The sequence below is a fragment of the Gigantopelta aegis genome, unplaced genomic scaffold (genome assembly GCF_016097555.1).
Source record: "Gigantopelta aegis isolate Gae_Host unplaced genomic scaffold, Gae_host_genome ctg3016_pilon_pilon, whole genome shotgun sequence".
NCBI classification, from domain to species: Eukaryota; Metazoa; Mollusca; class Gastropoda; order Neomphalida; family Peltospiridae; genus Gigantopelta; species Gigantopelta aegis.
The window spans coordinates 11,431-83,519 of NW_024533142.1; the positions used below are offsets into that span (position 1 = coordinate 11,431).

The following is a 72,089-nucleotide window of genomic DNA, read 5'->3' on the forward strand; positions in this document are numbered from 1 at the left end:
CCACTTCATCTTCCTTGGATGATCAGGATGTACCAAACAAGGAAGCAGATCAGATTACGTAATCTTTTATTAGATGTGTTAATGAGTCACTTTACTACGAACATAATGAATGAATTTGATACGAAAAGTAAGTCATATATTAATATGAAATGTAATAAAAGTCACCAGTGTACTTACTAAAGGAAATTGTTAATATTGTCTAAAATGTGACATTGTTAACAATCTTCACTTACAGTATATCTTGCTAACACTACCTAACACTAGTTTTCTTAGTTTTTAAATGACAATATTATATTTTTAGTTACCAATGACTCAAGCCATTCTGACTTGATATTGTTACTGCTGGATCTAATATGTTGTGTGTACTATCCTCTTTTATTGTGTGTAGTTTTGCACGTCAAGTTATTGCTACTCTTGGTTTTGATTGGTTGTTTGTTGTTCTTGCAACCTCACGTAACATGGAGAATGTGATCAGAGTATGAAGGATGTTAGTGCTATTGTTTGCTAGGTGATACAACACTAAAGAAAAGTTTTTGTCAGGTTTGAATTATTATACATAATGGAGGGAGGAGGGAGATATTATTAACTTGCAAAATGTTTTCCCCTAATAATACTGAACTCTGGTAAGTGATGTAATACAATGGAACAGCGATATGGTTACCATTATTCAAACAAGTTGAATATTGATCAACTTGTATATGTGTCATCATTGGTAACACAATATCTGTTTAGTGAAATGTTGAATAAAGGGAGATTGTTTTAACTCATCTTTATGTACTGAAAATTGTTCGTTTTGGCTAAAATACTTTAGTTGATTTTGCTATGGTATATGAGTATACCATGTACCATATGTGTACATATATGTGTGTGTGTGTGTGTGTGTGTGTGTGTGTATGTGTCCAATCCCATCATTTTTCTTGACATGCAAAGTGCCAGACAGTTCTGTAATTGTTGTGGTCCGCGTGTTATATACATGTACATGTATTTTACCTAATTTTAATGTTGTAGTCAACAATTTAGAGCAACAAATAGAAACTGAAACTGCATTCTTTTTAATCACTAACGCACATTACGTCCATGAGATTTCTATAACATGTTTTGCAATCATAGATGTGACTGAAATCATGGTTTGAGGTCTTTCTGCTTCAAACTTGTAACATCCCTCAACTCTTTTCAGGTCTTTAGTCTCGATAATTTACTGTTGCTATTAGTATCTTCAAAGAATATTTGTGATATTAATCTTGTTTTTTTTTATATTACTGTTCAAACAACAAGTAAAATTAAACAACAACTTTAAACACTACATACACTATTTTTTTTCTTTGAGCTCTTTAATATTGTGATATGGACTGTGTTCTAAAGCTTCCAGCATAGAAACCAATGAATATCATTACTTTCAACATAATTATTTTTACTTGGATATGACTGGACTAAGCTTTGGAATTCTGTGTCTTAAGAAAATGTCTCTTGTATCAGATGAGAATTCTTGTTCAACATCATTTGTTGCCTTCTTTGTGGTTCTTTCATAGGAGGTTTGTCTTTATATGTGTTATAATATGACATAACACAATTATTGATATTAACTTTAACATAAACTTCTAAAATTTCACGAATGATTTCTGAGTAATGATTTTAATGACAAAGTTTTAGAGGTAGATTAGAATTCATTAATTAATTTTAACAAAATTAGAGGTATTTCTAGTACAAATGGTGCATAGGTCTTTAAGAGTAGGATGTGTTGTGCAAGGCTAACGTGTATATAAAACAGAATGGAACCAGAACAGATATTAGAGAGAGATTTATGACAAGTCAATAGAATTCAACGAACACGATAGTTATGCTATGGCTGTTTAACTAGGTGTCTTCCTCACAAATTGTGAAAATTTTCCAGTATTTTATCAAGAATGGTTGGATCTATAACAGGAGAGGTCTTTTGAAAGTGCAATTGTCTGCTGTTCCTATGAAATGACTAGAGATACCACATGGAAGTCCAAATATACTATAAATGATGGAAAGTACATAACCAAATTTTAAAAGCTACTAAAAGAAAAGACAACAAATGAATATTTACCTTAAAAAATGAAACTATTTTATTCTTAAATAATATTGTGAAAAAATATATAATCAAAACTTTAGTAACTAATTTAAATAATTTTAAGTAGTACTCATAATAGTTATGATACAATTATGTATCTTGGTCTTCATATGTTTCATCTTTCTTTTTTATCTACTTCATTATTCCCATATATTTCATGATATCTGCAAAGGGTCATCAGACTTATCTGTATAAGGGTAAACTAATTCCTTCTAATCTGTTTGTGTAATAGATATTTTTTGGTCTCTGAGCTATCGAAAATATTGTGTGATGCACTTTTTTAAGTTGTCTTGTGAGTAGCCTATTCCATCTTTGATCCATTGAACAAGGAATGCTTTCTTGGGGGAGGAAGATTATCTTGAGGAGAGGTGTTGCTTTTGTATCCACGTTGAAAGAACATATTTGATCTACTTTTTTGCAATAATTGACTTTAACAACTTGTTAAAGAAGACATCAAGTGGTTGAATTTTGCTTGTAACCAGTCACCAGGTATTATTGTCAAATCAACATTGTGACTATGAGCTAAATCAATGAACTCTTCTCATGAGGTGAGAGAGCATTGACTGGTAGTAGAGCCCGTCTAACCTTTGGTACACAGTGATATAAACTGCTAGTTGAATCATTCAAAATCCATCCAACCATTCATCTAAAACGTTCTTGAACACAGAGAACAAGTTGCTGCTAAACTCACTCACTCTTCCTTTTTTCAACATGCACTTTTTTCTTTTAATTTTTACACCTTGTACTGTCTTAATGTGGAGAGCTTTTTGACCAGATTTTAGTTTGTTAGTTTTTTATCTGCTACTTTCTTGTTCTTTTAATCATGAGAGTAGATATATATGCCCTTTGTATGGATATAATTGATAGGCGTGGTTTTAAAATGTTTTTAAATTTCATTTGATTTAGTTCTGTGAGAACTTTACAGTAATTCAAAAGGTTACTACCATTGTACATTTATCATTTATGTGAAGTGTTACATAGATGGAAAAAGTAACATGGATACCATAAAGTGAGTCTAACAAGCTCTACAGCAATAACAACACATTCTGATCAAACGATACAAAGACATGTAGAGATCCTCCTAACATGTCTTTGAGATCGTTTCTCTTAAAATTTTTTTTTTGAGAAAGATACAGTCAATCAAACTTTTCTTTGTTGTTCATCATTCATAGGGTGGGTAATGTGGGCAGGGCTTCAAAGCAGTTAACGTAGATTTGGTTCAGAGTAAGCCAGTTCTAATTGAATCATGCACATTGCTGCCAATTCAAAAAACAGTTGATACAGATTCTAATGCTTTCATCATCTGTGCCAAATAAAAATAAAATGATGGTCGACTACTTTTATTTATTATTAAACCATTCATGTTTATAATTTGTTTTAAAAATATTGTCCCTCTACAACCTATGTGTTGTACATAATTAACTTGGCTCAATATAGAGATAACACAATTACATTTGCTTTTTAAAAGGAAATGAATAAATTAATTTAATTCATATAAAGCCATTCAAATAAACAGAGTGTCATCATTACTAGATAGTGTACCCAAATAAGGTAATATTATTTTGACATTTTACACTCTCTTACTAATCACACAGACTAGATCTATGCAATTTTACTGATACATCCAAAATATGTCATTATTGAGTCAATAGATACTGATACCAATATATGACGGAACACTACTAGTTGGATCTTGAACCATTTCAAATAAAGTTCACTGCTTATTCATGATAATCTGATGAGTTTGTTTTTGATTGAAAAACAAAACCAGCATTTTTTATTCAACTTTTTTTCTGATATAGCAATAGTAAGTGTTTTTTATCCACTACTACTATCATTTTAATCTAACCAAATAAATTCTCTGCTATGATGAGCATAACTCATGTTTTGTCTGTGTAAATATCATATTTTGTCAAGTAGCTAAATAGTAGCCTCCCTTTTTCTTTGTATGGTACTGTAATTAGCACCACTGTCAAATTTACTCCTCATAGTAGAATTGTCTACTATGTTCCTGTTTTTTTTCCAATCTAAAAGGGACTTTATTGCTTTTATTTACAACACAAATAAACATTATATTACACAAAATGTTTTTTATCAGCCAGGAAATAGTTGAAATGTGAGAATTTCTTGAGCAATCAAGCTCATGACCAAGTAATAACATATGACGTCAACTTTTTGCTTTATGTAGATGATTATCTCTTTTCCTTGAAATTGCTGTCAAAGCTTTAGCCATCATATCATATCTGATGTAAAGAGTTCTACAGTACTGTTTATGATAAAGGTTAATAGTCAATTTAGCTTGAATTATTTCTATATTTAAATGCCACTCTTGAATAGTAGCTTCTCTCTTAAACCTTAATTACAATAGATGCCAAGACTTTTATTTGAGGAAATACAGTAATTGGTCAACCCTCTCAATTATTGTAGGAAATTGTGACAACTCCAAATATTGTTTTTGTTCATATATTAATTTGTGGTGACAATTTGTTTACTAAATCCACTCTTATATAAATAACATGGAAATCAAAAGCCAGACATTACTATTGCATCTAAGAACAATTAGTGTTTTAAACTATAGTTTTAATATAGGTCAAAGCAGGAAAAACTCTTTCCTAACAGACCTAGTCTATGTAATACAACGGACCTATTATGTACATGTAGGAAATATACTTTGTCAAGTCTCTCCTCTTAATTTTCTTGCTGATTATAGGTTTATTGGGACAATCCAAAGAACTTGCTCTTGTTTTATATTAATTTGTGGGGTCAAGAGTCAAACATTAATAATTAAAAACAACAAGTTGTGATTAGTGTCCAAACAATAATTTTAATATAGGTCAAACACAGGGAAAGTTCTTCCCTAAAGGATCCAGTCTATGTACTTGTATACATGATGTATGCACAGTGCTGTTGTTTTTAAATAACCTTCATATTTCCTAGCTACATCATTCTGTCTAATACAGTACTTTCTTCTACAGAACAGTTAAACTTTCTCTGGTTACTTCACCAGCTTCTCCTCAAGCCAAATTTTTCTTTACATAGCTGTTGTAATCCTATAATCTTAACTAATTGTTATATTTAAAAGAGTTCTCTTAAAAGACAAGTCTTTTAAACTGCACGCTCCTAATTAATTTTGTTAATGAATAACAATCATACTAACATGATCTATACAATTTTACTGATACAGATTCATTTAAAAGATAATCATTATCAATATCAATACAGATACTGATATGCTACAGCTCTTATTGAGGAAATATACTTTGTCAAGTCTCTCCTCTTGATTTTCTTGCTGATTATAGACTATTGGGACAATTCCAAAAACTTGCTCATATATTAATTTGTGACCCAGTCTATGTGTATGCAGTGTGACCTGCCAGTGTTTTTAAAAAAAACCTTCATATTTCCTAGCTACATCATTCTGTCTAATATAGTATCTCACAGAACAGCTAAACTTTCTCCTGGTTACCTCACCAGCTTTCTCCTCAAGCCAAATTTTTCTTTACATAGCTGTTTCAATCCTGTAATCTTACACAATTGTTATATTTAAAAAGAGTTCTCTTAAAAGATGAGACTTTTAAAGTATGGAAATAAGAGCCAGACATTACTATTACATCTAAAAACACCAAGTTAGGATTAGTATCAATTTGTCAAAGTATAATTTTAAGTATAGGTCAAACACAGATAAAAATTCCTTCCTAAGTGACCCAGTCTATGTGCATGATGTATGTACAGTGTGACTTGCCATTGTTTTTAAATAACCTTCATATTTCCTTGCAACATCATTCTGTCTAATACAGTATCTTTTAGAGCAGCTAATAACTTTCTCCTCATTACCTTCTCAGTCAAAGCCACTTAGACATCTTTTATGGTCCTAGCTTCTAGGTCAGTGTAGTGGTCAGTGTAGTGTTGACACAACATTAGCAATTGCTAAGTCAAATATAAAACGAAAAAAAGTAGTTAAAAGTTTTTCTTCCTTTGGTCCTAATATGGTAATGCTTATGTTGTTCGTTAAGACTATTAATTCTGGGCATTGAACTGATATCACACTGCCATCTTTGTGTAATTGACACTGACTACTGACTTTATTATTGCCTGGTTGTGAGTTGTAACAATGTATGTACAGTATGACTTGCCCTTGTTTTTAAATAACCTTCATATTTCCTTGCAACATCATTCTGTCTAATAAGTATCTCACAGAACAGCTAATAACTTTCTCTAGCTTTCTCCTCAAGTCAAATCTTTCTTTACATAATAACCATTACAATATTGCATTCATTTCTTAAAGTATCAGTACTAAAAACATCAAAACAATATAATACAAAGGGGATTGGAAACTTACAATTATTTCATATTATTTGGGTTAGTCCTACGCGACTCTACCCATACAACATAGGTGTACTTTTATAGTGAGTAACCTCCTCCCCTTTTGAACCTAAATTAAAATAGACGATGTGGCACTTATAATCTTATTTGCAAAAATATGTTAATTGGTCACACCTCTCCTCTTAATTTTCTTGCTAATTGTACTAGATAATTGTGATGACTTTGGTCCTAATATGGTAATGCTTACGATGTTGTTCGTTTAAGACTATTAATTCTGGGCATTGAACTGATATCACACTGCCATTTTTGCGTAATTGACCACTGACTTTATTATTGCCTGGTTGTGAGTTTGTAACAATGTATGTATAGTATGACTTGCCATTGTTTTTAAATAACCTTCATATTTCCTTGCAACATCATTCTGTCTAATACAGTATCTCACAGAACAGCTAATGACTTTTTTCTCCTGATTACCTTTCCAGCTTTCTCCATTACAATTTTGCATTCATCCCCCACTGTTAAATTTAAAATAGTTTTCTTAGAGTAACAAGAACATCAAAACAATATAATACAAAGGGATTGGAAACTTACAATTATTTCATATTATTGGGTTTGGGTTTGGGTCATCTTTGCGTAATTGACACTGACTTTATTATTGCCTGGATGTGAGTTTGTAACAATGTATGTATATATGACTTGCCCTTGTTTTCAAATACCTCCATATTTCCTTGCAACATCATTCTGTCTAATACAGTATCTTTTAGAACAGCTAATAACTTTCTCCAGCTTTCTCCTCAAGTCAAATCTTTCTTTACATAATAACCATTTACAATATTGCATTCATTTCTTAAAGGTATCAGTACTAGAGTAACAGAACATCAAAACAATACAATACAAACTTACAATTATTTCATATTATTTGGGTTAGTCCTAACGCGACTCTACCCACAACATAGGTATACTTTTGTAGTGAGTAACCTCCTCCCCTTTTGAACCTAAATTCAAATAGACGATGTGACACTTATAATCTTATTTGCAAAAATATGTTAATTGGTCACACCTCTCCTCTTAATTTTCTTACTAATTGTAGATAATTGTGATGACTCTAAATAACTTGTTTGTATATTAATTTGTGGAGACAATTTGTTTACTAAATCCACTTTAATGTAAATAATATAAAAATAAAGAGATGATACTAATATTGAATCTAAAAAATCAGTTAATATTGTTAATATTGTTAATAATGTCTAACTGTTACGCATAGACATAACGATAACTTATACCCAGTCTTGGGTTAAAATCCTCTTTTAATAACAAATAATAATAAATAATAGGAGGGATAACCAAACCTACTAACTGAATATAATGAATATAATTGAGCTATTTATAGTTTCTCATCTGGATCACATCTGGAGGATCTCTTTCCGGTTGACCAATCAAATTCTGAAGGATCACGCTTGAATTGACCAATCAGATCTTCCCAAAATTCTCATTTTTGATCCATTAGCTCCAGTCTTTTGTGATTGTGCTGAGATGTTAGATGTAGACAGTTCATCTGTCACACTAACTATAGTTTTTATATATATAGGTCAAACAGGGGAAACATTTTTTTCCTTGCTGACTCAGTGTATGTACACTGTATTTAGCCATTGTTTTCAGATAACCTTCATATTTCTGTGGCAACATCATTTTGTCTAATACATATCTCTTAGAGCACCTAAACTTTGGCTTGTTATTTCTCCTTACAATAAATCATTCTTTGTGTTGCTATTACAATCCTATACTCATCCCCAACTGTTGCATTTCTCTTAAAAGATATCAGTACTAGAGTACAAGTGTGTCAAAGTAATATAATAAAAGGAAATCAGAAGTATACTATTATTGGATAATATCTGAGTTAGGCCTACGTGACTCCACCCATACCACACAAGTATATTTTTGTAGAGATTAGCATCTGCCCTCTTGGCACTGATCTAAAATAGATGCTATAACTCTCATTTGAGAAAATTCGGTATTTATTTATCTTTCTCCTCTTATTTTCTTGTTGCGATAACTCCAAATAATTTGGTTCATATATCAATTTTATGGGGACAAGTTGTTTACTGAACCCACTTTAATATAAATAATATACATGATGTATGCACAGTGCCATTGTTTTTAATAACCTTCATATTTCCTTGCAAACATCATTCTGTCTAATACAGTATCTCTTAGAACAGCTAATAATATCTGGGTTATGCCTACATGACTCCTCCCATGTCACACAAGTATACATTTGTAGAGAGGTTAGCTGCAGAATCCACTTTTAATGAAAGATATTGAATGAAGCAACTAGGAATATTATAATATCTTCAATTGCTCTTTCTTGCCTATCTTAAGGAATCATTACTGAAAAAACAAAATCATGTACATGTACTTATTGTATATGGAAATTGAACTATGTCCAAAACTTACTTGCTTAAAAATCATGTCCTGTACCTTGATGATTAACATGTTAATAGTTTCTAATCTCCTTTCATTCTTGGACAAGTTCATTGATATTAACTAAACATACATACAACACAATAATGGCTGTAAAGATGATTTGTTAACCCAATTATGCAAAAAGTATTAATTCTGAAGACTTGTGTCTTTTCAGTTTTAGTCAAAAACATACCAACGAAGAACAATCATAATTTATATAAGTAAGTATAAAAGATGAGAAGAACCAAAAACTAATGGGAAAAAAACCTATGACAAAATATTTTAATTTTTTAGTTCTTGTCAAAAATAGTGCTATAGAGCTGAAATACAGAACAGTGTTAATATAAGACATACAGAGAGACATGTGGGTATGTTAAAGATATACCTAATCTTCCCAAACAACTGTCTGGGAACAAAGAGTGGCCACTTTTTTAAAGTTGGTTGTTAAAATCATGTGGTAGTCTCACTGGAAATAACCCAATTATGCAAAAGTATTAATTTTGCCACATAATTTTGTATGTTGGACATTCTGTATTATCATTACTTTGACAATTATTGATGAACATTGTGATGTTATTGATCAGTGGATGTCAAAGTGAAATCAACTAAGATTTCAGATGTATAGACAAATAAAGAATGATAACATTTTACAGAAGATTAATTCTTTGCATTGTGTTAGGAAAAAGGGATAATAAAACGTTGTTAATAAACTGACTTAACTGAGGCATATAAAATCAATATTTTCTCAGCAAATTTAGTTTTCTATTAACAGTAGTGGACTATATCTACTAGTTAGCAGTTTGTACTAATTACTGATTGTAGCATTTTTGAACACTTAGAACAAAATTAATTCAAGTGATTAATCCAAGAGTCAAGTTTATTTTATGAATGATTGTAGTGCTCTTGATAAAAGAATGGCAATCATGAAGACTGTGATATTATTACATTCTACTATAAATGTTGTTTTTTAAATTGATCTACAGTAGTGATATAGTACTTTGGCATTCTGTGTTTTCATCAAAGAAAGTTGATTGCCTTAAATTGAATTTAAACCAATGAATTGAATTTGCCTTGACTATAGTGAGGAATACAACTGTTCTTGTTTTGAACTTTATTACCATTTGGTTTAACTAACAAAGAATGTTTTAAGAATTATTTCAAAAGTATCCATTTTGAGAGCTAATCTCTACCGGTTTGTCCCATCAATTACTCAGGTTATCTAGCTTTCACTTTCTCCTGGGTTATCAATAAGGAATAAATGACAACATTATTGAAGTGTTGGACAAGTTGACCTTCTTGTCATACATCACCATTTCTAAGGAGTTGCCCTCTTGTGACCATTTATATCATAAGTGAAACTGTAGATATGTAGATCAAGATCTGGGCACATTACCCCCTAATGCTAGTAACTGTATCCTTAACATTGAAGAATGGCTATCCCATATTTATAAACATCAATGCTTTTGTATTACCATATTGTATATGCAATTTCCATTAGTTTTTTTTTATAATTTTTGCCAAAGACAAAAATTAAGCCTAAATTTCTAACATGAATTATTGTTTTTAAAAAAATTATATGTTGTATTCAAATATCATAAATGTTATAAACTTAGCATACTGCTACTCACTGCCAACGTAAAAACCAGAACACAGTTGGTACATAGCATCAGATTCTTAATAAATTATAAAACTTGAGGTCTTGGTTTAATGATTTGTCATTGGACATTGATCTTTGAGTGTGTCGAGTACCAGGAAGACTTATCCAATACTCTCTTATAAAAGCTCGCAGTATTCAAATATCATAGTCACAGAGCATACTGCTACCTCACCAGCTAATGCCAAAACTAGAACACTGTTGGTACAAAACAAACAGGTTTGTTGAAACAAAGCAAAACATTTATTAAATCTGATCTCATAACAATAAAGCTAGAGATGAGAAGACTAATAGTTAAATGTTTATATGCAATGAAGATCTTGTTAAACAATCTTTATAATAGCTTTATCTATTATTCAATGGCACACTTCCACAATGCCACTAAGGTGATTTCTACATGTCTAGTGAAATCAATTTGACATAGTGTGTAGACAGCTATTTGATGAGTGTCTACATATCTAGTAGAGCTTTTTGTGCAAATTTAGCAATCGAACTGCACAGATAATTTGACTTCTCTTTATAAGCAATACAGACATTATGCATATATATGGGATTAGTACCAGATGGCTATGCAACACCCTGGTATAAAGAGTTGTTACTTGACCTTTAATGATTTTATCAATAAATGTATCAAAAATAATAGAGTGAAAGTTTGTTAACCACTTGTTTGGTTGTAGATAGTCTCAGAATGATGTGGATGACTCAATGGATGTTTTTCTATTGTGTAACAACCAATGAATAATTGAATATTATGACTTTACTATGAGCACTTTGAACTTGACATGACTGATCAAAGCTTCTAAGTTCTCAAGGGCGTAGAAGATGAAAATGACTAGGGGGGCCAAGACCAAGCTAATCTCAGAGTAGCTAGCTATTGAGAAGTTCTTAAGAGTGCACTTTAGAGACAGATAAAAATACAACAAAATCAAAAGTTACCAAAGTAATGCTTTCTACGACTATTCACAGACACAAAATCTCTAGCTATTTCATATAAATCAAGTGAGTCTGTTAAGTCTTGGTGAATATAAAAGAGATTATTTAACCTAGAACTTGTCATAGTGTTTCTCAAGAATGTCTTCAAGCGGCAAAGTGAAGAGAGATGAGCGCTCAGCTGTAGATGTAGTTACCGGAAATGTCAAGTATAGCTTCATAAGTTTGTCAACTTCCAGAGCATTCCTTTATATACATGGCTTTCATTCATAGCTTGGACAATAGTACAAATGTTTGATAACTTTATTTACACTCTAAGAACTTGTCTTGATGACATCTGGGAGCATAGATAACTGTATCTTTAGCCTTTCTATGTGAAAGTCCAGCTTTAGATATGTTTCCAACTCCCACTGATTGATGATTGGTTGCTTTCATTGACATATTCAATGAGACTTGTTTCAATATTGTTGATGATCCTCATGTCTTCTTGGATAAACCTCCTTTCGACCTCACCAGCCCGCTAGTTCACACACTTCAAAATACATATGACGATGTCTATCTCTTTGGTTTTTGTATGCATGAGGACTTGAACCATCATCAAATTGCTTAGGCCTCTTCCTTTGACGGGAGAGAGTTGGTTGTGTCGTTAGACTGCCACTGTCAGATACTATGGCATTGTAAAAAAGCATCAAACTTTGCTTCACTTCTTAGGGACCGTAGATGCGCAGTAAAAAAGCTCAGCACCATGAACTGCCTCTTGAACACTGATATCTGTTGCCTGTAAATTAATCGATAATTGCTCTGCAGATGAGAATATTAAGTTTGAGGCCAAAAAACATATCAAAATCTTCCATTTTTAGGGCCATTCCACTGGCCTTAGCCGCATATTCATCATGCCCGTGACTGATTTCCTCTAATGCACTCTGAATAATGCTATAGTTCCTCAATATGCTTGCGATTGATGTATGCCGCACTGTCCATCGTGTTGGACACAACATTCTCAAATTCGGTGTCACCTCACCTGTGTTTATACTCACTTCCTTTCTTAAGCTGTTAAACAAGGTAAGCCTCTTAGGGAGAACTTGAATAGTTGTGCTAGGTCATAAATGAAACTCATGACATCTCTTATCAGCTCACAATTGTTTGTTAATCTTTAAGACAAAGATTCAAACTATGCGTCAGACAATGAACATAGAGTGCCTGAGGAACTTCCTTTTTAAAGAGTGCCTGAACTCCTTTTCTAATGCCACTCATGTTGGCTGCCCCGTCATAGGCCTGCCCTCAACATTGATTGATTTGGCAGTGAACACCTGATTAAGATATCTTTCTCCGCTTGAAAAATTTTCTGCCAGAGTGTGTTGGCAGTTGAAGAAGGCGTTGTAATTGTGTGTTCATTAATACAATAGCAGTTGTCTACCCACCTTACTGAGACTGACATTTGTTCATTATGAGCTATATCTGTAGCTTCATCTACAATTATTGAATACCGTAAAGAAGTACAAACTTCAGCTAAAATTTTGCGCAAAACACACTGGCCCATAGAAGTGATTACTTCATTTATAATTTCTGGAGAAATGTACTGCTTTTTCTCTAGCCAAGAAATCATCTCTGGCTATCCTTTGCCTGCAGTAGAAGTAGCTGATAGAGATTACCACTAAAAGCTTCTACATCCTCTTTATGGCCACGAAAAGGTAGTCCTTGCCTTGCAAGAAACTGAACAGCATGGAGAAGTTTAATGAGCATTAATTGATGGTGCTTTTGGTCACTGCTGAGCTGAGCATCTATGCCAACACATTTATTCTTAGCCGTTAGCTTTAGAATAGAATCTTTATGCATACTACTTGATTCATGTATTTCGAACTGAGCTAAGAGCCTTCATCCAGTTTGAGAAGCCGCCATCAACAAATGCTATCTGTTTATATTTAGTGTTCAGCAAGCCTTGCTCTTTAGCAGTTAGACAAGTCAAACAACATATTCTGTATTTTGAAGTACACACACTAATCCAAGGATGTAGCTCATACCATCTACTTTGAATCATTCTTCAATGGGACTTTGCTTTAGATTCACTGTTATACAACATGGTCGTCTTTGATTGGCTTAGCTCCAGCAGATGATAAGGTATACTTACATTAGAACAACATTGGTACTCGCATGCATCAGCCTCTGCTTCATTGTCTGTGTCTGTGTGGTTATCGGACAAGTCTTGTTCTCTATCAACTGAATTAATTTCATCAGATTCTTCCGTATCATTGGAGATGAGAAAAATTGATTAATTCTTCTCTGAAAGTCAGCCATACTCACAATGTGGAATATCTAATTTAGCACAATGGCAAAATATTAAAATAGTGCTATTCCGCACATTAGTGCACACTGATGCTAAAACTGTAGATACGAGATGAGTATGACTTTGCTGGCTGGTAAGCATAGCTAGGCGTTAACCTACGTACTTATTATTAGTTATAGATCCTTCATCTGCTGTTAGTAATAGTTGCATGTCATTGTGTGTGAGTGCTGTACGTGACTAGGGCAAACCGCGACCAAAAAAGTGGGGGGGGGGGGCCTGGCCCCTGTGGCCCCACCTGTTCCTATGCCCCTGGTTCTATTGCTTGAGAATCATCTTTGAGCAGTTCCATAGCTTCAGTCTTCAAAGTTAACAATAATAAAGTCTCTTACAACAACAGAAGCAACATCAAATAATTTTAGGACAATTTTTATTACTATTATATTCTTGTTGCAAATTTTGGTGTTCTCTTAAGTATTATTGTATTATAAATAATTCTCTTATGCAACAAACAAGACAGTTAGTTAGGATACAACAACATTTGATCACCAAAATTACAGTTAATTAAAATCATCAACTTTGCCCTCCTCCCAGACCTTATTTGTTAGCAAGCATTCCAACATTATCAATGTTTTAATTGTAATCTTCATTTGTAACACCTGTTCATACTACCAGTATGTTTTGTCAATGACAACTATCCCAGACATATGAAGATAACTATTTTTATTTTTCATTGACAAGTATTCCATCATGATCAATGTTCTAATTGTAGTCTCCATTTATAACACCTGTTATTACTACCAATTTATTTTGTCAATGACAACTATCTCAGACATATGAAGATAACTAGAATAACGTTATAGCGTCTTCTTAATAGAGTATGCAACATTGTACTAACTGATAGATATATAAGAACAGATGTTTCAAAACCTTTATCAAATACACTCAAACATTAATTCTAAAACAAAGAGTATACTATATCCATGTATTATAGTATTATATAATATTGTAATATACAAAACAAAACAATCTTAGAATTAATTTTGCACTTCTAACCTAGTAATAATGTCATTTATATGACTTCACTTTGCTAATATTTTAAAATATTTAGAACTAAGATCAAACTAATTTAAATCATTAACATTAACAATGTCGACAACTACAGTCAACAGTGTCAGTTGTAGTATTTCAACATAGTAGTAGCTTGTGGATTAAGTTGTAGGTCAATCGTTTGTGCAGGTAAAGAAAATGGACGATTTGTTTGCCTCTGTAAAGTTACTTTGACTGGGACTCTAGCAGTGATTGTAATTTCTGCATCTAACGTAATCTTTTCTTCCGTTTGTTGATGTTCTGGCTGAGGTAGCAAATTAATTTCAGCTGCTATTTCTACTTCTACAGAATTTTGTTGTATTTCTATATCTGCTTCTTGTGATGGACACTCCAGAGGTAGAGGTAGAGACATACTGGTACATCTAAATATTTGATATATTCAATACTCTCTTATAAAACATAAATCTTTTTGAGATTCCATTAGTCTGAATTCTCATTTCTCAGTGAAATAGAGTGAAATGGAAACCATTAACATCATTATGGAAACATAGAACATCCTGTCTACTTTATGAACATGAACTTTAAGGATTGCTTGTACAAGAGAGCCAGAACTGTATGTTATTTTTAGCAGACAGTATTGTGTTGGTAGTACCTAATTTACATCATTGTACAAAAAGCTTGATAGCTTTGTTAATAGCTTTGTTAGTATGTACACTCAGCTAGCCTGGCTGTCGTATAAAGTTCATATTATTTTCTTGTTTTGCCTGGTTTTGTTATCATCCTCTAAGCCGCGCCCTTTTACTTTAAAATCAACTTTGCCCTCCTCCCAGACCTTATTTTGTTGGCAAGCATTCCAACATTATCAATGTTTTAATTGTAATCTTCATTTGTAACACCTGTTCATACTACCAGTATGTTTTGTCAATGACAACTATCCCAGACATATGAAGATAACTATTTTTATTTTTCATTGACAAGTATTCCATCATGATCAATGTTCTAATTGTAGTCTCCATTTATAACACCTGTTATTACTACCAATTTATTTTGTCAATGACAACTATCTCAGACATATGAAGATAACTAGAATAACGTTATAGCGTCTTCTTAATAGAGTATGCAACATTGTACTAACTGATAGATATATAAGAACAGATGTTTCAAAACCTTTATCAAATACACTCAAACATTAATTCTAAAACAAAGAGTATACTATATCCATGTATTATAGTATTATATAATATTGTAATATACAAAACAAAACAATCTTAGAATTAATTTTGCACTTCTAACCTAGTAATAATGTCATTTATATGACTTCACTTTGCTAATATTTTAAAATATTTAGAACTAAGATCAAACTAATTTAAATCATTAACATTAACAATGTCGACAACTACAGTCAACAGTGTCAGTTGTAGTATTTCAACATAGTAGTAGCTTGTGGATTAAGTTGTAGGTCAATCGTTTGTGCAGGTAAAGAAAATGGACGATTTGTTTGCCTCTGTAAAGTTACTTTGACTGGGACTCTAGCAGTGATTGTAATTTCTGCATCTAACGTAATCTTTTCTTCCGTTTGTTGATGTTCTGGCTGAGGTAGCAAATTAATTTCAGCTGCTATTTCTACTTCTACAGAATTTTGTTGTATTTCTATATCTGCTTCTTGTGATGGACACTCCAGAGGTAGAGGTAGAGACATACTGGTACATCTAAATATTTGATATATTCAATACTCTCTTATAAAACATAAATCTTTTTGAGATTCCATTAGTCTGAATTCTCATTTCTCAGTGAAATAGAGTGAAATGGAAACCATTAACATCATTATGGAAACATAGAACATCCTGTCTACTTTATGAACATGAACTTTAAGGATTGCTTGTACAAGAGAGCCAGAACTGTATGTTATTTTTAGCAGACAGTATTGTGTTGGTAGTACCTAATTTACATCATTGTACAAAAAGCTTGATAGCTTTGTTAATAGCTTTGTTAGTATGTACACTCAGCTAGCCTGGCTGTCGTATAAAGTTCATATTATTTTCTTGTTTTGCCTGGTTTTGTTATCATCCTCTAAGCCGCGCCCTTTTACTTTAAATCAACTTTACCCTCCTCCCAGACCTTATTTTGTTAGCAAGCATTCCAACATTATCAATGTTTTAATTGTAATCTTCATTTGTAACACCTGTTCATACTACCAGTATGTTTTTTGTCAATGACAACTATCCCAGACATATGAAGATAACTATTTTTATTTTTCATTGACAAGTATTCCATCATGATCAATGTTCTAATTGTAGTCTCCATTTATAACACCTGTTATTACTACCAATTTATTTTGTCAATGACAACTATCTCAGACATATGAAGATAACTAGAATAACGTTATAGCGTCTTCTTAATAGAGTATGCAACATTGTACTAACTGATAGATATATAAGAACAAATGTTTCAAAACCTTTATCAAATACACTCAAACATTAATTCTAAAACAAAGAGTATACTATATCCATGTATTATAGTATTATATAATATTGTAATATACAAAACAAAACAATCTTAGAATTAATTTTGCACTTCTAACCTAATAATAATGTCATTTATATGACTTCACTTTGCTAATATTTTAAAATATTTAGAACTAAGATCAAACTAATTTAAATCATTAACATTAACAATGTCGACAACTACAGTCAACAGTGTCAGTTGTAGTATTTCAACATAGTAGTAGCTTGTGGATTAAGTTGTAGGTCAATCGTTTGTGCAGGTAAAGAAAATGGACGATTTGTTTGCCTCTGTAAAGTTACTTTGACTGGGACTCTAGCAGTGATTGTAATTTCTGCATCTAACGTAATCTTTTCTTCCGTTTGTTGATGTTCTGGCTGAGGTGGCAAATTAATTTCAGCTGCTATTTCTACTTCTACAGAATTTTGTTGTATTTCTATATCTGCTTCTTGTGATGGACACTCCAGAGGTAGAGGTAGAGACATACTGGTACATCTAAATATTTAATATATAATCTGTAAAGTTATGGTTTTATTAGCTTACCTTTCTTGTCCAAGGCAAAAAGTTACATACAGAGGATAGCCAATTGATTTACCATGATTCTTTTTACCAGGTGCTAGAGTTGGATTAGCTAATCTAATGTCTTTAACAATTGTACAATAATGGCAGATTAACATTTCTTCTAATTTCAAAGCATACTCTTCCTGGTGGGAAAACTGAGCTGGTGTTATTGTCCTTGTTACTACTGTCAAGACTACTAGCCCATCTCGACCATGAGGACTTTTACTGTGGCTACCCCATCGAGATATTATTCCCTCTTTTTTCCATGTATCAGGATTCATTGGATCAAATTCTCTTCTATTCTTTGCTTTATGAACATAGGTTTTACCAATATAGAACAGTTCTACTGCACGATTAGTTTGAGTTTCAATGTTACTAAACAGATCATTTATCACGTCAAGAATTGCTTTTTTGTGATTTTCTGGATCATTTGGAGACACTTTTCTTAAGTCTCGCATATATCCTGGATCACAGACATATTTTCTTTCTCCTCCTTCTCTTTGTATTTCATTACACAGCCAATCTAAAGTTTGAGCTCCTCTAGAAGTTGCAGATGAAGCCACACTCATTTTGTCAGATGCCATGTTTAGAAGTGAAGTAGCAGCACCTAGTTTACTGCATCAATGATATTGTAACTATTGTAGTGGTTATTTAAACTATGTGGATTGGGTGTTACCTGGGAGTATCCCACAATAGAATTCATCCATTTATCATCTAATTATATATTAATTGCAGGGATGTACTCTACATAATAAATTAAGTTACAGTGGATAACAATTAAATAGTCTTGTACAGTACCCCTCCCAACATAACATAAGTGTATTACATCATAATGACTTCATATATAATTGACATTATCAAATCAAGAAAAATCAGATCAACAAGTGTAAAATCAACTCTTCAATCAAATCAACTCTGTATTTGACCCATCAAATTGGACTCATGGCACATTTCATGTATAGCTTCAACAATACAAACCACTTTTTCAATGGATAGGCGTGGTTTATTGTAAATATATTTATTATTCACGCAAACTGAGACAATATCTTAAAATTATAAGTTATAAAATTGAATTGCAAATCAATCAATTACTGTTATGTTAGACATGTAATCTCTTTAGTATAAGGGTTTCTGATAATATTATGTCATGAAGTTATAATTAATGTTAAAAGAGTTTGAGGAAATGACTTTGGCATTTTGAGTAAGCTTTTTGACAGATGACCCAAAAGATTGAGGTGAGAGAGGGAAACAATCAAAAATTGTTTCTTTAGATGGCGTAGAAGTGAAAAGGTGCTATTACACAGCTTTCTATAAGCAGACCATAGAGAAGTATAATCAGTTCGTTTCGCTCTTGCAAATAAGTGGTTGCATTTCTTGATCTTGGATAAAAAAGCTATTGTTAATCCAAGGAGGATGTGTGTTGTGGGATAACTGACTTAGTGGGAATGTTCTGTTCATAATATTAAGAAAAACATCTTTGAATATGGACCAGCTATAATTAACATCAGATTATTCTAGTGATTTGTTTTAAATGCTAATAGTCAAAATAGTGAAGTCCTTAATTTAAATTACAGCGTCTTGTGTTAGCCATCATTTGTCAAACCGAGTCATATCTGTTTTATGTCTATAGTCTTCTCCATTTTCACGTGTATTATCTCTCAACAGTGGTCAACTCTGACATACAACAATGTTAGTATAGCTGTTGACTGAAAATAGTCTTTAGTATTCAGCTTACTAGAGCTCTTCTGCCAGATTTGTACTGATACAAGTTATTATGACATCTGGCTCCTTACTTCTTGTAAATGTTGTTTGTCATGTTAAGTGGTTAAACAGTTTTTTTCTACTTAGCATGCTCTGCATGTCAGTTAGTCCTAAGTTAATACCATATATTATATAATGTGTGTCCATTTCAATCAATTTGTTGTATTCAACTTTTGAGAGTGACCAATAAGATTTTCCCACATACTACTAACTGCTGGCACACATAGCAACCAATAAATATTATTACTTTACTATGAGCACTTTGAAGTTCTCCATGACTGATCAATGCTTCTAAGTTCTATTACTTGAGAAAACATCTTTGAGCAAGTCCATAGCTTCAGTCTTCAAAGTTAGCAATAATAAAGTCCCTTACAACAACAGTAACACCATTAAAATAATCTTAGGACAATTTTTACTATTAGTATACTTCTTGTTGTAAAATTAAATAAAATGCACTTCTAATCTAGTAACAACATTTATATTAACTTTACTTGGCAAATGTTTAACATTTATGTGACTTTGCTTTGCAAATGTTTTACAATATTCAAAACTGAGCTCAAACTAATTTAAATTATTAATTAATATAACTAACTACAGTCAACATGTCAATTGTAGTATTTCAACATAGTAGTAGCTTGTGTATTAAGTTGTAGGTCAATCGTTTGTGCAGATAAAGAAAATGGACAATCTGTTTGCCTCTGTAAAGTTACTTTGACTGGGACTCTAGCAGTGATTGTAATTTCTGCATGTAACGTAATCTTTTCTACCATTTGTTGATGTTCTGGCTGAGGTGGCAAATTAATTTCAGCTACTATTTCTGCTTCTACAGAATTTTGTTGTATTTCTATATCTGCTTCTTGTGATGGACAGTCCAGAGGTAATGGTAGGGTAGAGGTATACTGGTACATCTAAATATTTGATATTTAATCTGTATAGTTATGATTTTATTAGCTTACCTTTCTTGTCCAAGGCTGAAAGTCACATACAGAGGATAGCCAATTGAATTATTATGATCTTTTTTACCATGTCCTAGAGTTGGATTCGAGTGTCTTCAACAATTGTACGATAATGGTAGGTTAACATTTCTTCCAATCTCAAAGCATACTCTTCCTGTTTGTCCTGTTTGTCCTGTTTGGAAAACCTTGTAACTACTGTCAAGACCACTAGTCATCTCGACCATGAGAACTTTTACTGTGGCTACCCCATCTAGATATTATTCCCCTCTTTTTTCCATGTATCAGGATTCATTGGATCAAACTCTCTTCTGTTCTTTGCTTTATGAACATAGGTTTACCAATATAGAACAGTTCTACTGCACGTTTAGTTTGAGTTTCAATGTAACTAAACAGTTATTTATCATGTCAAGAATTGCTTTTTTTGTGATTTTTTTGATCATTTGGAGACACTTTTCTTAAGTCTCGCATATATCCTGGATCACAGACATATTTTCTTTCTCCTCCTTCTCTTTGTATTTCATTACACAGCCATATAAAGTTTGAGCTCCTCTAGTAGTTGTAGATGAAGCCACACTCGTCATGTCAGATGCCATGTTTAGAAGTGAAGTAGCAGTACCTAGTTTACTGCAACAATGACACTGTAACTATTGTAGTGATTGTTTAAACTATGTAGATTGGGTGTTACCTGGGAGTATCCCACAATAGAATTCATCCATTTATCATCTAATTATATATTAATTGCAGGAATGTACTCTAAACAATAAATTAAGTTACAGTGGATAACAATTGAATAGTGTTGTACAGTACCCCTCCCAACATAACATAAGTGTATTACATCATAATGACTTCATATATAATTGACATTATCAAATCAAGAAAAATCAGATCAACAAGTGTAAAATCAACTCTTCAATCAAATCAACTCTGTATTTGACCCATCAAATTGCACTCATGGCACATTTCATGTATAGCTTCAACAATACAAACCACTTTTTCAATGGATAGGCGTGGTTTATTGTAAATATATTTATTATTCACGCAAACTGAGACAATATCTTAAAATTATAAGTTATAAAGTTGAATTGCAAATCAATCAATTACTGTTATGTTAGACATGTAGTCTCTTTAGCAAAAGTATTAACAGATACCAAAATTAATAAGGTTGTTTACAGAAGTCAGACTCTACTCTCAATACTTTGTTAGTTTTAGTTCCATCAGCAGAGATTTATTAGCAGTCTTAATGATACCACGATCTTTGTGATAGCATTTCCAAATTGCTTGATGGCCCCAGGAAAGTACTGCTATATATTGGTGGCCCATCCCAAGTTCTATAATACCTTGATGACCCTAGCCAAACACTGCTATATCTTGATGGCCCATCCCAAGTTGTTAAAGTCATTTCAGGCAAAGATCTTAGTGTCTGAATTGAAGCCACTTCTTGATATATTATATCTGATGATGGCTGTACTTGCTGAGATCTTGCAGAGAGAGGAGGAGGTCTGAAAATTATAATGAAGAGCATGAAACATTTTTTGTAAATGAAGTTACTTACCCAAGAGTGAAAGTAACATACAGAGCATAACCAATTGATTTACCACCATCCTTTCTTCCAGATAGTGAAGTGGTATTAGCTAACCGTGTGTCTGTCCAGTAATAGTCGATTATCATTTTTTCCAGTTCTAAGGTATATTCTTCATAGTGTGTATCAACTTCTCTTGTTATAACTGTTAGAACAACCATTCCATCTAGACCATGATCACTCTCTTTATGTGAATGCCATCTTGATGATATTCCTGTTTTTAATCCATGTATCAGGATCCATTGAATCAAAATAGTTTCCATACACTTTGTCTTGGATATATGTTTTTCCAATATAAAAACAATTTATTGTTCTATTTGTTGCCTCTCAATGTATTGAAACATCTTTTTTATCAATTGGATGATCTTTTTCTTGTGTTTTTCCAGATCATTTGGATATACTTCTGATAGATTCACCATCCATTTTGGATCACAGATATATTTCCTTTCTCCTCTAATTCTCAATAATTCATCACAGAGCCAGTCTAAAGTTTGAACTTCACTCATTGTTGCTATTGACTTTTTGATACTGTGTCAATAATCTGGATTTTAAATAGCAGTGTGTGCGTCTTGCTAATGGGGAACTACCTGGGATAGCCTCAATTTATTTGTAGTGGGATGCAAGTCCATTTATGGAGTTGCTGAATCAGCTAATTGACATATTGCATCACATGTAATGTAACATAATGCACGTTGTGCATTATTTTATCTCTCATAAAATATCAAGTCTGTTTACATTCATTGATCTTCAGTACTTTGTATAGTGTACATTTATTCATTGCATACAACAATAGAATACATATACATAACACATGGGCCTAAGCCATTATAGTATCATCTATATATCAGGCAGTTATAAAATCAAATCCAGTTATTCTCAGTAGATTTTTGCATTTGCAATTTATGCAAGAAGAGAAAAATATAACTTGACATGAGAGAATGTTTTATGACTATTCTAGTGGTTGTTTAAATGCTAACAATCAAAGAAAATCTTAAAGATCTTAATTTAAGATCACATATATTGTCTCTCAACTGTGGTCAACTCTGACATATAACAATTAACAATGTTAATAATAGCTATGGACTGAAAATCATCTTTTAGTATTCAGCTTACTAGGGCTCTTCTTGCCAGATTTGTAATGATATTTAGCAGTAGAGGCCACTGTTACAAGTTATTATGACATCTGGTTCCTGGTTTCTTCTAAATATGTTTGTGTTTGTTATGTTAAGTGGTTAAACAGTTCCTACAGACCACATTTTATATAATGTGTATCCATTTCGATCATTTTGTTGTATTCAACTTTTGAGAATGACAAATAAAATTATCTCGCATATTTTAACTGCTGGTCCACATAGGAACCAATAAAATATTATGACTTCTACTACAAGCAATTTGAATTTGGCAATAGCAACCAATAAATATTATTACTTTACTATGAGCACTTTGAAGTTGGCATGACTGATCATGTTTCTAAGTTCTATTACTTGAGAAAACATCTTTGAGCAAGTCCATAGCTTCAGTCTTCAAAGTTAGCAATAATAAAGTCCCTTACAACAACAGCAACACCATTAAAATAATCTTAGGACAATTTTTACTCTATTATTATATTCTTGTTGCGAAATTAAATAAAATGTACTTCTAATCATTTATATGACTTTGCTTGGCAAATGTTTAACATTTATATGACTTTGCTTGGCAAACGTTTAACAATATTCAAACTGAGCTCAAACTAATTTAAATTATATTAATATAACTAACTACAGTCAACCATGTCAATTGTAGTATTTCATCATAGTAGTAACTTGTTGATTAAGTTGTAGGTCAATCATTTGTTTGTGTTTGTGTTTGGCCAATTTATTTGGAACAGTTACTTTGACTAGGATTCTAGCAATGATTGCAATTTCTGTATCTATTATAAATTCCTTCTACCATTTGGTGATGTGCTGGCTGAGGTAGCAAGTTAATTTCAGCTGCTTATTTCTGCTTCTAAAGGATTTTGTTTTATTCTTTATTTTCTTCTTGTAACAGAAATATTACCAATTGTAGTATAATCATCAACTCTCTTCCCACATCTTTATGTGTTTTATTAACAAGTATTCCATCTTGATCAGTGTTCTAATTATAGTTTTCATTTATAACACCTCTTAATACTGCCAGTTTATTTTGACATGAAACTATCCCAGACAATGAAGATAACTAGAACAACTTTATAATTAATTAGTTTTTGTGCAGTACTCCTCCCAACCATTGACGTAGCCAGGCAATTAGGTTTGGGTAGGTATGGGACAGGTGTGCCAGAAATTTATCTTATTAATTATTCATGATAGGCGTGATAGACAATATTAATGTTAATGTTAGTTTTACGCATCTGCACTCAATGCAAATTTATAGTAAGTTCATAAAAACAAAATAGGTAACTATTTGAAGCAAATCCTTCTATTTTTGTGATGGGATGCAAATTTGTCTAATACATTGTCCATGCACAAATTGGTTGCCAAGTCCTTCTCTACAGATAAAATTGTTAGTTGCTTAACTTTCTTCACTGATGGTCATTCGTTAAGAAGAGTTAATTCTCTTTAAGGATAAAATGACCTTTCATTTGTGCTGTGCTAACTCCTCGAGTCAGCGAAATTTGTAGCAACTTGATTACCTCAGGAAAGGTCCTTTAATAGGAGAAGTTCTCTTATAGGACCAGCTTGGCTTGATAGTCAAACTTTCTTTGCTTGAATTAACTCTGGTGAGACTGTCTTTGTCAAGTTCATAATGCTCTATGAATGACTGGAGTGATGTCAAGTTTAGATAAACTAGGGAGCATGCTTGAACAACCTTCATTAATGACAACTCAAATTGTTGAAGTCGTGATCTAGTTCACCCAATAAATTGTCAATAGCAGGAAAGAAATACTGACTACAATAGTCATCTTTAGTTGACAAGGACCTTCTTTGTCCCAAAGTATCTGTTATCACTGAATAATCTAGCCTGGTAAGGGGTCTGACTTATCCTTTTAAAATGGCTGGCATTTTAACAATACCATTTAGCACTAACAACAGAAGCACTTTCTTCCCAGCCATTGCTACATCTACCAATACGATATTATCAGAATTATATATATGTTGAATAACTTGGAAACTCTGTCTCCATCACCACTTGTAGTTGTTTATTGTATTCACAGTTTCAGTTTCACTATAAGCTCAATCTCACTCAAATTAGAATCAGTCTCAATACCTGGAAAAGTTTTCGGCCACAGGGGCTATGCCACTGTTCCCAACATAAATGTATATATCTCCCTATCTACTTTGCAAATAGCTACTGTTTTAATATCATTTTATTTTATTTATTTTACTACTATCCCATCTGGTCATAGGTGAATATAATATTACAATATGTATTATTAAAAAACCTGAATACAAGCTAATTTTTAGGAATTTAAAACACATGTGGATAGTTTTACATATGGTAAAGAAAATGCAAGCAAGGATCACTACTACAACACTTATATACTATCATGTGCTAGCGTAATTTCCCTATCACCTTCCATGCCAATTAGCTAAGTCATGATATCTATGAATAACTGCACAGCATCTTCTTAATAGAGCGTACAACATCGTAGTAACTGACAAGTATAAGAACAAATATTTCAAATAGTGTTTTTAATTCAAAATAAACAATCATTGGAGTTTTTTTTAAAAAGGTGATTGTTTATAGAAGCTCAGACTAACTTTAAATTGTATTAATGTCAACAATGTCACGACTATGGTTAATTATAGTATTTTGAGTTCTTGTGATTAATTTTAAGTTGTAGGTCAAACCTTTTGTACTGGTATGGAAAATGGCCGATTTGTTTGCTGTAAAATGGTTACTTTGACTGGGACTCTAGCAACAATTGCAATTTCTGCATCTAAAGTAATCTCTTCTACCATTTGTTGATGTTCTGGCTGAGGTAGCAAATTAATTTCAGCTGCTATTTCTGCTTCTACAGAATTTTGTTGTATTTCATATCTGCTTCTTGTGATGGACAGTCCAGAGGTAATGGTAGGGTTAGAGGTATACTGGTACATCTAAATATTTGATATTTAATCTGTATAGTTATGATTTATTAGCTTACCTTTCTTGTCCAAGGCAAAAAGTTACATACAGAGGATAGCCAATTGATTTACCATGATTCTTTTTACCAGGTTCTAGAGTTGGATTAGCTAAATCTAATGTCTTCAACAATTGTACGATAATGGTAGGTTAACATTTCTTCCATATCTCAAGGCATAATCTTCCTGGTGGAAAAACTGAAATGGTTTTACTTCCTTGTAACCACTGTCAAGACTACTAGTCCATCTCGACCATGAGGACTGCACTGTGGCTACCCCATTGAGATATATTCCCCTTTTTTTTCCATGTATCAGGATTCATTGGATCAAATTCTCTTCTATTCTTTGCTTTCTGACAATAGGTTTTACCAATATAGAACAGTTCTACTGCATGATTAGTTTTGACTTTCAATATAAATGAACAGAGCATTTATCAACCTAAGAATTGCTTTTTGTGATTTTCTGGATCATTTGGAGACACTTCTTTTAAGTCTACCATATATCCTGGATCACACAGACATATTTCTTTCTCCTCCTTCTCATTTGTATTTCCATTACACAGCCAATATAAAGTTTGAGCTCCTCTAGTAGATACAGATGAAGCCACACTCATCATGTCAGATGCCAGTTTAAGAGCAACAGCACTTTGTTTACTGTATATAAGTTCATCATCATCATCAAATAATCTTAGGAAACTTTTTAATACTATTATATTCTTGTTGCAAAATGTTTTGGTGCTCTCTTAAGTATTATTATTTTTAAAGTAAATCTCTTATGCACAAACAAGACAGTTAGTTAGAATACAACAACATGAGATAGCAAAAAATTACAGTTAATTAAAATCATCAACTTTGCTCTCCTCCAAGATTTTATGCTTCATTAATAAGCCTTCCATCAATATTCTAATTGTAATCTCATTTTGTAACATCTGAATTTCATACATCAGGTCCCTGTTTTTCACAATGAAACTATCCCAGACATATGAGACAAGTACTATCTGGAATTATTTAATCATGCACTTCTAAACCTAGTAACCAACATTATATGACTTTTCTTGGCAATGTTTGAAGTATATTGATATAACTAATGTCAACAACTACAGTCAACCATGTTCAGTTGTAGTATTTCAATATAGTAGTAGCTTGTTGATTTAGTTGTAGTTCAATTGTTTGTGCAGGTAAAAGAAAATCTACGATCTTGTTTGCCTCTGTAAAGTTACTTTGACTGGGACTTAGCAGTGATTGTAATTTCTGCATCTAACGTAATCTTTTCTTCCGTTTGTGATGTAATGGCTGAGGTGGCAAGTTAAATTTCAGCTGCTATTTCTGCTTCTACAGAATTTTGTTGTATTTCTATATCTGCTTCTTGTACCAGAGGTAAGAGGTATTCTGGTACATTTAAACATTTGATATTTAATATGTAAGTTATGGTTTTATTAGCTTACCTTTCTTGTCCAAGGCAGAAAGTTACATACAGAGGATAGCCAATTGATTTAACCATGATTTCTTTTACCAGGTCCTAGAGTTGAATTAGCTAGTCGATGTTATTTCGAAAAAAGTGGGCTACGCTCCTCTTCTAATCTCAAAGCAATACTCTTCCTGGTGGGAAAAGGGAAGTTGTGTTTACTTCCCTTGTAACTACTGTCAAGACTACTAGTCCATCTCGACCATGAGGACTGTCACTGTGCCTACCCCATCTAGATATTATTCCCTCTTTTTTCCATGTATCAGGATTCATTGGATCAAACTCTCTTCTGTTCTTTGCTTTATGAACATAGGTTTTTTCCAATATAGAACAGTTCTACTGCACGATAGTTTTGAGTTTCAATGTAACTAAACAAACTTATTTATCATGTCCAAGAATTGGCTTTTTTGTGACTTTCGGATTATGATGGATGCACTTTTCTTAGTCCACCATCCATCCTTGATCCACAGACATATTTTCTTTCTCCTCCTTCTCTTTGTATTTCATTACACAGCCAATATAAATTTGAGCTCCTCTAGTAGATACAGATGAAGCCACACTCATCATGTCAGATGCCCATGTTTAAGAGCAACAGCACTTTGTTTACTGTATATAATTTGCTGAGGCGTATTTCTCATCTTAAATAGATTCATAGCCCTAATTAAATATTATTAATTGCAGGGGTGTACTCTGTCTTCACAATATATTAAGTTACAATGAATAACAATAACTAATGTTGTAAAGTACCCTCCCAACTTAACATTAGTATATTACATCATAATGACTTCATATGATAATGATGTTTGTGTCAATTATTGTACTTTGTGTCAAAACGTTATTAATAAGTCATATTAATTTTATGCAGACAAAAAATAAAGTTATATCTATTACAGTATTAACCTGTTTAAATTATTAATACTAATATTTATATGTACTTAAATTTTATATAAGATAATGCCTTAAACCTAATATTAGATATTAGGTATTTTATCAATACTATACTAATCACTGAAATTCTGTGTGCGCCAGAATTTTTATTCATGAATAAAATTAATTGAAAATGGACTTGACTTAGAAAAATTGCAAAAATTGTTATACATTAAATCTAATACAATTAATATTATCTTTATGGTATTAGTATTACTGGGGGAGGAGGGGGTTACTCATTGTGTTTCATTTATATAACTGTAGCCCTTAATGAGAAGCTTTAGATATAATAATAAAAATTAATTTAAAAAATCAATTATTTGCATTACTATAAATATATATCAACTTTTAATAGTCAATACTTTGACAGACTGACTTTCTTCTCTTTACTTTTATTTTATATAATAGCAATAATAATGTATTTTAATTAGTAATTTATTAATGAGTTCAATATTCATATAATCCTTATAATTATCTTTATTAGGTGATATATTTGGTGGTTTGGTTCATGGTATACTCTCAGTATTACTGACTATGCTGAAAGAGATTGAGAAAATACTATGTTTCAAGTTCATCGTCATCTCAACCAGAGCTCCTATTGCTGGGGCCACCTTATTATCTAAACTAATACCTTATCACATGTCATCACCACAGACCATTCTATTGATAATAGCGCTATTGTTAGGAACACATGTTACTGATTAAGTGTGTTAATGTATGGATAGATGAGTGTTGTGTTACTATGTTGATAGATAGATGTATGCCTGTATACTGACACAGCTCATGTCAAATTAACTTTGATCATTTATCTCCATTAGCTATATATAAGGTTATAATCATCATTTTTAACTGTTTTAAGTCATAACCGTGTTTATAAACTCTATAATAATAATATTTTCATTGTCTTCTTATGTTATAGGTACCATATCGTGCCAATCTTGATTTAGAATCTTTAGACTCTATTTTCAATATATCACATAACAGTAAAGCTGCTGTTAAAGCAAATGATAAATTATGTTCTGATGCTGTCTTTGTACTGCTTATCAATGGTACGAGTACTCTTAATCAGGTCAGTTGATTATGTGCGATATACAAGTACTAGAAAGTGTTAATGTACATGTATATATATATGACAGTCATTACATGTATTACTAATCTAATACATATTGTTAGCTGTAGCTAATGTATTGAATTTCACAACCATGTGGTCATATTAAACACCATGTCTAATTTGTAGTATACATCCTGTAGTCATATTCAACACCATTCTAAACACCATGTAGTCATTATACATCATGTTTCTCATATTATACATCATATAGGTCATAGTAGGTATCATGTAGTCACATTAAACACAAGTTTTGTTTACTATAATGTTTTCTCTACTCATCAGGATGATGGTGAAGGTGACTCTCATGCACTAGTTGTAGTCCAAATTTTTAGAACAAGTCTATCATCATATACCTCAATTTAAAAACAATGTGTCTACAACACAAGAGTTTGTAGAAGCATTAGCATCTCCACATTATTCCCTCCAACATTTGTTATCACTGTCAATGAAGGAGATGATTTAGAAGATTATGAGGTATATCAACTTAAATCACTACTATTATGGCACTCTTACATTGTGATGACAGAATGTACATGTATTTGTATTTTGGAAACAATGAAGCTTATATATAGACTATATGTTTAATATAGTAAACAAATTTTGAGTTTTAATGTGTTATGTAGGGTGTAATTTTATAGTTAACATGTAAATATTGATTATTATCTCAATTTAATACAATCTGTTCTTTTTTTATTAGTTTTATCGTTCTCTCTGATGCATCCATACAACTGCAATCTCCTACATTGACCACGTCTCAAGATAAAGTAACACCTCTTTCAACTAGTACTACTGACATACGTCCCTCGTTAATGAGACAAGAATGTTTCTGGCAGTTATGAATATCATTAAATTATTAAGACTTATAGCACTAGATGGATTTAAATCGTGCTTGCCTTCACAAAAATCAGGTAACAATAGAACACAATTATTGGATATAAAGATATTATTATTATATTATTATTATTATATTATTATTATATTATTATTATTATTTATTGTACATGTATTTACTGACTACAAGTGGTGTTATGTTTTCTATTGCATTGAATAGGTATAGTCTGACATGCTACATTTATTTTAACTCCGGGGGGTATCTTATCCACAGCAGTAACTTATTATCAAAAAATTTAGGACTATTAAAATGATCTTCTGATTTGTTTTTAAATTTCATTTTTATAATTTTCATTGTTGTGACAGACTATTGTTCAAAGGTTTTTATCCTAACAACAATCATGTACTTATAAAGGAATAACTGTCATTGCTGTAATTACACATAACTCCATATAATGTGAAACTGTAGTGTTTTCACTGTTTAAATATGCCTCATATCCTGGAAATTGAATAAATAGAATATTTTTATATCATTTTCCAAACTTTTGACATTCTTTAACTTAATCACAACACATGTTTTTAATACTCTAATGTTATTTTATCAAGTAAATTCCAACTATTTCACTTAAACATATTCACTGTATAATTTTAATTTTTTTTCCTCTATCAGGTACACTTCATGAATGCCCCTTACTTGAGATAGTACTAGAGGCTGCACCAGCTACCAGTCCAGATATATGAAGACTTATCAAACAATATATATTACAAGCTATAATGAAACATTTAGAAGCTTGCAAATGAAGACATCACCGTGACATTAACGAGATATTGGAGGTCAATTAACAAAGACTGCTATCGGACTATCTGTATTCTGTACACGACTTGTTGACAAATTATGGAGGGGTATTATTGTAAACCTTGTGATGCTCTCTACTCCTTTCTCAAAAATCTAGTAGAACAGGGTATTGCTCGTCCGAAGCTTCTCCCACTTACTGAGTTACAGAATGCACTTAATCGTGTTGTACTTTATCAACTCTCAACTGTACCAGAAAATGAACATGAACAAAAGGAACTTGTTGACACATGGTGTCTCCTCTCTAGCCATTCCCATGTCATATTTGATGAAACTAACCATCAAGAATTGTTTTCTATCAATGTCTTCTGTATCGTTTATTACAGCTAGTTTTTACCGAACATACTCCTGTTGAAATTGCATTAGAGAGTGGTCGTCAAAGTCCAACATATCCTCCATCTCTTAGTTCAGATTCTGAACAGACCAGTAGCAATAATAAATCCAGATCTAGTCGTCATTTTAAAGGTTATGTGCCAATAATGTCATCTAGTTTGTTAAAGAGTGGAGCAAATCGTCTCTGGAGTAAAATGTTAGAACACAAACGAAGAGATTCTGGAGTCAATTTTAAGTATACACTTCCTGTCCCAGCTTCTCGTAGTACACTAGCCCCTCCCCTCACAGCACAATCACCTGCTACATTACTTGGTACTACAGGAGATCTAGGTGCTTCACTACAGGTTACTTAATATATAGCATTACTAAACTTCATTAAATAAACATATAGTTATTTATATGTGTAGCATGGCTCTTGATTGCTCTCTTGTAATATATAGATTATACTGATACATAATAATGTCTGGTTAACATTTTGTAGGTCTCCATAGGCAATGCTGCTCACACAAAACTACAAATTGTAAAGATTTCCTTAAAGATGGAACCCTTGAGAAGATATGGAAAGATTATCAGGTTGCAGAACAGAGTCATCCATCTATACCAGAGGCTCTCAAGACACCCGAGAAAGGTCTAATACGTACCTTGTTAAGAGGAAGGTCTCTAAAATTAGTGGACGTGACCCTAATCTTGTAGCTGAAGAGTATGTCAGTTGGCAACAACCTCAGTTGATAGTGGCAGCACACAGTTTGAAGATGCTCTCCAGAGAAAATATCAGAGGGTAAACTGTATACTATTAATATGTTTAATAATTGATATCTTTATAATGTAATTATCAAGTAGTAGATAGTAATTTTTAGTACTACTACTTACTATATTGTTTGTTTTATTCTTACAATGTAATTACTCTCTCTTTCTCTTTAAGCATTTAGAGTATAAGCTAAGATTTACAGCTTCAGAATGGGCTAGAATAGAACATGAGTTAACAAGAGAGAGGGGACTTTGGGGACCAGAGAAACCTTCCTTTCTTGACAAGTGGATGTTAGATTCAGTAGAGGGTAAGTAAATGTACATATGCTACTTTATGCTAACATATGAATCATGAATATACATACAAACTATGTGTCTATATTATATATGCATACATACTATGTGTCTATATTGTGTGTGTGTGTGTGTTACTATAAAGTTAATGTTTTCTACATGTAGGTCCAAGTCGTATGAGGAAGCGTTTGTGTCGTAACTATCTCTTTTATGAGCATTATAATTTTGATCCACATACAGAAAACTTGAAGGTATGTAATGATATCTCATATTTGACATTCTCTATATACTCTGTAATAATCTTGTAATTACTTGATACATAACAATACAACATATAGTATATAATTATATATGTGTGTGTGTATGTAAGTATGTAGTACTATTTTAGTATGTAGTACTATTTAGTATGTAGTACTATTTAGTATGGTATGTACTATTTAGTATGTAGTACTATTTAGTATGTATGTACTATTTAGTATGTAGTACTATTTAGTATGTAGTACTATTTACTATTTAGTATGTATGTACTATTTGCATATTCTTTCGTCTTAGGTTTGTAAACATCAAAATCCCAGCAGTTATCACACACCTCTGTATCTAGCTCGTTGCTCTATTTTTTTCTGATTCATCACTTTTGTCTCTACCTTTTCCTTTCCCTCCATCTCATGTTGCCTTGACAACACCACGTGCACGTGTAAAACTCACAAATACCAGTACCAAAAAATGGGAGACTATCTAGGTTAGTATATTAATGACTGCTATACAACTGATCTATCAGTAATCAACACACATCACTTGATGTTTTGTTGTTAAAAAAGAAAACATTATTAACATAATTAAAAAATGTGCCACATATAGTTTAAATTATTATCAAAAATTGAACTTGTATAGAAAACTGTTAAATTAATTTAGTGAGGTTTACATAATGTATACATGTCAGGGCTGGTATCAAGTGAAATAAAATATAATTAATTACAATTACAATTATTCCTTGATATTCTACTTGTAATTACAAATACAATATCATTACTGCTTGATAATTTCATTAACTTTAATAATGTTATTTTTCAATTTAACTTAATATCTACATACAATGTCATACATTAAAGTTTGGTTCATTTTATAGTGATAACCAACAAATATATTGTTATTATAATTACAATAATAGTCACACCCATTACAATTACTGATATCTGGTAGTATTCAATTACAAATACAATTACAATGAAAATGTAATTACCAATTACAATATAATTGATCACAGCCTTGATACATGTAATAAATTAGGTCTTATTAACTGTTTGTCTCTTTAGAGGATAGTACTACCAGAGCTGATATACTAAGTTCATTGGATAATGAAGATCCTGTGGCAAGAGCTCTATTTAAAATGATTGATCAAAAGGTAAGTTTATACTCAAAGCACTTATATTGCATATAACTATATATACAAATTGTTAAATTACTGATAATACTGGTATATATTGTATAACTAAGTTATCGTAATACTCGAGTATTAAGTCATACTTCTGATTTAATACCTCTCTAATTCAAACTATTGAAGTAATAATACTAATGAAGGAGATAGACTATAATAGTCACATGTCATACATTATATTACATTATTATATTACATTATATTACATTATTATATTATATATATATTACATTATATTACATTATTATATACTGTATGTCAGTAATGTGCATAATTTATAATTTATAATGATATTAGTAGGTAGCACACTGTTTCGTTGTTGAAAAATATAGTATGATGGTTTTATTATCTATTAGATTACAGAGTGCCATCAATGTGCTCGCCTGACTGGTCTAGATAGTTGTGACGGTCTATTGTTATTTGGTGTTACTAGTTTCTATGTAGTAGAGGGTATTACAATGACAAGAGATAACAATGTAGTAGATATTGAATCAGCCACTGAAGGGTAAGATCACTAATATATATTTATAGCACACAATTAGTTCATAATTAAAAGATGTCTATATCATTCAATCTTAAAATTAACACTTTCAGAGTTGACATAGTGAGTGTAAGTCCATAATATCATCTTTATATAGGAGTTATGATCCAGTTATACCTGCTCATCTACATAGTAATCTTTTACGAACTGGAGAGAATAAAACTATACAGTAAGTCAAAACTAACATTTACTTTATTCTCTGTATATGACAGGTGTACTAAATGGTCCTATGTACAAATCAGAGAGGTTCATAAGAGGAGGTACCTTCTACGTCACTGTGCTTTGGAGGTATTCTCTAACGATGGACAAAGTCTTTTTCTTATATTTCACTTACCACAAAGAGACAAAATTTACCAGAAGTGAGTAAAATATCTAGCAATGAGCTATATTACTGTTTGATAAAACATTAATACATTTCTGTGGTACTTGTTACTACGGAATTTAATTTGAGTGACTACTATAGCACTATTTCAGCTATATAAAGTAGCCATATTGCCTGCTATTATCATGCAGATATTTCCTAAATAATGCATACACTTTTAACCTGAAGACTTCTAATATGAATTACTTTGTAACACAATACTAGAGAAATTTTTTAATGAACTATATCTATAGGTTGTTCTCCCTTGCTCGTCCTTCTGATCAAGAACATCTGCTAGTTGATCCTGAGATGAACCCTGAGTCATTTTTTCCAATTTCTTCTCAGTTATTACGGGTAAAAAGAGTCTCATGCACCGTTGGGAGGTAAGTGCATGTATAGATTGTATGTATATAAACTGTATTTTAATGACTGATATGTTATGTTTTTAGAATGGAGAAATCTCTAACTTTGCCTATTTGATGCATCTCAACACATTAGCTGGACGATCCTATAATGACTTGATGCAGTATCCTGTATTTCCATGGGTATTAGCTGACTATGAGAATGCTGTAAGTAGCAATGTAATATTATGATAGATGTGTACTGACTCCCCTCTCTCTCTCTCCAGGTACTTGATCTAAATGATCCAAAGACATTTAGAGATTTTAGTCTTCCAATGGGAGCTCAGTCTACTAAAGATTGGAAATGTTTATTGAGCGGTACAAATACTTTGAAGATCCAATGGGTAATCAGTACTTCATTTTACATATACAACATGTGCATTAGATGATGCTCTACTGATATTTCTATTATAACTGCTGATGAGATATTAATATTATTCTTTATTTTCAGGTGAAGTGTCTACTCCTTACTATTATGGTACACATTATTCTTCAGCAATGTCTGTGGCTTCATTTCTTATTAGAATGGAACCCTTTACTAATTATTTTATCAAATTTACAGGTACACGTGTGAATGTTACTTATAACTAGCCTGTGTAACTATGTGTAGTTAATAATTAAAGTCTTAACATTAGGTTTAAGATTGATTGAGTTTTGATTTCTTACCTTATTTATTATTACATGTACTACAAGTACATTTATATAGGAGTTTTAAGGTAGTTTAGTCTCTGTCATTCAGAGTCAGCAACCCATGAAAATGAAATAACATTTCTGATTTTTATAATTCCCTAACTTCCTAACTTTACATACAATGTATATCTCATTAATTTTTATGATATTTACATTTAGCTATATACTAAGTACATGTACATTAATAATAAAGCAAACTTCACTAATATCCTTACTACAGTTATTAGAATGAATGATTACATATTGTATATGTCTCTTTCTTATAGGGTGGTCACTTTGACTTAGCTGATCGTATGTTTCATAGTATACCAGAAGCATGGAAATCTGCTAGTGATAGTAACATGGCTGATATTAAAGAACTTATACCAGAGTTCTTCTATCTCCCAGAATTTCTAGAAAAACACCAATCAATATGATTTAGGTAAGCATCTACTGATCTGTGTTCATATGTCTTAACATTGTAGTCTGAGTACATGTAATTTATTTGTTATTTTATTGCTATGTATGTGATATTTTATTGTTATATTTGTGTTATTTTATTGTTATATTTGTATATAGGTGTCAAACAGAATAGAGATGTACTAGGTGATGTAGTTCTACCACCTTGGGCTAAAGGAGATCCTTTAGAATTTATAAGAGTCAACAGAGAGGTAAAGATAGATAGCTTGTAATATACATACATTGTGAGGTTTGTGTTAGCAAAATTTGATATTAACTATTCTCATAATATGTACAATATATAAATGTACATAATATATATAATGACTAAAGGTACATGTTATTATTTTTACTATTTATATTTTATTGATGTGATAGGCTCTGGAGTCAGATTATGTATCTGCTCATCTTCACAAGTGGATTGATCTTATATTTGGATATAAACAGCAGGGAAAAGATGCTGAGAGGGCCCACAATGTCTTCCATCCACTCTTCTATGAAGGAACAGTTGGTATCCAATATAATCTTAATTACTTGTGGAATTGATTGTATAATTACAAACACTAACCTTATTTACAAGTACTGTAGACCACCACTGAAATAAGGAGTTACATGTAATTGTTAAAGACATTATTATTAAAAGAAGAGACCTTTTAATCATTACTTTAATTGCCTAGATATGTACATATATATGTGTAGTGTTATCAATCTTAACTTAATATATCAAGATATTGATACAATTGAAGAGCCAGTTCGTCGAAATGCTGTCATCTCTTTTATACATAACTTCGGACAAATGCCTAAACAACTCTTTAAACGACAACATCGTAGTAGAAAAGTCTTTGCTGGTACTGCATTAGGGAATCCTACTACAGATCCTTCCACAATAGGGACTCTGTTACCACAAGTATTCTTCAAGAATGTAGCTCAGTTACTACCATCCAAAGATCCTATAAAAGGTATGGACGGATTGGTTGATGGTATCATGCAGATAATGGATGGATGAATGAAGAGAATGACAGATAGATGAATGAACTAAAATATAGAGAGATGGGCAGGAATAATGTATGAGTAGATTAATGGACAGGAGGGTGACATGATGAATTGACAATCAGACTAGTTGATACAAACATGTTATGGATTAGACCTACAGGCATTTATATTTATTGTATTTGTTACTTGCTTTTAGTTATTAATGGTGAAGTTGGTACAATTATTGTCCCTCCATCTGATCGTCAATTGTTAGTTCTGGAAAAGAGGAGGATCCTATTACCAGGTCATTATCCTCGGTACTTTGCCTGGGGTTACATGGACCATAGTGCTAGAATAGCACTTGTAGAAGGAGACAAAGTAAGTCAATTATATGTACTTTAATGTAAAATTGCTGTCTACTTGTAAATAAAATTTACTTCAATAGTTCATATACAATACTGTAAAAGTGGTTTTATTTGCCGTGCTCTAATTTTCGCGACTGGAGGTTATCGTGAAATTAAAATCATCATTAATTAACTCCGTCTAAAATAAACCTCCATTTACAATAAACTCCACCTTTAATGATATTGCCACGTGGATGGTAACAGATAGATTGTCATGGAGGAATTTGTTATTTTGTCGCTCAGATGGGTCAGGTAAACTCGAGTTAGTTGGGTAACAATACTTGAGTATAGACATACCGGTAAGTAGTTCTTCTAAGTACTCTACACGTGTCACGAAATTTTTATTTCAACATAATATACGATAATTAAAGTGATTTAAATTTCGCATAAACCAAAGCTCACGAAATTAAAATCCCACGAACAATTAAAAAACGAAATATTAGCGATGTGAACTATTCCACTTTTACGGTATTTGAGACTTTTGCACAAATGTTTTATTTTCTTTCTTTCTTGTAACCCGACAGGCAGTAGCACTGCCTATGTAGGGAATACTAGGGATAACCCAGGTTGTCCAATAAATTTATATTAGTAGAAAGTGATATATATATCTCATGCAGCACTACTAATCAGAACTTCTCGATATTTCTTGTAGTGTAATAATGTAGTGGCTCTTTCTATAACAATACCTAACTAAGATAAAAGTTAACTTCTTGTTTTTCTTTCCGTTTTTATTGACTATTGGCATGCTTGACATTGAAGTCATAGTGATTAAAACTGATTATCTGCTTTTGTGAGTATAATTTGACTATTTAGAAGAGGAAGGAAGTTATTTGACAGCTTAATTTAGATCACTTCGTGCTATTCTCACAGAGCAAGACAATATTTATACTTTAGAATGCATCATTGAGATTTGTGGCATTTGCCACAAGACAATGGAAGTAATAAGAACCAAGTCTCTTTTATACTCTGAATTTGTGCATGTTACTTGGTACGTCTGGTATGTTTACTCATGACTCTTCACCTCTAAAGAAATTTCAGGATTATCATGTCATGCTGTGTACTGTAATTGTATCCTCTGTATGGCAATAAGTTGTCGTTAAAGTCCTATAAACCTTAATGATTATTTACTGGTAACATTGTTGACTTTACACTTCAGTGTCTTCCCATTCAATTTTTGGAGAGAAATGGTGTGAGATTTCTAGGCTTGTACCATGATATGCCTTAATTGACCAATCAAATTGCTCTATTTCAGATCAATATATAACTTGTATCCCTCCCGGAGACATGTACAAGTTATTATACACTTTTCCTCAAAGCTGTAAATACAGTAGCAACACCAAACAGTTTATTAGTTTTAAAAAATCTTATATATTTTTCTAATTTTTCTGACTATGTTGATAGTGATGGTTGAGCATTGAGCAATTGTTGAAATGAACATGTGACAAGTGTTTGCTTTTTTTTTTCTTTTCCTCTTTTCCATTTGTTGCATCATTGAGTATATCAGCTAGTTCCTTGATTTGTCTTCAGATATTCAATTGTAACTTCTTGTTCCATCAAGGCTGCAGTGACCAGTTCAAGACAATTAATTGCTTGTCAACTCCTTCCTGAAATAATCTGCCACTTGTAGGGAATGGTGAGATTTGAAACCTGAAATGCCTGCAGGAGTACACAATCAAGAGACAGTTTGAGAAAGAGCATTGTGGTCAACTGGAGTTTGTCCATACTAACTTTTGCCTTTATTTTTCTTTAAAGAAGTCAGATATATTGCAGGCATTTTAGCATCTGTAGGACAATGTTGTTAGCAAAAACGATAGTTCCTTGGTTATCCTCCCTAATGATAGTTGGGTTTTTTTGGTGTTGTTGCCTTAATGTCTGACAATAGTCTCCTCATCCCCAGTCATACAGCCTCTCGTGTGGCTGCAGTGAGTGCCACATACTCTGCTTCAGCAGGAGACAGTGCGACAACTGGTTCGCTTTCTGCTGAGCCAGCTGATAGCTCCTCCAGACATAACAAATAGATTCCCTGTAGTAGAATGTCGGTCGTCCATGTCCCCAGCCCAATCTATGTCTGAGAATCAAATTAGGCTGTCATCTGCTGATCTCTCGTACCTCAGGTTAATCGTTCCCTTGAGGTAACGAAGAATTCATTTTACTGCTGTCAAGTGAGCTTCAGTAGGACATTTTGATAGTGTAACTGACCTTGAAGGTACCTAGACCTGTAAACAATGCTGGATGTTGATCAGTGATCCCTTGAATAACTGTGTGTACGTGTGACAATATTCCCAGAGCTTGAATGGCAGGTAGACCAAGAAGGTTCTCTCTCAGTCCTTTCACAACATAGACTAAAACTGAACGCATGACATTCCTTTGCATGAGAGTGATGCTAATAGCTCACCCAGAACTGACAAATGTCTTTGGTCTGGACCACACAGGCTCTTCCACGATTTCCTTAGTTTCTTCAAATTAAGTTGTGTGAGAATGTTCTCAGCTAGAACAGTGACTTCAACACCAGTATCTATCTTAAAGGTGACCTCTTTCCCATCAACCATCACTTTACAGTTCCATGACTTTGATTTACTCTTAGAAACAACTGCATCCACACGAAAACCCCCTCTCCTTCCTCATCAGATTCTAAAGAGGGTGTTATTACATTGGCAACAGACCTTGAAAAACACTGGGAGTGGTAATGCCCCTTTTTCTGACAGGTATGACACACAGCATCCCTGGCAGGGCAGGTCTGTCTAGAATATGCGTCTTTGCCACAACTTGTACATTTGTGGTTAGTCCCTGACCTTTGTCTGAGGCCTCCTTTAGGTGGTATTCTGAAATGTTTTTTGTTGTCCAAACGTTTTTTTCCCCTTAATTTATCCACTCTCTTCACGTCTCCCTGACCACACTTTAGAATTTCTTGTTGCTCATGCACGGCCTCATGCTGCCTCACCATTTTCTTAGCTTTTTCCAGTGTCAAGTCCGCATATTTGCATCCGCTCTGATAACAAGCTATCACGAATACCAACCACGATTCGATCTCTGATCATTTCTTCTTTCATGGCTCCAAAATTGCAGTTCTCTGTTAGACCATACAAACTGGTGATAAGTTGCTCAACAGACTCCCCCTCACTCTGACTACCCTGATTAAATCTGGCACACTCAAAAATAGTGTTTCTTCTAACCTGGAAGAAGGCATCAAATTTAGTAAGGACTGCCATGTACAATTCCCGGTCATCCTCAGAGATGTTAGTAGAAGTAAGGGTACCTTCAGCATCTTTGCCCATACAATATAATAGTGTGCTGACCTGTCTCTCGTCAGATTTGCCGAGAGATCAGAGGCTAGTCTATATTGGTTGATCCTCTTTTTGGTTCTCTTGTTCTTCAAGTTGTAGTTGTTCTGGTTGCTCAGAGTCTGTAGGCAGAGCCCCACATACATCACTATGCACACGCTGTAGTCTCCTCGTCGAACTGATTTCTTCCCACTGACTTGAAAGGTTTTCTAGACACCTTTCCTTCCTAACACTTCTCACAGAATGATATCCCCATAGACTTAGGTATCTCCTCACCTTTTACCAACTCCCAACAAACCATCTCCTTCAGTTGATGTTCATTCAAGTCTCCTAACTGTTGATGCCAAAGATCAGCTTTGTTTCCAACTCGAGATCCTGATGCCACGGCAACGTGTTCCTGAGTGATAGTTTTGCAATCCAATTAATAGAGCTTGTCCGCAAGTGATCCCATTCCTAGTAATTTCCCCTTTCTGTCACGAATCCAACACTTGGTATTTCCAAACTTCACAGTGTTTCCCTTAGCAGTTGCTGCTCTCACTGAGAACAAGTTACAGGCCAGCTTAGGCACGTATAAAACATTACACATGGTAACCTTTTTAGGCTTACTCACTTTGAAGACTATTGTGAAGTGGATATTCCCTCTCCCAAGGCCTCCACTGCACGACTATCTCCCAGACACGCCTTTTGAGGTTTGTCAAACTCCTCGTAATTCACTAAGAGCTCGTGTCATGTGACTTGATCCTCCAGAATCAACTATTCAACCCCCCCCCTCAAGTTGTATGACTGAGACGATGCTCCAAATGCTCCTTCATCAGATTCATTGTCTGAGTGAGATCCTTCATCATGAGACTCCATACAAGCTGGCTTAGCTTTGTGCTTAAATTTTATAGGCTTTTGATGACAATTCTTTGGACAATCTCTATGTAAGTGTGCAGTCTCCCCACACAAGTAGCACACCTTCTTATATTGATGTCCTTCGCCTTTCTGAGACTCCATTTTCTGTTAGTGCTCGTCCTGTTCCACCTCCTGCGTTCATACTTCCATTCGGTTTGTAATCCCCATACAGTCTCTGCTTCTCACCAACCAGTGACTGCTAAGCTTACCTCTGATATCCCTAGTTCCAAGGCTGTCACTAGGGTGGAGTAGCTAGGAGGTAGACTTCCCAAGAGAGTAACAACTTCATCCTCCTCAGCTATCAATGCTTTGAGCACGGCTAACCTGTCTCATTAGCTATGTGTTTATACACCAATGACCTGTTGCCATTGGTATATAAATGACATATCTACATTGACCTCAGTGTATAATCTATACTTATACCAACACTGTCTATGTACCAGGTTGGGTTGGTACTCAGGTAAAGTAGCACCTAGATAATTAAAGGTCTTTCCAACCTTTCAAGCTTAGACTTCCATTGATAGCCTTTTATCTGAAATGACTTACTAGTACTTAATGTTTGCCGTTTCTCTGTCAAGTTTTGTAGTTGTTAGTTGCTGTAAATAAAAGTTCACAAGAACTTTTATTTACTATACAACATGTTGCCAGTAAGTCCTTCTTCAGTTATAGCAATAGACAATAATAAAAATAATAATTTACTTAGCTTACTTACATGTATATAGTCTTTGTTGGTACAAAGACTGGTATTGTAGGAAGTACTTTTGGCATATTTTAGTTTGTGTTGTTAGTATTTGTCTCTGCATGTGTCTTTTCTATTATTGCTGGCTATTATAACTATCAAAGACAACTAAGGATGTGTTATCGACTGTTCTGTCATAGGTTCATCAATCCATGTGGAAAGCAGGTCTGTATGATTTCACAGTTTTTTGTCTTTATGTTTTGAAATGTTTAAATGTTTTAATTACAGCAATAAAGGTATTATGGCTACACTCTCTGCATAGGACAGGTTTAAATCACATGATCTTTTTTCAGAATATTGGTTAATTGTACTTGGTGATAATGTTTTTGTCTTCACTCATTGACTAAGCTTATATTGCAATGTTCTCTTGTTCCTTCTTTGTATATAAAATGAAGCATAACATAATGTAGTAGAAAAAGTGACCATGCAGTGACTACTTGAAGCTTGAAGTGATCTTAAAGAGACCTTGGGAACACATTAATAGTAGGGACAATCTCTTCAAAGCTTTTATATTGTCATTGTGGACATAATATACAATGTGAAAAATTGACTTCTACATTGATTTTTGATGTTTGAGATGGTACAGCTGATATTTTTGTCCCTCTTTTATAATATTTAAAGTTTGTGGTTTGTGGTATTTATAGTTTATCTGACTGACAATTGGCTCATGGTTTTCTTAAAACGTTGTAAGAGCTTCATGTATTTAACATTATAACTAACTAGACAGTGATCTGATGCACATGTACATATAACTAGATTTTTTGAAGCTTTAAATTGTCATATAGCAATGTTTTTGTCTTTAAATGAAGACTTTACGATCCTCAGAGGTCAGGCTCTTTCTCATTGTTTTTTTCTTGTTTGTATCAAAGATTCAAAATTGTTAATTTTTGCCATACAATAAAATGGAATTGAACTTTACATTGATTTGCCAAAACTCTCCATGCATATTTCAGAGGGCTTGTTTAACTGTTCTTTTCATTAATTCTAATTCTGTTGACCTTCACATTCTGTGTCTCTCTTTTGAAAGTAAATTAATCTACTAATGTATACCCATCCAAACTTATAAAATTGTACTTATATTTCCATGTACATACCTTCAACTTTCCTGCTTGTCTTAATTTGTTTTATGATATTTGTATTCATCTTTTGTTATTAGTCTTACCAATTACCTTAATTGATATACCAAAACATTTTTCCAAGTGATACCTTAAACCTTTGTTTAATAAAAAATCAGTTGGGTCTTCAAATTGCCATTATCCTGGGCCTGTACAGGAGAGCTGTACAGATGTGATAGTACTTCTGTACTATATTAGCATTAATAGATGTGATAGTACTTCTTTACTATATTAGCATTAATAGATGTGATAGTACTTCTGTTACTATATTAGCATTAATAGATGTGATAGTACTTCTGTTACTATATTAGCATTAATAGATGTGATAGTACTATATTAGCATTAATAGATGTGATAGTACTTCTGTTACTATATTAGCATTAATAGATGTGATCTGTACTGTATTCTGTACTTCTTACTACTGTATTAGCATTAATAGATGTGATAGTACTTCTGTTACTGTATTAGCAATAGATGTGATAGTACTTCTGTTACTATATTAGCATTAATAGATGTGATAGTACTGTATTACTGTACTTCTGTTACTTATTAGCATTAATAGATGTGATAGTACTTCTGTTACTGTATTAGCATTAATAGATGTGATAGTACTTCTGTATTACTAGTATTAGCATTAATAGATGTGATAGTACTTCTGTTACTGTATTATGTGATAGTACTTCTGTTACTGTATTAGCATTATAGATGTGATAGTACTTCTGTTACTGTATTAGCATTAATAGATGTGATAGTACTTCTGTATTACTGTATTAGCATTAATAGATGTGATAGTACTTCTGTTACTGTATTAGCATTAATAGATGTGATAGTACTTCTGTTACTGTATTAGCATTAATAGATGTGATAGTACTTCTGTTACTGTATTAGCATTAATAGATGTAGTACTTCTGTTACTGTATTAGCATTAATAGATGTGATAGTACTTCTGTTACTGTATTAGCATTAATAGATGTGATAGTACTTCTGTTACTGTATTAGCATTAATAGATGTGATAGTACTTCTGTTACTGTATTAGCATTAATAGATGTGATAGTACTTCTGTTACTGTATTAGCATTAATAGATGTGATAGTACTTCTGTTACTGTATTAGCATTAATAGATGTGATAGTACTTCTGTTACTGTATTAGCATTAATAGATGTGATAGTACTTCTGTTACTGTATTAGCATTAATAGATGTGATAGTACTTCTGTTACTGTATTAGCATTAATAGAGTGATAGTACTTCTGTTACTGTATTAGCATTAATAGATGTGATATAGACTGTGATATGTGTACTTCTGTTACTGTATTAGCATTAATAGATGTGATAGTACTTCTGTTACTGTATTAGCACTAGATGTGATAGTACTTCTGCATATTAGCATTAAGATGTGATAGTACTTCTGTTACTGTATTAGCATTAATAGATGTGATAGTACTTCTGTTACTGTATTAGCATTAATAGATGTGATAGTACTTCTGTTACTGTATTAGCATTAATAGATGTGATAGTACTTCTGTTACTGTATTAGCATTAATAGATGTGATAGTACTGTTACTGTATTAGCATTAATAGATGTGATAGTACTTCTGTTACTGTATTAGCATTAATAGATGTGATATTCTTACTGTTACTAATATTAGCTGTTACTGTTATGTAGATTACTTCTGTTATTAATAGTTACTGTATTAGCATTAATAGATGTGATGACTTCTGTTACTGTATTAGCATTAATAGATGTGATAGTACTTCTGTTACTGTATTAGCATTAATAGATGTGATAGTACTTCTGTTACTGTATTAGCATTAATAGATGTGATAGTACTTCTGTTACTATATTAGCATTAATAGATGCATTAATGTATTAGCATTAAAAAATATTTCTTTAAATGTTAGGGGAAATTATAAGAGTTTGTTGGCATTTAATTGTTTGAGGGTTGCTTGGTGGAAGAGGAGAAAATCATACTTCTGGATATTAGCATTAATTTGGAGATTGTGTTAAATTGACTTACCATACTCAGTAAATATTTGGGTGTCTTAACTTGTGATCATTGATTTTGGAATTTTATACCATACTTACATGTGTATATCCTCATGTGTATATATCCTTCTGCAACCCAAGGTCTAGTAATAGTTATAGCCCGGTCATACATACTCTTCTTTCAACTTTTTTACTCGTGACCTAACAATCTCATGTCTTGTTTCTTTTGGTAATCTCTCAATTTTATATTTTGTTTTTTGGGGGTAATCACTTCATCTTCAACATTTTATAGACTTCTGTACACAATATCTCTAGAAGCACTTTCCATTTCTAACACTGAAAATACAATTGCAATACATCATCAATGATATATTGTGGATACCTGATTTTAGCAAGTCATGATATTTCGGCCACTGCATAATGAACCTCATTAAAGCTTGACTTAGATATCATTGAGGAAAAATCAAAAATTTAAATCTGATAAATAAATTGAGACAATGTTGCAATCTTTCACAGCACTTTAATTTCATTCATCCATAATTTGATCTTTTCTTGAATGCAAGTCTTCACAAAAGAATCTGAATCCACAGCAGTACCTAAATAGTGAGTACCTTCGCCAGTATTGGAAATTTCTGAGTTTTAAAAGACTTTTCATGGCTTCTGGCAGTAAAAGTTCTTTCACAATTAGAACAGTTTTCTACAGCAACAGCAACATTGGCATACTACACGTGATGAATCTCCTGATTGGCTATCCTTTGCAACAACGGGGGCAGTAGCACAATTATCCATCGCTGCCACTGCAAGGGGATTGCCCTGAGTTATTTTGTAAAATTTCTTTATGCAATAGGTCACTTTCAATTTGTATGTGTTAATCAAAACTTTGCTAGTGTAGGGCACATCATTTGTAACCTGGCAATTTAATGAGTTAAGCATTTGAAGCATCAACCAGCGTCTGTCTGTGGTAAACTTAAAAAAAATCATTCTTATTGCATGATCAGTAGCTTGACAATTTAAGTGCTGTTTTAACACTAAATTAACACCGTTTTATTACTGATTATACACCCTTTAACACTGATCATATGCTGTTTTAACAGAGTTTTAACACTTTGATCATGTGCTGTTTAAACACTGTTCATATGTTGTATGGACATCCCTACATAGTACCAATATTACAATATCAATCACTTGAGATTACTTTGATGAAAAAATTAATTAATGAACAGGTAATTGATGTGATACATTCATCAATTAATTATTTCTCATCACACATTAATTGCCTGATAAATCACATTTTGTGTTTGGCTATTCTGTATAATTTTGATTTAATGGACATGTTTTATTGTTATTTAATTTTTCCCTGTTGTTTACTTTTCTTTAGTGTATCTCAGTCTTTGAAGGTCTTCAACAAGGTAGAATTCATTGTGCATCTGCTCTAGACGAGAATATACTTCTAACAGCTGGAGAAAGTACTGTAAGTAATTATATATAATACTATCAGAACCAATATAATACTGTCTGATACATCTATTATATCCTACCTTGTAAGAGACATTGCAGAATTTCTATTTCATTATGATACAAGTAGCTTAGCAATCAGTATAGACTGTTCTCCCTTATACAGGCACTATATATAGGCCATGTGGACAAGCAGGGTGTTTTTTCCATTAACATGCATATAATTTTACACTGATTTAACATTTACTATAATTGTTGATATGGGTGTTTGGTATCACTTTTTCCATCTAAGTAATGGATGGGATAGTTTTGACCAGCATCAAGTTCACTAATACTGAAAACTTCAAACTGTTATCATAATTCAAATAGTTATGATATCATATATCATTTAACCTATCTTGTGCTTTCAAAAGTCATTATGTCATATAGCCTTGTTAAAGCTACTTGTTTAATATCCTATATCCTATATCATGCACATTAACAATATGTTATGTAACAGTTAAATTATTCTAATTCAGGTTGTATATGTGGGACAATGAAGACAATTGGTGTTAAAGACAAATCTCCTGTTAAACTTCAATTAAAAACACACTTCATGGACACACAGGACCAGTTCAATGTCTAGCTACCTCTGCTAGTTATAACTTAATAGTATCAGGATCCAAGGTCAGTGTCATATAATCTCATTGTACAAGTATAATTACATTGGACATGTACCTTAAGATATATTCTCATTAAGTATTCTATTCTTTTACTTTTAGGATAAGACCTGTATTATTTGGGATAGTAATAAACTTTTATTATACGTCAACTTGGGGGACATTCACTCCTGTCACTGCAGTCACTATTAACCAACTTAATGTAAGACAACATTGTCATTGATATAAATGTGCTGTATGTGTGAATGGTCAGTTATTGTGTAACTAAGAAAACTATACCACATTACTCAGTCACTGTTACCTGTGTACATGTGTTTAGTTCTAAAGAAGTTTAAGGCTTATTTTTCTTATACTGAAGTTAATAGTACAAACAATAGATTAATATGCTTGCTTGATTGTAGTAGTATCATGTGCAGTATTAACTGATGTCTCTCTGTGGTATGAGTGTGTGTGTGTGTGTGTGTGTGTGTGTGTGTGTGTGTGTGTGTGTGTGTGTGTGTGTGTGTCATTACTGTATATTTATACTGTAGGGTAATATTGTCTCGTGTACACGTAATGAGATTCGTCTTTGGACTATTAATGGTATCTTAATTGCTAGAGCTGAGCTAACTATTACTGGTAACTTTAGACTTCTTTGTTGTGCTGTCTCTGAAGTGGAGTTCTAATAAGTAAAAGAGGGAGGGAAGGCAGCTGTAATTATTGTGTGAAGATATTGTCAATGTACATTTATTCTATTACATGTAGATGTTTGAATGGGACAACGACAATGTTATTGTTACTGGATCATCTGATGGAGTAGTCAGAGTAAGTGATATTTTATGTCAACATGTTAAACTAGTTACAAAAATCAGATTACTCCATTGGAGGTGTATAAATGTACTTATAATGTGATAGTGGATTAAGTATAATCAGAGCATCAGTCTGAAATATAAGTGAAGGACTATCTTTGAGCACTTTACAAAGGAGTGGCTTGTTACATAGATATAGTACTATTTTAAGGCAGTATTAAGAAAGGATAGGATAACAGAAATGTGCTCAAAATTGAAATAGCAACTTAGTCTAATACCCAGCTGACTGATCCCAAAACTAGCAGAAGCTAACTTGCTCTCCATTAACAGTTTTCTCACCACAATAAATATTAGTGCTACCTGTACAATGTAAAACAAGCTATAGCCTGTTGCTAAAGTCAGTTGTACAACTCATTGTTAGTTACTATGGGTATTTATGTAAACCTCATGCCTTTAGCCCTACATTTATAAATGTCATCAAGTCCTCCATCTCGTACTGTCTTACAATAAGTATTGATAATACATGAAATTATTAATTTATGACTTGATAATATCTGTGTAGCTATGGCGTGTTGAATATGAAAGAGATGACGCTGACCAGCTACCTCATGACCTTTATCCAGCCACACCCCCTTCTATATATGTTGATACTGAATATCCTACACTCTGTCCAGTTTACCCTGGAAGACCTCTAAAACTGGTCAGATCTACTAGAGATACTAGTTCAGACAGCATTGCAAATGACAAAGAAGAGGAAGATGAATTTGATACATCAGCAGCTATTGAACAACTGGAATCATCTGATACAGAGAGCTCTGAGGCTTTGAGAGGAACGACTAGCCTTGACAGAGAAGAGGATGAAGTACCCAGTACAATAACTACTGCTAATGTTGATGATGATGAGTTAACTCAAGATACAACCAAGTCAGATGCTATTACTGAAGACAAGACTACTGAAGAATCATCAGTGGTCACCAAATATATTGAAGAGGCACAAAGGAAAGCTAAAGAGCTAAGGGAAAAAAAGTAATTAAGTTTTTAAAACACTTTACTATTCATACACTTAATCTAATAACAGTAATTATATTGTTGACACTGTATCATTTATTATTATAGCTGGATATTGGAGGCGTAAACTAATTTTAGCTCATACTCTCACAATGCATATTCATATCAGAGACAAGACAATGCCTCGCAGCTGCTGTTACTAGTATAGCTGTGTCTAAGTAAGTCAAAAGTAGAGCCGTTTATATTGTTTTTTTAAGAACTTGATTTTTATATGACCTTACAATATAATGTTGAATCAATGTGATTAATGTGATGCATAATAAATTTAGATACTAGAATTCATGTTGTCTGTCTTTGTAGAGATCACAGAAAATTGTTTATTGGTGATGCTCGAGGAAGAGTCTTTAGTTGGTCTGTAGCTGACAGTCCAGGTTAGTAGTGACTAGACACTTCATTCTACATTAATGAGGCAAAGTAATTTATTTATGTAAGATATAGAATGTTAGTTCACCTGCCTTTATTGTGTCTTAGTCTGAGGTCTCTAAAACTAACGTTTTAGTATTAATATTGGTAATTGTGTAGGTGGAGTAATGGAACACTGGATTCTTGATGATGCTGTTAATAATTGTATGAGATGTAATGTAGAGTTTACACTAACTGAAAGAAAGCATCATTGTCGTGACTGTGGAAAAATTTTCTGTGCAAAGTAAGTAATATACTCTTATTAGTATATGCTATAGTATGTTTGGACCTTAGATTCCCTTAGACAATTAAATACTAATTTATATTCGACTCTGAACAATCAGACATCTTAATTCCTTTGCAATGAATGTGTTACAGAAATTAACTCTAAAGAGTAACATAAAGTAGAAGATATAGGAAAATATAATACCTACATGAATAATTTGGATGAATGAATTTTTCAAATTTTACTTTGAGCATACTCTTAAGCAAGAACACTACTGCATGACTATGATGGCTAGATTTTAGCTTTTTTAGATTAACTCTATCTACTTTTGGCTCCAATATTATGCTTGTTCTTAAAGCAGGATATGGACAATGAAAGTATAAGTAGACACCTAAAACATCTTTCTTTAAACAGCACTATATACAAAAAAGCTAAGAGAAATGACTGCTACCTCTGCATTTATATACTTAACAAGCACATGTGTTAGGCACATGTTGAAAAATAGTAGAGTCAGAAAATTGAGAACTTCAATTATTACTATAGATACTTCATGTTATACTCTCTCTTCTGCTGTTCAGTCATTATGGATTCCTAGACAAGCAATGTAGTTGTACAATTTACTATGTCTTAATGTAGTACCATTGCCATATTGCCATACTAACAGCTAAAATGCATACATTGTTGAATGTTTTAACCAATACACACCTTATAAATGTTAACATCATTTTACACAACAAATAATTGACTTTCTGCTACAAGAAGAGTATAATTCTATATATCTTGACATATAAATAGCTGATCTCACAAAAGTAGTCATATTCATTGCAGGGTATTTTCTGAAGTGTATGTAATAATGTATTATAAAAGTATACTAATGTAATTATTATTTGTTATGTTCTTTAGATGTAGTGATTACCAAAGTGAAATAGAGAGACTAAGAATTACCAAGAAAGTTCGTGTGTGTCTTGATTGTTATGATAGACTAAGATTTACATAATACATAATATTACTGCTTTTTATAAATGAATATAAATTATTCTTTACTCTAATAAACTTGCATTAATTTGAAAGTAAATTTTTAACCATCTTGGTCAACTGGAGGGGATGATGTACATGTGTTTGTTATCAATTTGTCTGAATTGCTCTGTCTATGTAGTAACAACACAAAATTAGAAGACTACATACTAAAAACAGAGTTGATTGATTTTATAACTTGGCACTGGTGAACTCCAAGGTAGTCAAATGCATGTCTGATAACAGATTACATTAGTCTTAAGTAATCTAGTTTATTTAGAAGGTGTACGTGTTTGTTGTTTCTTTAGTGAAAGGTTGTGCACAGTAAACTTAAAAAAACTGCACATATTGTCCAATAATAAATCTTATAATCATGAATACAATTGTAAATTGTTTACACTATTATTGTTTACAAATTATTAACTTAGCAAAAAACTATTTCATACAAAATTGCAGCAAAACAGTTAATTTGAATTTTCTGCCCGTTTTTCTTTGTCGTTTTAAGATAGCTTGCAATTCGTTGTCTTTTTGATCCAGCTTTAAAGGGTTAACTAGTTTGTTAGCTACAGTTGTGGTCTGCCTAATGTGCTACTTTTTTTTTCTTGCTTCATTTTAGCACCATCCTGTTTTGTGATATCATCTGTGGTCTGAGAAACAGGTTGTTGTGCTCTTTGGCCTACATTCTCTGTAGAAATTATATCAGGAATAGGATGCTCGTGAGCTGACTCAATCTTCTGTCGTCTCTTGAGAAGTTTAGCACCTAAAGATGTCAATGGTTTGGTCATCATCTTCAGTCTCAATAGCAACAGGAAGAAGACAAGTACCAACTTTTTGTGGATTATAACCTTTAAGTTGTGGAGTTGGTTTTGTTGGTGCTGGTATAGGAGTGTATCTAATAGGTAAAGGGAGTAAAGGGTCTTTTCTTCTTTCTTCTGGGATTAGAGTGTTGGCTTTCTTAGCAATATCAGGAATGTTATTTGTTAAATTGGACTTTAACAGCTCATGGCCATCTGAGGTATAAATAGAAAGTGATAATATTTTATCTTCACTATCAGATCTGTTGAGTTACTTTGGGTTCTTTCTGACTTTGGCTTTATGACATCTCCTATAGTTAACTCAATGTATTCCCAATCACTGGGTTCAGGCTTGGTCTCTGAAAACTGCAATTAATGATTGAATAATGGTTATTACATTATTTTTGAAATTCTGTTCATGTACTGATGTAGCTAATTCACATTACTTTTAATGATGAGCATTATTGCCCTATGATAAGAACTTATTATGTGACGTTAATTGATTATGTCATTAATGCATGAATTTATAAACTATACATTACCTGATATGGCAAACATTGGTGATTAGCATTATACTGCACACCTTTTTCCAATTGCTTTTTCTCTCTCAATGTTTTTTGGTAAAGTTCTTCAATTTCTCGTAGTCTTTCTTTAAGCTTTTGTCTGTCTTCAACCATTTGTAAGTTTTGGTGTTCAAACTGTATACGTTGAGACTCCAAAGCACTATTCCTGGATTCCAGGTTTCTAACAGTGAGGTTCAACTGTTCCAATGATTTCTATTAAAAGCAAGAGTTGTTCATTCCTAATCAATCACATGTAGTGTTACTATATTTTGTATTCCTTCACATTAATAACATAGCTACCTTTTAATCATTATAATTCCTTTTAATCACTATACAGTTGGTATGTTTATGTATATGTAGTTGCTATGATAATGTTGTCATGATAGTGGTTGTTGCTATGGTAACACACATGATGTTGAAGAAACTGTTGCTATAGTGACATACAACTATCTGACATTGCATTTTTGTGTGGATTACATGGTTACATGGATTTGGGGATTTTTATGTCAAAAGTTAAACTAAACATTACATATGAATTCAATATCTGGTAGGTTTTGGCTTTTGTTTCTAACAAAATTTTGGATAGTTATGGCAATAAACATTTTCCTTCTAAAAATGTAGAAAATGGGCACTGTCACTAATTCTTTACTTTTTGGTAGAAAATTTTTTTTTTAGCAAAACCTGCTGATAACATACATTAATTAAACAATGGTAATCAATTAAATATCTGGCAGGTTTTGACAATGTAATAAAAAATTGAAAAAATAACCAAAAATAGCTGACTCTTAAAATAATAATTAGTCTAATGTTCATAAGATCACAATTAATGTTGCTATGGATATAATATATATATATAGTTGCTGCAGTGATATATATATATAGTTGCTATGTTATGTGTTGTCATGATGATCTTTACCATGAAATAGTTGCTAGTAACATACATGCTGCTAAAGTAAATGTTGCTATGTTAGTACAGTATGATATCACTGTATTCATAGTTTTTTTATTATGGGGTGAAAAATTAAACTATTCATAAATCTTGGAATAGAATAATGTGTAAAGATTTATGAATACTGTCATTGTGATTTGTCTCCCAAAAACTATTAACTAATTACAATCTCCTATTATATTGTTTAAAACTCAGCCTTACCACCATGTGTTATCTTAATCAACCCACTTGCTGTGGTTCTTTAAATATAAGTTTTTTGTGTGCATACCTCAGTGTTTCTAAGGTTTCAATATCTTGATGTAGTCGTTCAATTGTTTTCTTCATATTGATGCACCTTTGCCATATTGTCATCATTCATTTGATGAAGTAACATATTTTCCTGTTCCATATGAACAATCTAAAAAAAAACATAATATCTCAACATCAGATTAAATTCAATACAGTGACAATACCTGAGCTGACAATGGAATCACATACATCTTGTAGTTCTTTTTCATGTTCATTCTTCAGCTCCATCTAATGAAAATTATTGATATTATAGTACAAAGGTCACATACTATCAATATCATTTACTAGTTATTTTTTAATACTGAACTTGTAACAATTCAGTAACTTGAGACTGTAACTATATAAAATATAAACATGATGATCATATAATTAAAACTAACTTCTTCCTTTTCATTTGCCACTGCTGCCAGCTGGACCTCTACTTCTTCCTTTCCTGTAGTAATTGTAATCACTTGACTTTCCAATTCCTTCTTTGCATTAGTCATTGTAGTTAGTTGAGCTTTCAATTGATCTACTTCATCTTCCTTTGTTCTGTCTCTATCAGAAACTACTTTCAAATCAATTCCAGGTAATTTTTCCACAAATTCTTTAACAGCTGTTTGATACTCCTTCAGTTGGTCTACCAGATCTGTATTCACTATTTGAGGGCACTATATACCATATAAAGAAATAATCAATTTAAAACACATATATATGTAATGACATGTATCTGAACACATGCATAAACTATGATTGATAACTTACAGAAATCTTCATAAGATCTTCTAGTTTATATGGATAAGCAGAACACAATTCATTGAGGTTTGCGTTAAGTGTTAGCATAGTTAGTCGTTTCTCTGGCTCATCTTGAAGGCATGCTACAATAAGGTCATAGAGACAATGTTGTTGACCCATTTTCTTCAGCCATGTCCTTCTTCTTTCCATTTCAATACCATCTTTAATTTCACCTACTTTCTTCCAATTCATATAAACAGGCTGTGGATATACTTCATTGATAAGGTAAAGAGTTACGTGACCTACAAACAAAGAAACTAATGTAATGTGTTGTATTATTACTAAATTACCAAATGAGAATGTGTCCAATTTCTGATCATATTTCCCTTCAACAGCCTCTGGTGGCATATAATCTGTTGCTCCAGGCATTATTGTCATGCTACCCTTGTTCAAAATGTTTTGTGGAAGTACTCGTGACATTCCAAAGTCTGCTACTTTATGAGCAATAGTTGTTCTGTGAGCAATATGTTGCCAGCATTGAGATCTCTATGTATGACACCATGAGAATGAATGTGTAAACAAACCTGATGAACATCTCGTAAAATACTTAACTTGATGGATAGAGGAATATTTTGATGTTTCTCTATGAATCTTCCAGATCAATGTGTAGTTTTTCCATAATTAGTGTTAAATCTCTTGGGTCTGGTGATGGCTGATAAATACCAAGAAACTGAACGATGTTTGGATGACGCATCTTGCTCACTAGATCGCATTCTTGGCGAAATTTCTCGATCAATGGCATGTACTGATCTTCTTCAACAAACTGATGGGCTCCTAATCCAACGAGAATATCTAATATACGTTTCCCAATGCACACTGCTCCATTGTATTTGACTTCAAAGACAGCACCATAAGAACCTCGCGCCTTCTCTTTCAATGGCTCAATTCTCTCGTCTAAAGAAATCATATACTGTTGCAAAACCTCACTTGGCACTTCATTTCCCCATATATTATGAAACCAAAGATTGGCCGCCATGGTGAACTAAGACCCCTCCCTCTCCCCACTTGGAATCGGGAATCCTCTAAAAAGTGCACTTAATATTCGATCATGATCTCATGACACAGGACGTGAACTTTATATTTCGTAAAAAAATTGGTCCCGGCCCAAAATTTGGTCCAAATTTGAAAAGAAAGGCTGAAAAATTAATTCCGTCTTGCAATATATGAACCCAGGACTGTAATAATTTTGCAAGAGAAATGGATTCGGCAAACAAATCGTTTTGGCACTTCTCAGGCTGTGTGTACTTAATTGAGAGCTTTTAACTACCTAAGAAGTTTTTCAAAGTGTCAAAAAAGCAATATTATACAGCAAGAGAATGTGAACCTGACTGAGAATTAAGCAGTAAACTAAATAGAAAATGAACTAATACCTCAGATTGTCCTGCTAACAGGAAGAGAAGTATTTGGAAAAAAAGGCTAGCAAACTAGGATTGAAAGAAGGAGAATTGTACTATAAGAAGAAGCCAGGACAAGTTTGTATTATTTTTTTCAAATTTCTTTTTTGCTGTCTTGTAATAATTTAGAATAGTGTTTCTGCTTTCAGTAGGTGATGTGTACAGTCTAAGGCTGAAAAATTACAAATTGTCCACTGTTGGTATACTGACTTAACATCAGAACATCTTGTAAAAAAGACCTATAATAGAGTTATTGAGTGGAGTCATGAAAGATTTGAAGCTAGTTGTAAGTGATGCATTTTTCTTATTATATGTTGTACTGTGTCTTACCATAGGTATCTGTATGTGATGTCATGAGTGTCAAAGAAAGACAAGTTGACAGCTACAAGACCAAAGCTACACCCTATTCCGGTTCATTCCCCATCATACCACATTAGAATTGGACCTTTGTGACCTGTGTCTCAATCAGGCAAAATATATATATTTTAACTATTAGTGATTATTTCACGAAAATAGGTCAGCAGCAGCTGCTTTTAACAACAAAAGAAGCTGTAGGAGTGGCTTATGAGTTGTTATCCAAACATTGATGGACTTCAATCCACTATATTGAGCATGACATTCGTATTTTTAGTGCAGAGAGGACAGTTTGTACAAGTACTTCACGTTTCACGTCAATGAAAATTACTGGTAACTGCCAGTAATATTGGCTGTCCTGTTTTGTAACTGTTGATACCATTTGACTGTATATATTCAATCTAGAGCCAAGGTACAGATTGCAGCATTGTTGTTCACAAAATCAACCTGTGTATTTTCAGCCAGTTCAACTACATACAACATTTTTAATTGTCTTTCATCATATCTCTTTGTGGCGGGCAAACCCTTACACAAAATAACGTACATTTAACATCAATTAAGGGAGCACTGTATCAAAAATAAAACAATTAACCCATTTCCCTGCCATTTACAAAAAGAAAGCAAAACAATATTTTGCTTATATGAAAATTTGGAGTATACTGCAAGTGCCATCAGCCAAAAGAGATTGAGTGCAAGGGCTGCAAAGAGTGATATCATGAAGATTGTGTTGAAGTCCCAAGTGCCATTAGGCAGACCAAGAGGCACATATCATGTAGTGACAGTCCAGGTAACTAGACACTTCATTCTACATTAACAAGAAAAAAAAAATGAATGTAATTTACTTAAGTAAGATATAGAATGTTAGCTCACCTGCCTTTTATTGTGTCTTAGTCTGAAGTCTCTAAACCTTTAGAGATAGAGTTGATAACGTTTTAGTGTTAATATTGGTAATTGTGTAGGTGGAGTAATAGAACGCTGTATTCCTTGTATGAGATGTAATGTAGAGTTTACACTAACTGAAAGAAGACATCATTGTCGTGACTGTGGAAAAAACGTCTGTGCAAAGTAAGCAACATATTCTTATTGCACTTTAATACGTCTAAGTTCCCTTAGACAAATAAAATGATTGTTTATACTTAATTTCAAAAGCAGTCAGACCTCTTGATTCCTTTGCATTGAATATGTAACATAATTTAACTCTGCTATCACAAAACGACAAAAAAATAGAAGAAATAAGAAAATGTAGCACCCACATGAATAATAAGGATGCATGAATTTTGGTCAAATTAACAGACCCTTAAGCTTGAACATTGCATGACTGCAGTGGCTGGATTTTAGCTATCATCAGATTTACTCTATCGACTTTTGCCTCAAATGTTACACTTATTCTTAAAGCAAGCTATGGACAATGAAAGTATAAGTAAGCACCTAAATATGTTTCGTTAAACAACAACATATACAATAGAGCTAATGGCTGCTGCTATTTCTGTATATATTTAACAAGAACATATGTTAGGGTACATGTTGAAAGTAATAGAGTCAGAAAATTAAGACTCTTTAATCATTCATATGGATACTTAATGCTATACTCTTTCTTCTACTATTCATCATTATGTGTTCCTAGACAATCAATGAAGCAATGTAGTTGTACAATTTACAGTGTCTTAATATAGATCCATTGCCCTTTGTCGCATAGCAGCTATGCTAAAATGCATACATTGTTGTGTCTTTAAACCAATGCACACCTTATAAATGTTAACATCATTTACACAACAAACAATTGACTCTCTGCTACAACGTACCTTGACATACAAATAGCTGGTCATGTAAAAGTAATTATTTCATTGTAGACTATTCTGAAGTGTATATATAATAATATGTCATAAAATATTATGCTGATGTACTTAATATTTGTTGAGTTCTTTAGATGTAGTGATTACCAATCATGTGTGTGTCTTGATTGTTATGATAGACTAAGATTACATATAATAAATAATATTACTGCTTTTTATATGAATATAAATTATTTCTTTACTCTAATAAGCTTGCATTAATTTGAAAGTGAATTTTAACAGTGTTAGTCAGCTGGAGGGAATGATGTATGTGTGTTTGTCATCAATTTGTCAAGCAGGGAATAGGACTGTCTATGTAGTGAAGGCACAGTATTTAATGTTCTTTTCCAATAACTTAGAAGACTGCATATTAGAAACAGAGTTAATTTGATTATATAACTTGGCACTGGTGAACTCTAAGGTATTTCATGAACTTGATGCATGTATTCGGCAATAACAGATTACATTAGTCTTGAGTAATCTAGTCTAGTTTTAAGATGTATATGTTTGTTTGTTGGTTCTCTTAAAAAATAATAAGTCGTTCACACATTTCTCCAATAATAAATCTTATGATCATGCATATGCATGATTGTAAATTGTTTGCACAATTATTGTTTTCAAATTATTAACTCAGATAAGTTAGCAAATGAGAACTACATGACTAAAACTACTAGTGGTATTATCCTTTACAGGCCACTATTTCACATAAATTGTAGCACAACAGTCATTTTTAACTTTCTGACATTTCCTTTGTCGCTCTAAGATAGCTTGTAAATTGTCATCTTTTTGAGCCAGGTTTGAATTCTTAGTACTGGTCGTGGTCTGCCTAATGTGCTCCATCATTTCTTTCTTGCTTCATTTTAGCGCCATCTTCCTTTGTAATATCATCTGTGGTCTGAGAAACAGGTTGTTGTGCTCTTTGACTTACATCTCTGTAGAAATTATATCAGGAATAGGATTCTCATGAGCTGACTCAATCTTCTGTGTGTCTCTTGAGAAGTTTAGCACCTAAAGATGTCAATGGTTGCTCATCATCTTCAGTCTTAATAGCAACAGGAAGAAGACAAATACCAACATTTTGTGGATTATAACCTCTAGGTGGTGGAGTTGGTTTTGCTGGTGCTGGTATAGGAGTGTATCTAGTCTGAAAGGAGTAAAGGATATTCTCTTTTTTCTTCTGGGTTAAGAGTGTTGTCTTCTGTACCATACCAGGAATTTCACTTGCTAAGTTGGACCTTAACACCTCATGGTCATTTGAAGTACCTAAAGCAAGTGGTCTTCTTTCTAGCTTTATTTTAGCACCATTTTGTTTTGTAATATCATATGTGGTCTGAGAAGCAGGTGTTGTGCTCCTTGACTTACATTCTCTGTAGAAATTATATAAGGAATAGGATTCTCATGAGCTGACTCAATTTTCTGTCTTCTCTTAAGAAGTTTAGCACCTAAAGACGTCAATGGTTGCTCATCATTTTTCAGTCTCAATAGTAACAGGAAAAAGATTAGTACCAACTTTTTGTGGATTATAACCTCTATGTGGTGGAGTTGGTTTTTCTGGTGCTGGTATAGGAGTGTATCTAGTATTTAAAAGGGAGTAAGGATCTTCTCTTTTTTTCTCTGGGTTTGGTTTGGTTCTGGGTCTTCTTTAGCCATACTAGGAATTTCACATATTAAATGGACCTTAACAGTTCATTGTCATCCAAGATACCTAAACCAAATGGTAATGTTTTATCTTTATTTATCAAAACTGTTGAATTACTTTGGATTCTTTCTGAATTTGACTTCGAGGAAGTTATGACATCTCCTATAGTTAACTTAATGTGTTCTCTATCACTGGGTTCAGGCTTTGGTCTCCAAAATCTGCCATTAATGGTTGATAATTGTTATTACAGTGCTTTAAAGGCTGTTCATGTGCTATATTGCTAATTCACATTAATTTTAGTGATAAGAAGTATTGTTATATATAACAGTGCTATCTAGAAGTTAAACTATAGATAACTTATTATGTAATGTTTAAAATTTGATTATGCCATAAATGCATGTATATATAATCTATACATTACCTTGTCAGACAAAAGTTGGTGGTTAGCATTATTCTGCAAATGTTTTTCCAATTGTATTTTCTCTTGCAATGTTTTTTGGTAAAGTTTTTCAATTGCTGTAGTCTTTTTTTAAGCTTTTGTCTGTCTTCAACCACTTGTAAGTTTTGTTGTTCAATCTGAATATATCGAGACTCCAAAGCAATGTTTCTGGATTCCAAGTTTCTAACAGTGAGGTTCAACTGTTCCAATGATTTCTGTTAAAATCAAGAGTTGTTCATTCCTAATCATATGAAGTATTACTAAATTTTATATTCCTTCACATTAATAACATAGCTACCTTTTAATCGCTATAACTCTGGTACTCTGCTTGATCTTTAGAACTATAGTATTACTGTATTCATAATTTTTATTGTTGGTCAAAAATTTAACTATCATAATTCATAGGATTAATAATGTGTGACAATTTATGAATACTGTCATTGTGATTTGCTCCCCAAAAAAATAATAAAGGAAGTATTGATTAGTTCCTTTTATATGTGCAAAACTCAGACTTAGCACAATACCATTATATTAATTAATTATTGTTAATAAATATGCTGTGGTTCTTCAATTATAGTTTTTGTGTACATACCTCAGTGTTTCTAAATTTTTCAATATCTTGATGTAGTCGTTCAATTGTTTCTTCATATTGACACACCTTTGCCATATTGTCATCATTCATTTGACAAAGTAACATACTTTCCTGTTCCATATGAACAATCTAAAAGAAATGTGATATCTCAACATCAGCTAGATGAACCTCAATAACAATACCTGAGCTGACAAGAATCTCGTACATCCTGTAGTTCTCTATCAGGTTTATTTTTTTGCTCCATCTAATGAAAAATTATGATATTATAGTACAAAGGTCACATACTATCAATATCATTTACTAGTTATTATTTAATACCTGAACTGGTAACAATTCAGTAACTTTAGACTGTAACTATATAAAATATAAACATGATGATCATATAATTAAAACTAACTTCTTCCTTTTCATTTGACACTGCTGCCAGCGGGACCTCTACTTCTTCCTTTTCTGTTGTAATTGTAATCACTTGACTTTCCAATTCCTCCTTTACATTAGTCATTGTAGTTAGTTGAGCTTTCAATTGATCTACTTCATCTTCCTTTGTTCTGTCTCTATCAGAAACTACTTTCAAATCAATTCCAGGTAACTTTTCCACAAATTCTTTAACAGCGTTGATACTCCTTCTTCAGTTGGTCTACCAGATCTGTATTTACTATTTGAGGACACTATATACCATATAAAAAATAAATCAATTTTAAAACACATTATATGTAATGACATGTAGCTGAACACATGCATAAGCTATGATTGATAACTTACAGAAATCTTCATGACATCTTCTAAATTATATGGATAAGCAGAACAAAATTCATTTAGGTTTGTGTTAAGTGCTAGCATAGTTGGCCGTTCCTCTGGTTCATCTTGAAGACATGCTACAATAAGATCGTAGAGACAATGCTGGTGACCCATTTTCTTCAGCCAGTGTCCTTCTTCTTCCATTTCAATACCATCTTTAATTCACCTACTTTCTTCCAATTCATATAAATAGGCTGTGTATATACTTCATGATAAGGTAAAGAGTTACATGACCTACAAACAAAGAACTAATGTAATGTGTTGTATTATTACTAAATTTACCAAATGAGAATGTGTCCAATTTCTGATCATATTTCCCTTCAACAGCCTCTGGTGGCATATAATCTGCTGCTCCAGGCATTATTGTCATGCTACCCGTGTTTCAAATGTTTGTGGAAGTACTCGTGACATTCCAAAGTCTGCTACTTTAGCACATAGTTGTTCTGTGAGCATATGTTGCCAGCATTGAGATCTCTATGTATGACACCATGAGAGTGAATGTGTACACAAACTGATGAAACATCTCGTAAATACTTAACTTGATGGATAGAGGAATATTTTGATGTTTCTCTATGAATCTTCCAGATCAATGTGTAGTTTTTCCATAACTAGTGTTAAATCTCTTGGGTCTGGTGTGGTTGGTAAATACCAAGAAACTGAACAACATTAGGATGACGCATCTTGCTCACTAGATCGCATTCTTGGCGAAATTTCTCGATCAATGGGATGTACTGATCTTCGTCAACAAACTGGTGGCCTCCCAATCCAACGAGAATATCTAATATACGTTTCCCAATGCACACTGCTCCATTGTATTTGACTTCAAAGACAGCACCATAAGCACCTCGGCCCTTTTCTTTCGATGGCTCAATTCTCTCGTCTAAAAGAAATTATGTACGGTTGCAAAACTTCGCTTGGGATTGATTTCTCCATACGTTCTGAAACCAAGACTGGCCGCCATAATGCTCCAACTAAAACTGGTGAAGTAAGACGGAATCGGGAATCCGCCCTCAAAAGCGATCAACTAACACAGGACATGATTTTATATTTGGTAACGCCTCCCACGAGATCAACTCGTATACGAAATCAACCAAAATAGGGCAGTGATTAGAGTGGAGCCTGCTTACCATGTCAAAACTCATGAGTAAGAAAAGATATGATAAAAACGTTTTGGGCATGTCTGAAATATGCCATTAACAATATATATGGGTAAAACCAAGCCCTTGATTTATAAATGCTATGGAGACATCCACCTTGTACTTAGAATAAGTATTGATAATGCAAAAAAATCATTATGGGTTCCTAGACAAGCAATGAAGCGATCAATTGTACAATTTATTGTGTCTTATGTAGCTCTATTGCCATATGCATTGTCACATAGTGACTATGATAACAATTATAGTTGATACATTGTTGTGTGTTTTAAAGCAATACACATCGATAAATGTAAATGTTATACACAACAACAATTGACTTTTTTGCTACAAGAAAAGTCTAATTCATCCTATATATCTTGAAATTGATCATGTGAAAAGTAATCATATTCATTGCCAAGCAAGTATATACATAATAATAATATATCATAAACATTATGTTGATATACTTATTATTTGTTGAAGTCTGTAGATAAAGTAATTATCAAGTGATCATGAAATAGAGAGACTAAGAGTTACCAAAATGGTACTTATGTGTCTTGACTGTTATGATAGACTAAGATTACATAATGTATAATAGTTAATATTGCTTCTAATAAATAAGTAAAAACTATTTTTACTCTAATAAATTTGAAATGATTTTCTATACACATACGTTATTGAGACATAATAATAAACAGTTCTGATATAACATATTGAACATGTACATGTACATGTGTGTCATTTTAAAGTAAAAATGATGTAGTGCTTTTCCATGTTTTACTTAAAACAGAGCCAATGTGTGAGTGAGTAGTTACAACATATATATAACATATGTCAGCACTGATACAAAAAGACACCAGTTATACTATAGTGATAAATTATCATACATGAGATAATGTTCACTGTTGTTAATAATATTTTGGAGAGATGAAGTTTTTACAAAACAAATAGATAAAATAAAGAAATAAGTAAATAGATTGATTGTTTTAACTGATTCGTGTCACTTAGGTTGTGTACATTCCTACAAGTATTCTGAAAAGTATTATAATTAATTAATTAATTATTTCATAATTAATTAATGGCTGCAGTTTGTGCATGATTTCTTACAAAAGGGGGCATATGGTGTTTACATAGGATGTCTAATTATAAATTCCACAGTAACAGCCCTTACACACAATGACATAGTGGAACCACTACAGATTACATAGTGACAGCACTCATATGCAGGCCAAGCATCCATGAAAATTTTGTTTTCTAATGACATGTTAAGCAAAATGTTCATATTACTCTGACAATTAAATACATAACTTTCAATTTTAGTTATGACAACAGTGCTTTCTTTACTACTCTGCAATATCTTGTCTGTATTATAACCAATCCATTCTTTCAGGGGCAGAGTATAAGCTATTATTTTGGTCTAGACACAATAACATCCAATGAAACACAAAGGAAGCCATAGGAAATGGTGTAGTACTTCAGTTATGGTTGTTACAAAGTACAAACTAGTTGCACTGTGTGACTGTGTACTTACATTCTTGTGGTGGTAAGTTAGTTTAATAATTGCAAACCACAATTTCCTCTATCCCAAGAGTTAAGAGCAATTGGAGGGCTATCATGCTTGCCATAGGTATTACATTTTTTTTTCTTCAAAATTGTCTTGGCTATGGTCTCATTTACTATGTGCATCCAATGGTGATGACAGTTTTTGTCCGAACCAAAGTAAAAACAGCTGTTACACTTGGACTACTATTATCGGAAAGATTATTTCAACTCTAATACAACTTTCTACTTCATTGAGGGCATTCACATCATACCTTCTCATCAAACATACCTCATCTTTGGTGTTACTAACCTCACACTACAAGGACTAGGAAGGAGAGAAGAAGGATTCATGAGACTGTCATGCAGTCTACAACTACCATTACTTGTGAGTCACGTACATCAAATATTATCTTCATGTTCTCTTCCAATATACATATAAAATCACTGACTATAAAACAGTGTGGACGATACGTTGCTTACAAGCCCACAAATACTTAACTATGTGCAACAACACCTTTTGAAAGAAAGAACAGCAGCATTTAGCATAGTTGTTGATAATGCCACAGTTGTTGCTGTTGAGGTCTATAATCTTTTTGTTTATGAATTTTCAGTCCTAAATAATTCAGGATATGGTCTTTTAGCTTTAATGCTTTTAATGTAGAAATCCATAGCTCATCTTTTTCACAGAATAATCTCAATACCTTTATTGAAGGATGTCCACAGTTTACCATTGTTATGGAGCAAACTTAATTATATTATATACCAATCCATTTCAATGTCCATCTAGTCCTCCTATCTATAAAGCAGTGTTATCAATACCAATGTCTCATTTGGTACTAATCTTAATCTTCCTACATCAGGTAATCATTATAGTGCTGGTTTACTAGTGTACATGGAACAAGCAGGAGGAGTGTATGAGTAGATGTAGTTATAGACAATGTAGTAGCTTATGGTAACACCGCCTTATATGGTGCTAATATAGCAGTGATAGTGATGGCAAAGGTCACTTACTACACATTATCAATATCTCACCTTTATAGTAGTTTTGGTAACATGATATATCCCTTGGCTTCATCTGGTAATGCTTCTGCTGAAAATGCAATATATAGTGGCTTGCTTGTCATAACTGGTCCAGCAACACTTATTTTTCAACACCATTGTGGATATGATAGTCTTCAGTATACAAATGTACCAATCCAAATAAATGATAGCACTTTTGTACACAATTTTGCTGGTCATACAGGTGCTTTAGGTATACTGTACTTTCAAGGAGAAAATCTAAAATCTCTTACAGCATGTGTCTATAAAAAATGTACACCTCAGTGCAAACATTGGATTCCTAGGAATTGGAATTTCACTTTTTGGTCAAATCAAGTGGAATTGGAGCGCCAATTTCATATGTTATGGAAAATGTATCAATACAAAACTCTTTTTATAACCCATCAGCTAATCCTTATAATAATTTTACTGGTTCAGCACTCCTCCTTTATTCAGTGTACAATGTTACAATAAGTGGACTATCTGTTAAGAATAATGATGCCAGTGGTGCATTGGTGCTGAACTCAGCAATTGTTGTTACGGGAAAAGACAACTATTTTGTTAATAACACAGGCTACAAAGGGGTGGAATTGGCTTTTTTGGAAATAGTTTTCTAATTCTTTTTTATCCAGCAGTTATTTCATTTGTTGATAATCATGCTACTAAGACAGGTGGAGCCATTTTTGTTGATCTAACAAGTCAAATACAAAATTATTGTGTCCTTCAAGTCACACTTGATCCTGACAATAATGTAAATGATGATCATGGCATCAGGTTTATTAATAATACAGCTATTGTATCAGGGTCATTATTGTATGGAGGTAACATTGACTATTGTATCCTGCTTCCAAATTCTTGGATTTCAAATTTTGTACCAAGTGGTAGTGCTCTTTTCAACATGACATTTCAATATTCTTCACCTAATGACAGTAATGTAAGTGTTATAGCATCTGATGCTGTTAGAGCTTGTTTTTGTAACCAGTTACAACCAGACTGTAGTTTGGACCTATTACTATTAATGCTTATCCAGGAGAAATTATTAACCATACCTGCAATAACAGTAGGTCCAAGGTTTGGGGCTACTACAGGCACATTAAAAGTTGTTCATCGCGATCATAGAAGGTCAGGAGTAGATCAGATATTGAAAAATCATGGCAACCATATTGTCAAAATTCCCCTACACTGTTCACATAGGGGTCAAGATGAACTGATAGCTACACTGAAATTATCTGCTGTTATAGACAACAGTGCAAATGTTCCATTAGAATTAGAGACTGATATTACTGTCAATATTACAATTTTGGACTGCCCACCAGGTTTTTGAATTTTCTCAGAATTCTGGAGAATGTGGTTGCAATCGTATCATATTAGCTTTTTTGAGTACTGCCAAATGTAATGCTTCATCTCAAAATTATTTCCAAGCAAGGTGATGTTTGGATTGGGATAATAAGTCATGATCATTGTGTTATAGCTCACCAAAATTGCCCATTTGATTATTGTTCAATGTCAGAAGTAAATTTCAATATAAGCATCCTGATATCCAGTGTGCTCTGAACAGATCTGGTCTATTATGTGGTGAATGTGCCAATGGACTGAGCCTATTATTAGGTTCTAACAAATGTGGAACATGTTCTAACAAATACCTTGGTCTCCTTATTGTATTTGCTATATTTGGAATTGGTCTAGTTGTTTTTCTGTTAGTACTAAACTTTACTATTTCACTTGGTATGATCAATGGACTTATCTTTTTTGCTAACATTATCAAACTCAATGAAGCTATTTTCTTCCCAGCTGGTCCCATACACTTCCTAAGTCAATTTGTTTCCTGGCTCAATCTTGACCTTGGTATTGAGACTTGCTTTTATAATGGTATGGATAGTTATACAAAAGTTTGGCTTCATTTTATATTTCCATTCTACATATGGGTCATTATTATTATTATTATATATCTTGCTAAGTATACCAAGTTTAGTCCAACTTGTTAGCAATAATACTGTTCCAGTTCTGGCTACTCTTATACTGTTGTCTTATACAAAGTTAATCCGTACTGTTACTTTAGCTTTAGCAATCAGTTACTATAAAATGTGGTCAACATTCCACACAATACTCATGGTACAATGATCCTAATATTACTACCTATCTGTTAAAACATGTTATCCTTTTGGCTTAACGTGTTTGCTCTATTTGTACTGTGTGTTTTTTAATAATTCCTTTTACAATCTTGTTGGTTTTCATACAATTGCTGGAGGGTCCTGTGCGCACTTTTAGAAGAGCAACTTTTGGTACAAATTAAAACCATTTTTTGATGCTTTTGGTGGACCTTTTAAAGACAAGTATCGATTTTGGCCAGGATTACTACTGGTTGTTAGGTTGGTACTGTTACTTGTGGTGTCTTTCAATAACAATGCAACTATAACAGCTGCTGCTATTACTACTTGCACAGCTATTCTTTTTACACTATTTGCAAGCTTTGGAGGCATATATAAAAAGTTATATGTCAGCAATTTTTGAACTTTGCTTTCTGTTTCTTCTAACAGTTATGGTTGCTTTCTCTACTAGCAATGACAAAGTTACTACTGGACTTGGGACTACCCATTGCATTTATTGTATTTGTAGTTATTGTCACCTATCATTGTTACCTTCGCATGAAAAACTGGACAGTAATTGTAAATGTTTGTAACAAACTTTTGAAGAACAGGAGAGAGACTGAACCAGTCATAGAGCCATCTTGTGATGTTGCTAGAATGACTTCTTCAATACCAGTAAAAGCGATCTTGTTTCTATTCGAGAGCCGTTGATTTTTGAGAATGATGAAGGTGGTTATTATGTTAAAAGTGAAGATCTTTGAGTTATGGTAAAATGAATGTTTCATTAAACTATTAGAGTTAAAAAATAAAGTTTGTCTTTCTTGTAATACTAGGTTATGTTGACACAAATACTGTTATCTTTCACTTTGATACATTTTGATACAATTTAATGTGTTTTTTGTCACACTTTTACATTAATATTTTTTTTAGTTATCATCCTTAATTAATTAACTTCAGGACATGGAATAGAAAAACCTCACATGTTGAGTTAGTGATCATTCATCAATACTCTATTCCACAGCACACCTTGTAAAACAAGTCTTACAAAATATCAAACTCACTTGAAATGTTTATTATTAACAACTTTTGGATAGTTTACAGAGTCTGACATCACTAATAAGGTTCACACAATTGTGCCTATATTAAAAGTACCAAGTAATAATACACTAAGAGATAAGGAATGGAAAAGGTGATGTATTAATTTGATGCTTAAAATATTTAAAAACATTCTGTATTGCTCCACATCTCAATTTCTCAATCATGTACACTAAGTTCTGGCAATAATGGTAAAAAATATGTTTCTCATGATATCAAAAGGTATGTTGATATATAACAAACCGCGTTCTATTCTAGAATTTCTTTTTTTTGGGGGGGGGGCAGAAGTTGACTTCCAATGCACTTTTAGATTTATTGAATATCATGGTTACGAATAACTAAAGAGATAAATAATAACTTATTAATTATAATGCTATTTTTCTTTTCTTGACTTTTTGTAATTTTCAAATAATTTCTTCCAGGTATTTCATGTGTTTAAACATTAATGTCCTTTAATACATATTCTCATTGTATGCTCTAATGTTTCTTCTCCCATCCGCTTCTCAATCTTGTTTTTATTAATTTCAAATCACTATAAATTTTTTGGGGGAAGGTTACTGAGTTTGGGGGGGGAAGCTTCCCCCCCCACCCCCCCCCAGTAGATAAAACCCAATATATGTATGTACCTTCATCCATGTCCTTTTACATCCAACCCTCTTACAATGAGAACAAAATATAAAGAAGCATATCATTTCTTATAATGGTAAGTGCTGAGGAAAACACTTGTTGGTAGTTCTTCTACCCATATTGCAAGCAATTAAAGGATGACAGAAGTATTTGACCTATGATAAACTTATGTGAATGTGCAAAGCCTAAATTTTATTATTCTATATATTTTTGGTAGGACAGTTATTGTTCTTACAGCTCACATACACATTATGTTTGAGGTAATCACTCTTTATTCATATTTTACATGTTATATATCTAGTGCACAGTCTCAAAGACTCTGTAAAATACCTCCACTACCAATGGTACATTCACATAGCTCACACTGTGCTTAATTGTATGGTTTATGTTAATCAAAATTAATGACCTTATTATCATTAGGCAAACAAATCAGAAAACTCCAGGGAAGGACATGACTACCACAGGAGCCACCCAACTTAATGAAAACTCTTAAAGTTGTAGCAATAATGTGCTGGTCTAGTTTGTATATGATTGGCAAATGTTCATTCTCTAAATTTTCCCAAGGATTCCAGATAAAATAATGCAAAAGATACATGCAAGTGTAACCCTTTCTCCTTTAAAAGAAATATAGTGATGGGTCATAATTAAGTTAAAAATGGTGCTGTGTGGAGGAATATGTACTGTGTTCACAATCTCTCAAACTTGTAAGTTTTAAGTCATGCATTGCTTATTGTAATCTGTAAGGGAAGTACAGTGACAAGATATTCGTTGTTGACATTTGCTATCTAAATGTTATTGTATATTCAATTGTTTTATGTCCATTGTAAAATAACTTACCTGAAATGGGCATAGTTATTCTAAACTTGTTTTTTCTCTATCCCCTGAGTCTCTACTAACAAACCAATATAAATCAATCATGCCCAGTATCAAAGGCCGAATATGAAAAATACAATGCTGCTCAAAATGAAAAGAATTTAAGAAATGTATTGTTTACCCTATAAATCTTAAATTCCACTTACAGTTATGTACATATTATCACATTATAAAATTAATGTAACAGTTAACAATTACCTTCAAAAGAAATATTTCTCATCCAAAAAAAGGATGGAAAACTGCTGAGAAGTCAGATGGTTCCCTGCTTTGTAAACCTTATGTTGAATCAATACCAGTAACATCATTTTAAAATATGGCACGATTTGCTTTCTTCCTTCGTACACCAATATGGTGAGTATGCCCATTCCTAATGAAACTCAAAGTGGATGAGAAGATCACCAAACCTTTAGGAAGAGACATTTCTCATTTTCTGCCACTAAAAACTAATAAAATTGAGATAACATTTCCCAGTTGCTACATTCAGCTTGGTTGAATCATTTACATTGTAGACCTGACCATTCAAAATATTCTGTTGCCTAAATTAAATATCTGCTATACGTGTGCATTTAACATCTTGGTTTTTTTGTATACTCCTATGAAAATACTCCTGGGAAGTTATTATATTATTTACCACTAATGAAGCTATTCATACAAGTAATGAATACACATAATATTAATCTAGTATGGGATGGAAATGCAACAATAACTTTTGATAATTTTGCATTTTTAATTTCATAAAAAATCATCCGTAGAATGCATAGACAAAAATTAAATGATGAGCAGTGTGTCTAGATATTTTGCACATGTGGCTAACCCAACACTAAGAAATCAATAACACTAAAACATGTATTTTTTCAGAGGAACAGAAAGTATAAACTCTTTATTTTACTGCCTAGCACATAATCATTGAACATAAAAGAAGTCATAGAAAATTGATGTAGGCACTGCCATTATAGTTATTACAAGCCTATTGGATACTGCCGTGACTGTGTACTCAATGACTTAATCAAATATTTTACTAAAACTGCAATTTCCTGTCTAGAACTGGAATGTCAAGAGTGTATTGGCAAGACTATCATGCTGACCATAGGTATTGCAATCTTTTTTCTTCTTCAAAATTGTTTGTTAGTGATATAGTTTACTATGTGCATCCCAATGGTGATGACAGTTCTTGTCCTAACCAAAGTAACAACAGCTGTTTACACGTTGGACTACTATTATCGGAAAGATTATTTCAACTCCACACAACAACCTTCTACTTCATTGAGGGCATTCACATCATACCATCTTATCAGACATATCCTATTTCTAATGTTACTAACCTCACACTACAAGGACTAGGAAGGAGAGAACAAGGATTTCAATGAGAACTGTCATGCAGTCTACAATATCATTACTTGTGAGTCACGTACATCAATATTATCTTCATGTTTTCTTCCAATATAACATTACAATTCACTGACTATAAAACAATGTGGAAGGTACGTTTTTTACAAAGGCTCACAATTACTTAACTATGTGCAAACAGCCTTTTGAAAGAAAGAACCGCAACTAGCAATATATAGCATAGTTTTAAAATATGCTACAGTTGTCACTGTTGAGGTCTCTA

At 32.7% G+C, this 72,089-nt stretch overlaps 1 protein-coding gene across 1 annotated transcript; it reads left to right on the plus strand.

The window, feature by feature from the left end:
• Positions 1 to 34,184: 34,184 nt before the first annotated feature.
• LOC121391848 (WD repeat and FYVE domain-containing protein 3-like) lies at positions 34,185 to 51,649 on the plus strand. The gene is given in 18 exon segments (XM_041523326.1): positions 34,185 to 34,199; positions 35,584 to 35,703; positions 35,763 to 35,826; positions 35,829 to 35,879; positions 35,987 to 36,111; positions 36,492 to 36,620; positions 36,622 to 36,646; positions 36,784 to 36,875; positions 37,042 to 37,174; positions 37,392 to 37,622; positions 37,853 to 38,013; positions 47,433 to 47,525; positions 48,913 to 48,972; positions 49,519 to 49,926; positions 50,103 to 50,182; positions 50,325 to 50,395; positions 50,547 to 50,670; positions 51,556 to 51,649. Coding segments are annotated over 18 exon segments (2,076 nt in total).
• The last annotated feature ends 20,440 nt before the right edge of the window (positions 51,650 to 72,089 follow it).